Raw genomic sequence first — 72,089 nt, forward strand, 5'->3', positions numbered from 1 at the left:
TAATGTAAACATGAGTTGGTGCAGTTGATTGTACATTATGCACGTATGGTGTATGCGTTAGTGACGTTAGTGTCGCTGTAACGGCCGCGCTCGAAGACAAGCTAATGGAAGATGTGGCAACAATTCGACAATACTTTATATCTTGTTCCCCAAATACACTGTACTGTTCGACATACCGTATGGTCACGACGGAGATGGATGGTGGCTGACAAAAGGAACGCCAATGAAGGTGAAAGAAACTTTTTTAAAACTTATGCACAGCTTTGTAACTTTATTCGATGAAGTATTCTAATTAGTATCATGGTGTGCGTTCGAAGATTGAAACTTGCTCTCGCGAAAAGCTTCAATATTAATGTAATCAGATTTTAAGGCGATTTATGTTATACATGTGGCTGAACTGAAATGCTCTCTTTAGCCAAAGATTCCTTATCGCTACTGGATGTTGTAATAGTTTGAGTCTCCCCGTTTATACCCGATAAGCTGAAATCTCTCTACTGTTGCAATAGTTTTGACTGAAGCGTTTTCGAGCTGGCGGTCTAATGGTAAAGCACATGCCCGCAACCGAAAGGTCGCGGCATCTAATCCCAGTCGGAATTTTTCCGTCCGTCTTCAACCTAAACCAGCGCCTCGTATGGACGTGATGGAACATCACGTGGTTCGGATTCCATGTTAACCTGTTGGTGCACTTTCCTCGGAGGTACTTCTGGGATAGATTAGGGACACATAAATCGCTGATGTAGCGTCCAATTGAGACTTGTACCAGGGCATTGAGCCACACAGTCTGCTGCTACACTACCTAAAGCAGGTAGCCTATAAAAGCAAGCGGCGTTCTGTTTGGCTTTTGCTACTTAAGAATCAGAACAATATAAGCGTTCCCTTCTGCAAACCATTCTGAAATGTATGGCAGAGAGGAGTTCCCATTTTACGAGTTCTCAGGGCTTCTTCCCGTTCCATTCACATATGGAGCGCCGTAAGAACGGTTGCTGACACGTCTTTGGTGTAATATTGTCTTCTCTACCCCTAAGGGAACGATACGAAGGGGGCACTAGTAGATTCATAATCACTTAAAGACAGTTCTTGAAACATTGTTAGTAGGGTTTTACGGGATAGTTTGCGTCTGTCTTTAACCGTCTGCCACTTAAATTTTTTTTAGCATCTCCGTGACACTCCCCCATATACCAGACAAACCTGTGCCCTTAAGTATGGTCTGTTTGTCACAAGACATTAGGATTTGTCAGGCTGTTAAAGCGTTAGACAATGTAAAATGGTGTAAGGTGTTAGAAATTCAAGTAAAAGTAGGGGTAAGCTATAGCGAAAGACGGGCAATAGGCACTGATGAGCCAAAACATTACGACCACCCGCTTAATAGTTTGTTTATCCGTCTTTGGAGAGAAAAACAACACTGATTCTACGTATCAGGGATCCGACAGTTCGTCGGCAGGTTTGTGGAAGTATGTGGCGTTAGAGTCTACTTACAGATCATGTACACTACTGGCCATTAAAATTGCTACACCACGAAGATGACGTGCTACAGACGCGAAATTTAACCGACAGGAAGAAGATGCTGTGGTATGCAAATGATTAGCTTTTCAGAGCATTCACACAAGGCTGGCGCCGGCAGCGACACCTACGACGTGCTGACACGAGGAAAGTTTCCAACCGATTTCTCATACACAAACATTAGTCGACCGGCGTTGCCTGGTGAAACGTTGTTGTGATGCCTCGTGTAACGAGGAGAAATGCGTACCACCACATTTCCGACTTTGATAAAGGTCGGATTCTAGCCTATCGCGATTGCGGTTTATCATATCGCGACATTGCTGCTCGCGTTGGTCGAGATCCAATTGATGTGTCGTCAGAAGTGCCGACACAGTGTGGTTTGAGGGGACCGCAATGCACGCTATAAGCTCACGCAGGATGGCGTGAGGTCTGAAACAGGATACGTAATGAATGCTATAAAGAAAAGTACGTAGCTGCTGGAATACATAACATTAATCCATCCTTGTTGTACATCGCTATTGACGATACAAGTGAGACTCTGTAGATTCAGGCAATAAACTACTAATGGTGCCTTGCTAGGTCGTAGCCATTGACTTAGCTGAAGGCTATTCTAACTATCTGCTCTGCAAATGAGCGAGGCTTCGTCAGTGTGCATCGCTAGCTACGTCGTCCGTACAACTGGGGCGAGTGCTAGTCCCTATCTCGAGAGCTGCCTTGTGGTGGCGCTCACTGATAGTGGCGACACGCGGGTCCGACATGTACTAATGGACCGCGGCCGATTTAAAACTACCACCTAGCAAGTGTGGTGTCTGGCGGTGACACCACATTCCTCCCCCGCAAATCGGCGAACGGTCGTGTTATAAGGCTTCCGCCCGCCGTGGGGAGGACCCCATGTTGACGTATGCGATGAGGTGGGGAGCCTAACAACAGGCGAGGCTGTGCCACCCGCACCCGGCCATTCGGTCCGAGGGGAGCTAGGAAACGCCTGAAAACCTAGTCCAGGGTGCACGTGAACATGCGGTGTATGCGCCCGTAAAGAGACAGGAGGGGCCGAAGGGTCGACCTCCATTGCGTCGGGGTACCCGACGCGCGAAGACGCCGTGTGGACCGGAGCGGGCAAAAGTTCCATGGCGGAGGACATCTGGTCACGGGAAGCGATCGGCGTCGCGGGACCCAGGGAGGCGCCAGGCGGTTGCAGCGACGCGTCTACTGCGGGCATCGCCGGCGGGAGAACAGGCGGCGGCGGCGGCGCTGGAAGCAGACGGGGAGCGGCAGAACCCAGGCGACGACAGAGGCGCAGCTGATTGAGATGCCGACGCACCTCACCAGAGGCCCCCAAAACCAGATACATCGCGCGGCCGAGGCAGCGAAGAAGGCGTCCTGCGAGCCAACGCCGTGAACCGCGATAGTTGCGATATAATACAACGTCGCCTGGAGCAAAAGCAGGAGTCTGCCGCTGCACAGGAACCTGATGCGGCGGATGCAGCAAAGACATCAAGGTTCGATGAGGACGACCGTGGAGCAACTCAGCCGGCGAGCGACCATCTCGGGGCTGAGAGCGATACGAAGACAAAAAGAGCAACAACGCGTCCTCCCGAGAATGCGACTCTTTCAACTTCAACATCTGTGACTTGAAAGTCCGGACCAATCGTTCAGCGGCACCGTTTGACTGAGGCGAAAACGGCGCGGATGTCAGATGTTGAATACCATTGGCCTTGCAGAAAGACTGAAATTCTGCAGACATGAATTGTGGGCCATTGTCGGAAACAATAGTCCGCGGAAGACCTTCAATGCAAAAGATAGCAGACAACGCTTGGATGGTGACAGATAACGTCGTGGAAGACATCCGACAACAAAAGGAAAATTACTGAAGGCATCTACCACAACCAACCATCTAGCATTCCAGAATGGACCAGCAAAATCGATGTGCAAGCGTTGCCAACGGTAAGTGGCTTTGGGCCATGCAAAGAATTTCCGCGGTGGTGCGGATTGTTGTTCGGCACACGCCATGCAAGAAGAGCACATATTCGTAATCGCAGCATCGATTCCGAACCAAGTACAGTGCTGACGAGCAAGTTGTTTCGTTCGCACGATACTCCAATGTCCTTGGTGAAGAAGTCGTAAAACAGAGGACTGTAACGAACGTGGGACCACGACTCTGTACTGATCATTATCAGAACGCAACAACAAAACACCACGTCGTACAAAAAGTCTCTCCTTGTGAGCAAAAAATCGGCGAACCAGCGGATCCTCAATCCGCGACTTCGACAAGGGCCATTGAGTAGCAACAAAACGCAAAACGGTAGCAAGGACAGGGTCAGCAGCTGTGGCTGTAGCTACACGACGAAAATCAATCGGAAACGATTCCACCACGTCATCGGTTTCCGAATCAATGAACATGCAAGCAAGTTCGGAAGAATCGAATGCTCTATCCTCAGCAACAGGCAAACGGGACAACGCATCGGCGTTTCCGTGCTTAGCGGTGGACCGATACAAGATATCGTAGCGGTACTGCGAGAGGAAAATAGACCAGTGAATGAATTTCTGCGCTGTACGTGGAGGTACAGGCTTGTTCGGATGTAAATGCGATGTCAAAGGTTTGTGGTCTGTGATGATGGTAAAGTGACGACCATACAAGAAATCATGGAACTTAGTAACACCAAACACGAGAGCCAAAGCTTCTTTCTCGATTTGTGAATAATTTCTTTGCACAGACGAGAACAATTTGGACGCAAAGGCAATAGGGCGATCATGCGATCCATCTTTGTGCGCAAGCACAGCACCGATCCCGAAATCCGATGCATCTACCATCAACAAAAGGGGTTTCTGGGGATCGAATGGCGTAAGGGAAGTATTTGAAAGCAACGCCGATTTCAACTGGCGAAAAGCGCGTTCGCATTCCGTCTTCCAGACGAACGGAACACCTTTACGGCGTAAGCGATGAAGCGGAGCTGAAATGGAAGAGGCATGGGGAGAAAGTTATGATAATAGTTAATTTTTCCCAACACACTCTGTAGCTGCTTCAAATTCCGCGGCGAAGGCAAGTCTTGTATGGCACGGAGGTGCTCTGGACTGGGATGTATGCCTTGGGCATTGATTACATGTCCCAGATATGGCAAGTCACGAGCAAAAAACACACATTTGTCCTTCCGCAAGCGAAGACCATTTTGTTGCAAAACCTGAAATAATGTTCGAAGATTTGCTAAATGTTCATCTGCTGTCTTTCCGGAGATCACAATATCGTCCAGATAGTTCGCAGCAGTAGGGACCGACGCACAAACAGTGTGTAAATATTGCTGAAACAATGCAGGGGCGGATGCACACCCGAATGGCAGTCTTTTGAATCGGTACAAACCAAGATGCGTGTTAACCACCAAGACGCGCTGGGATTCGGCGTCCACCGGTATTTGCAAGTACGCATCTGCTAGGTCCAACTTCGAAAAGTATTTACCCGGGCACAGTTTATCAAAAAGATCTTCCGGGCGGGGTAAAGGAAAAGTTGCAATCACTAGTTGTGGATTCACTGTTGCCTTGAAGTCCACACAAAGTCTCAATTTTCCGGAAGGTTTTGGCAAAATTACTAATGGTGAGGCCCAGAGAGAAGCCTGCACACGTTCAATTACACCTTGTGATTCTAAATCGTGCAATGTTCTTGCGACCCCATCACGCAATGCGTGGGGAACATTGCGCGCTCTGAAAAATTTCGGTTGCGCGTTGACTTTCAGTTCCAAATGTGCTTCATAGTTCTTAGCGCAACCAAGGCCCGGTGCAAAAATGTCTGCAAATTCTTCACATAGACGAGAAACACTGGCGGAAGGCACAGTCTGGTTCACTGAGAGGACCTGATTGACTATCGACAAGTTAAACAACTGAAATAAATCTAAACCAAACAAGTTCACTGCAGAAGAAGAACGAAGAACGTAAAATTACACAAGTTTTGTTTGCCCCTTGTATGTTGCAAGAAGAGTACACTGTCCTAACACAGGGATCTGCTGTCCTGAATAACTATGTAACTTAACAGTTGCGGCACGCAACGGAGGTTTGCACAGTTGTTTGTACGTGTCGTGATTGATCAATGAAACTGCAGCTCCGGTATCGAGCTGGAATGGTATCACTTTGCCTTCAAAGTCCAAGTCTACAAAAAGTTTATTGTCCTGCCGACGACAAGAGCGACTTTCTCGTGCAATTTGAACTGATACAGGTACATAAGCACTTGCGACCTGACGAGATTTCCGGCGACGTCGACGCACACTTTTTGTGGGACGCACACAGTCACTGTTAGAGAAAGTGGCACTGGACGGAGTGGAATTAACTACATGAACGTCCATGGGCGAAGGTTCACGAGCCTGAGTATTCGTGGTTCGATTCCGGCGCGAAGCAAAGGGCCTGGAATCGTTGTTTTTAGTGTCCGATCTGAGCTTTTTCTGGCAAACACTCTGAACATGTCCTTTTTTATGATAGAAAAAGCAAATAGCTTGGCGTGACGGGCAATTCTCATGCGAATGTGTAGTAGCACACCGTGGGCATGATTTCACTGCATTTGCGTGCTTGCGCGGCACACGTGGCTGCAGTAGCGGTGAAGCGGCGGCTGCCGCATCGCTTTGCATTGCACGTTGACCCTGGACGAGCTGTCCAAGGGCATCCAATAACGCCTGCGTCTGCTGATTCTGCAAGCGATAAAATTCGGACAGTACATCTGGAGATTGTGGCGAAGCCATGACAAGTAAATTATGGCAATACGAACGCTAATTCCTCTTTTAAGCCTCGCCGCCAACTGATGTGTCGTCAGAAGTGCCGACACAGTGTGGTTTGAGGGGACCGCAATGCACGCTATAAGCTCACGAAGGATGGCGTGAGGTCTGAAACAGGATACGTAATGAATGCTATAAAGAAAAGTACGTAGCTGCTGGAATGCATAACTTTAATCCATCCTTGTTGTACATCGCTATTGACGATACAAGTGAGACTCTGTAGATTCAGGCAATAAACTACTAATGGCGCCTTGCTAGGTCATAGCCATTGACTTAGCTGAAGGCTATTCTAACTATCTGCTCTGCAAATGAGCGAGGCTTCGTCAGTGTGCATCGCTAGCTACGTCGTCCGTACAACTCGGGCGAGTGCTAGCCCGTATCTCGAGAGCTGCCTTGTGGTGGCGCTCGGTCTGCGAACACTGACAGTGGCGACACGCGGGTCCGACATGTACTAATGGACCGCGGCCGATTTAAAACTACCACCTACCAAGTGTGGTGTCTGGCGGTGACACCACACTAATGACTGTTAGCAGAATATGGAATCGCCGTGCTGGATCCCAACGGCCTCGTATCAGTAGCAGTCGAGATGACAGGCATCTTGTCCGCATGGCTGTAACGGATCGTGCAGCCACGTCTCGATCCCTGAGTCAACAGATGGGGACGTTTGCAAGACAACAACCATCTGCACGAACAGTTCGACGCCGTTTGCAGCAGCATGGACTATCAGCTCGGAGACCATGGCTGCGGTTACCCTTGACGCTGCATGACAGACAGGAGCGCTTGCGATGCTGTACTCAACGACGAACCTGGGTGCCCGAATGGCAAACCGTTATTTTTTCGGATGAATCCAGGTTCTGTTTACAGCATCGTGATGGTCGCATCTGTGTTTGGCGACATTGTGGTGAACGCACAGTGGAAGCGTGTATTCGTCATCGCCATACTGGCGTATCATCCGACGTGATGGCATGGGGTGCCATTGCTTACACGTCTCGGTCACGTCTTGTTCGCATTGACGGCACTTTGAACAGTGGACGTTACATTTCAGATGTTTTACGACCCGTGGCTCTACCCTTTATTCGATCCCAGCGAAACCCTACATTTCAGCAGGATAATGCACGACCGCATGTTCCAGGTTCTGTACGGGCCTTTCTGGATACAGAAAATGTTTTACTGCTGCCCTGGCCAGCACATTCTTCAGATCTCTCACCAATTGAAGACGTCTGGTAAAAGGTGGCCGAGCAACTGGCTCGTCACAATACGCCAGTCACTACCCTTGATGAACTGTGGTATCGTGTTGAAGCTGCATGGGCGGCTGTACCTGTACACGCCATCCAAGCTCTGTTTGACTCAATGCCCAGGCGTATCGAGGCCGTTATTACGGCCAGAGGTGGTTGTTTTGAGTGCTGATTTCTCAGGATCTATGCACCCAAATTGCGTGAAAATGTAATCACACATCAGTTCTAGTATAATATATTCGTTTATTGAATACCCGCTTATTGTCTGCATTTCTTCTTGGTGTAGCAATTTTAATGGCCAGTAGCGTAATTCGCGTTACCAAAGGGGCGCTGATTTGCGTAGGCGGTGATAGCACCCGATAGCGATCCAGATGGGTTTCATAGGATTTATATCAGGCGAATTTGGTAGCCAAGACATCAACGTGAGTTCAGTATAATGCTCCTCAAACCACTGTAGCACGGTTCTGGTTCCGAGAGACGCTTATACTGCTAATAGATGACATCGTTGTCGGGGAAGACATCAATCATGAAGAGATGCAGGTGGTTCGCATTTGCCAGCTGCTCTTGTATTACCACCAAAGGTCCAATGCGAACGCAGAAGATTATCTCCCGTAACATAGTACGTTTCGAGCCGCCGTTCACCTCGATGACGGCGTTCATGGAGACGACCATCGACTTAGCGTAGCAAAAATGTGGTTCAACTAAAGAGCCGACACGTTTCCATTGATCGACGATCGAATTCCGATGGTCCCGTGCCAACTGCAGTCGTAACTGAGGATGTCGTTGTGTGTGAACTCGTAGGGGTGGTCTGCTGCGGAGCTGCATCTTCAACAATGTACGAAGAACGGCGTGCTCCAAAGCACTTGTGTATACACCAGCATTGTGCTCTTTCGGCAGAGACGCCACAGATCACCATCTATCCTATTTTACAGAGCAGACAAGCCTCCGTATCCCAAGTATTGTGAAGAGTCGTGGACGTCCAACCATTTAGAGCGTAGTGGTAGTTTCACAGTTCTTCTACCTCTTTCCGTAGATGCTCACAATAGTAGCACGTGAACATTCGACCAGCTTCGCCTTTTTCGAGATAGTCGTTCACAGATTCTGATTAATAATAATCTGCCCTTTGTCAAAGCAGCTTATCTCAATGGATTTCTCAATTTGCTGCAGCCCATTTCTTCGCTAGGGTGACCCCCCCCCCCCCCCCCACCCGTCCGTGTTTGCTCCGCTTACATAATTCTGTTACCGCGTCACGTGCCTGCAAAGCCACCAGGTGGCACCGAACGTCGTCGTGAGCTGTGGTCATAATATTTCAGCTTATCAGTATACAATAAGGTGCTGCAACGCCCAATGTTTGACCGGTCACGACTCGCCTGTTGACGGGGGGACCGAGCCGCTCGTGTCCGGCCCCACACGACTCGGCTCGGTCACGTACTCGCCCCATGTCTGTTGTACGGATTCCGGACTCGCGGATAACCGAGCGTGACCGGTCACTGCTGACGTCTCGCCTCGCCTCGCCCCGGCTCGCTGCACTGTACTGTACGAATCCAACGCCTCTCTCTCTCTCTCTCTCTCTCTCTCTCTCTCTCTCTCTCTCACACACACACACACACACACACACACACACAATGTATTTATCTCTGTCTCTCTCTCTCGTTTAACACAAAAGTAACGTCTACTAGAACGGGTACGTGACACAGCTAAATTCATAACGCACTTGGAAAGTAAAATGATATACAATCGCGGATAGAAGACGAGTGTCATTTCCAAACAGAAGATATATTTTTCCTTTCATTAACAGGAAACATTGAATAAGTTAAAAAATGGTTCAAATGGCTCTGAGCACTATGCGACTTAACTTCTGAGGTCATCAGTCGCCTAGAACTTAGAACTAATTAAACTAAGGACATCACACACATCCATGCCCGAGGCAGGATTCGAACCTGCGACCGTAGCGCCTTTAACCGCACGGCCACACCGGCCGGCCATTGAATAAGTGCTGTCCCTGTAATCTAGAAGGCAACCATCTTCACAAAGAACATTCAATATTTACAGACGTAAGTTGTCATACTTTTCACTTGTTTGCAACAGAAACAAAATTATAGTTATTGTTGATCAGTAAACCACTAACGCGTTCCGGATTTAACTGGCTGACATCTGCCTCGTGATCTTCTCCATAACGCGCACCTAGATGTATTAATTCTTGCCTAGTTCTCCGAAACCTTCACCGGAATCAGCATTAAAAGGTCTCATATCGTTAGCACACATTGCAACACACTTTGCTGGAATACTATTTTTTATTACTGCCGGTATCCCTGAAGGAGCTGTATCTTTGTGAGGCTTCTTACAGCTATGTTTCTTTAAATGACTGGTTTCTGACTGGAAACACACTAATGTGGAGCAGTTTATGCACGATACATACGCAGTAGACGCACTGTTTTCGTCTACAACTAACAGAAATGTAGTCCGTACTTGGCTTTTTAGACCCTCCCTTTCTTCAATGTCTAAACATTGGTTTCAATCTTACGTCTTACTTCACTGGCTTCCTCGCGCTGCATGATTACAGAGAGAGACACACCACAAATGAGAAGCCCGTACTGGCTGCAGTCTCACACGGATAATGACACGTGTAATGTGTTTGAAGTGCTACGTATTCGGTCACGGCATCTATACTCGGTCACTAGAACTAGTGCGGGCAGTGTATCCAGTTAGGGTGTGCTCGCCTCATCTCATACTTTGTGGTCGCTTACTCTGTCATGCAGGACTCTAGTATACAATATGTACAAGAACGAAGTGCTCGGATTAAAAAAAAAAAGGTGTAAAAAAGTGATGCAGTGTTTCACCCTTAATGTATCTGTACATCGAAGAAGCAATGATACAAATAAGAGAAGGGTACAAGAGTGGGATTAAAATTCCAGTTGAAAGGATGTCAGTGATAAGATTTGCTGATGACATTGCTATCCACAGTGCAACGAGTACAAAATATGAACTGAGAGTAAATCGAAGAAAGACGAAAATAATGAGAAGTAGTAGAAATGAGAACAACGAGAAACTTAACATCAGCATTGGCGATCGCGAGATAGACGAAGTTATGGAATTTTATTGCGTAGGAAGCAAAATAACCTATAACAAGCGGAGCAAGAAGGACAAAAAAAAAAATGTAAACTAGTAAGGAAAAAAGGCAATCTTGTGCGAGAGAAGTCTACTAATATCAAACACGGGCCTTAATTTGAGGACGAAATAGAATTTACTTTTGGAGCATAGTATTGTATGGTAATGAAACATGGACTGTGGGAAAAGAAAATCGAACCATTTGAGATGTCCTTCAGAAGGATGTTAAAAATTAGGCGGTCAGATAAGATAAGGAATGAGGAGGTGCTTCAGAGAATCGGCGAGGAAAGGAATATATGGAAAACAATGACAAGAAGAAAGGACAGGATGATGGGACATCTGTTACGACATTGGGGAATAACCTCCACGGTACTAGAGGAAGCTGTAGGGGGTAACAATTTTAGAATAACTGAGGACGTAGGGTGAAAGTGCTACTCTGATAAGGTTGACACAGGAGAAGAATTCGTGGCGGGCTTCATCGAACCAGTTAGAAGACTGATGAATCAAAGCCAGTGTCATATTTGTCAGGGGTCCCACAAACTGCAACACCACGAGTGTCTTGTAAGCAAACTCCTTTGTAGACTCATTGCATTTTTCTAGTACGTTACCAGTAAATCGAAGTCAGACAGTTGTTTTACCTACGACTGAGCATATATGACTCGGTCCATTTCATATCTCTACAAAGAGTTACACGCTGGTGTTTAGTTGACAGATTCCAGCTGTGACTCACTGATAACGCAGTCATAGAATACTACGATTTTTCGCTTTGCGAAGTCCACAGTTTTATACATTATAGACATTTGAAGCAAGTTGTCAGTCTTTGCACCACTTTTAAATGTTATGAGGATCAGAAGGAATATTTTTGCAGATTTTTTTCAGACATTCTGTTTAGATAATTGTACCATCTACGAAAAGTCTGGGATTACTATAAATATTCTCCGTAAGGTCATTAATATACGAACAGAATGGGAAGACACTTGCTTGGGGCCGACCTGAAATTACTTCCATATCTGTCGATGGCTATCCATACTTCATTACATGCAGTGTCCTCCTTACCAAGAAATCATCATTTCGCCCAAACTTCTCTTAATAGTTCATACGAGCGTACTTTCGATAATAAGCCTAAGTGTGATACTGAGTGATGTGCTTTCCGGAAGTCAATAAATACTGCATCTGCCTGACTGCCTTGATCCCTGGCATTCAGAATGTTATGTGAGAAAAACAAGAGTTGGTTTTAACAGTATATATGTTTCCGAAATCCATGCTGTTTAGCATAGAGGAGGTCTTTGTGTTTGAGATACCACACATCATCTGACATATGTTAGGGCTTCTCTAAGAAAACGCAGATGTACAAGTAACATAACCTCTAGTACATGTACAGTCGCTTCTTGTATGTAGTGGAATGCCTGACATTATCAGAGAAGTCATCATTTCTTCATCTGAAGCATGAGTCAAGGTATCCACATAGGTCACTGCAGAGTCGTCGGAGTCTCTGATGAAAATATCTGCCTGGCTCCAAACTTGAGGAACTTAATCGCTCCTGGGACCGATGATGTAAACTAGCCACTGTGAGTGTACCTAATGACTGATGTTAACGGTCTTTATTACTTAACCAGCCGTCACACCCGGATTTTAATATAAATGTATAGACAAAATACAGGGACACTTAACTTATGTGGTATTTCATGGAAACATACACTTTTTGGCAGTTGTTTCAATAATTATTTATCTTAGAGTTGTAGGCTTCAGGTCGTTAGCCCATAAGATGTTTTGCTCTTAACGGTACAAACATAAATAGCAAACAATTTACAATCATTAAATAAATTCGTTTCTGACACTAAATATACAAAATATCACCATCATAATCATAGGACACTAATAAATAACTGCCAAATCCACTTATAGTGAGGCCCAACTTAATAAAAATGAAGTTCCAAAATGAATCAGGTTTGGTAGCATAGAGGAGTGTAGAGAAACTGTTATTTCACTGAGCAGCTGTTAAAAACGGTTGTGGTGCGTCTTCATACCCAGTATTTCAGGTAGAGACAGTTTCTGCCCATTGTTACAAATATTTACTTTAGTGTTCTGTGATGGTGAATGCATTACGGTATTATATGTATTTAGCATTAGTAATTAATTCAAATGGCTCTGAGTACTATGGGACTTAACATCTGTGGTCATCAGTCCCCTAGAACTTAGAACTACTTAAACCTAACTAACCTAAGGGCATCACACACATCATGCCCGAGGCAGGATTCGAACCTGCGACCGTAGCAGTCGCGCGCTTCCGGACTGAAGCGCCTAGAACCGCTCGGCCACCGCGCTCGGCAGGGCTTAGTAGTTTTACCTATATTTAAAAAAGGAGAACCGAGTGACCACCGCTTACTAACCTGTGATTGGTTGGTTGGTTGGTTGGTTGTTTTTGGGGAAGGAGACCAGACAGCGAGGTCATCGGTCTCATCGGATTAGGGAAGGACGGGGAAGGAAGTCGGCCGTGCCCTTTGAAAGGAACCATCCCGGCATTTGCCTGGAGCGATTTAGGGAAATCACGGAAAACCTAAATCAGGATGGCCGGACACGGGATTGAACCGTCGTCCTCCCGAACTAACCTGTGAGTATAAGATATATGCGAAGATACTCTTTAAAAGATTAATACTTTGAAAGAGACTTTTCTGATAGAAGAGCAAAATAGTTGTAGACTGGGAAGATGATATGTAGTTTATGTTCTCTCTATATACCAGGTAAAAGAAAAGCATAGAGAATTTAACCTTCCAACATACCATCACACCCAAAAGTATCCGAACGACCTGAATTGTGATTTGCCTCACTTGCATGCAACGCAAATAGTTTTCGCACCAGTAGTGAGATGTGTGCATATGTGACTAGGAAAAACGGTGACTACCGAGACTTTTGACAACACACGAAGACCCATTAAAAATGAAAATTAATTATCACTAGTGGTTCAGTGTGCGTATATTAGATTTGATATGAAACTATCAATATTTCTGTGCTGGACCAGGATTCGAGCTCACATACGCGCCTTTCATGGAGACCTACAGCAGTTTGCAGCCTTGGGGAAAACGATTTCGTTCTGTGTGGGTCAGATACCACGAAAGAGGAGTTCCGAATTCGAATCCTAGTCCAGAACAAAATTTTTCAGTGTCTCAGATTCAGTAAAATAAGAGCCCTATGACGGTAAATGACCACTGGCTCATCAAATAAAATAAAGGTTCTGGTGTAAGGAATCTCATTGGTGACAGAGTTTGCGTTGACCTTCTATCGGCTCTGTCCCATGTGATAGCGAAGGGATATGATGTTTATAATGTGCGTTCTGAACTACGGTGCAACCTTACGTTCTTCACCTGGCTTTGCTAGAGGCAAAGGAGTTCTATTTGTCTTGAGAATGAGATTTTCACTCTGCAGCGGAGTGTGCGCTGATACGAAACTTCCTGGCAGATTAAAACTGTGTGCCCGACCGAGACTCGAACTCGGGACCTTTGCCTTTCGCGGACAAGTGCTCTATCATCTGAGCTACCGAAGCACGACTCACGCCCGGTACTCACAGCTTTACTTCTGCCAGTATCTCGTCTCCTACCTTCCAAAGTTTCGAGTTCTATTTGTGTATATTTAAAATACACGCCGGAAGTGGGAATCTAAGAAAGTAGGATCAATCCAGCAGACTTTTTTTTGATGTCATTTGTTGCATTTGTTCGGGACGGACGTCCCATGGCACCCATTCAAGTTCATCGTTGATCCACTCACTCCGTTTTTTTTTAAATTTATTATAACAGAGGGCACCTAACTCTCTGACCGAACACACTGAGCTTCCATGCCGGCAGTTATTGAAGCCCACTTATGCTACGTTCATGCTTGCGTCGTAACGTATGGTGCACTTTGCTTGCAAGTTAGACACGGTAAATGGCTCTGAGCGCTATGGGACTTAACTTCTGAGGTCATCAGTCCCCTAGAACTCAGAACTACTTAAACCTAACTAACCTAACGACATCACACACATCCATGCGCGAGGCAGAATTCGAACCTGCGACCGAAGCAGTCGCGCGGTTACGGACTGAAGCGCCTAGAACCGCCCGGCCACCCCGGCCGGCTAGACACAGTAAAACAAATCGGTTCCCCATTAACTGATCAATTATCAGCAGGCTTCAGACACGGGAATCATGCTAGTCTCGTGACAGTGGGATGTAAAGACGCTTTTTGCCGTCGTAACCTCGATTCGAAGCCATTTTGAAACCTTCATTATTTCAAGAAATTTATGAGGTCGAGAAATGCCATTGCAGACTATGAAGTTACTAAGTACTTCGACCATTACAGTCATTATCGCTATTAACTTCTTTGTTTTGCTGCTGCTACACGCATGCTTGAAGGAAGCAATTAATGCTTCTCGGTCATTCTTAGAAGTAGTTGCCCAAGATCAGGTAAATATTTAGTTCACAGCAAATGGTTGCGGCATTCTGTGGCAGCTGGAAAGTGGAATACTTTTCAAGTTAACTTCCACTTTCTGATAACAACTGCTTCTCCTTTCGCTTTAGCTAAAGTTGGAATCGAGGCTGCGCTGTATTCATTTGCTAGTTTAGGTTTCAACGGAATTTTGAGCCTGTATTTTCTGTCATTTCTTATGGTTTCCTGTAAAGTATCCTTTCTTGATTCGGAGCTTCATGTTATTCGTAGCTTACAATGTCTCGTTACGTTTAGCAATCGATGCTGTGTCGTTGTTTTTTCATTTGCGCGTCTGTCTTGTATGGATAGCGCCATTGATATCGATCTCAAGAAAAATGTTTTCAAAGTCTGTTATTACAAAAAAAAAAGATATGTTGCCTACTCGTATCATTTACAGCATAACTACTAGAGATGTACTAAAAATGTGAAACATATCTGGCGATGAGCTTTTCAGTTTTAGTACACTTAAGACAGAAAAACGCAAACAATTGTGACAGTTACTTATTTGTGTTGTTTACTTTGAAGTCGGCGCATTTGAGTATTATTAGTGACAACAAATGGCTCTGAGCACTATGGGACTAGCGGTCGCGCGGTTCTAGACTGTAGCGCCTAGAACCGCTCGGCCACCCCGGCCGGCTTAGTGACAACACTCTACTCCCTAAACCTAGTTACGCAAACGCAAATAAGAATCATTGACATACACCTTGGGTATTTCGGCGCTCGACCGCTACGCCTTTGAGAGACGATATGTATTACTTCCTGAACCTCTCAGGGCTGGTACTCCTCCTGCTAGAAGTGTAAATGAATCCTGGCAACAACGCAAGGTATGTATGGCAACCCTGCGACGGACGAGTTACTTCCTGCATAACAGAGAATTAGCCTACAAAATTCACTTGACACATTCGTATCGTTTCCATTAACTAGCCCGAGTGATTTTCACGTAGGCTGTGAAATAAAGTTATCAATTTATGATTTTGAATCCAGGAACGTTATCCGATGTGGGAATTGCTATTAATGTCGTATTTTACGCTGTGGGTTTATATGCAACCACTGGAGCAATAAGGGAGAACACAGCGCTACTGGCCGTGTGGCAACGTGCTCGCCTGTAAAGCGGGGGCTAATTTGGTTTCCGGTTTCCTTCTCGCTGAAAGACACATTTGTAGCCGTTTCCTGGCAGAGCCACAAGGAGCCAGATCTAAAAATCAATGAGTAATTTTATTTATGAAATGCCACATGTCTGTACTACTTCATAGTGACACACGACGGCAAGTACGAGGGCTATCCACAAAGTACATTACGTTTTGGAATTAAAATAAATAAAGTATTGGAATTTTTTTGAATTATATACAGATGAAAGCCACACTTAAATACTACTTTTCTACATAGTTGCCATTTAAATTAAGGCACTTATCGTAGCGATGGACGAGCTTGGAAATTCCTTCGTCGTTAAATTCGGCCGCCTGCGCCTTCAACCACGTGGCGACTGTCTTTTGGGAGAGAAAAGGTGTGATTTTTGTGGATTTCCTGGAAAGAGGCACTACAATAAACTCTCAAAGGTATTGCCAAACTCTGCACAACCTCAGAAGAGCAATACAAAACAAGCGCAGGGGAAAGTTGGGCTCAAAGATCTTGCTGATTCACGACAACGCCCGGGCCCATACGGCAAATGCCACTCGTGAAGTTCTCGAATCTTTTAAGTGGGAGTTGTTTCCTCATCCGCCGTACAGTCCCGACCTGGCACCGAGCGACTTCCACGTATTCCCAGCAATGAAGAAGTGGTTGGCTATGCAGCGTTTTGATGACGACGCACAGCTTCAAGAAGAGGTAGCCACGTGGTTGAAGGCGCAGGCGGCCGAATTTTACGACGAAGGAATTTCCAAGCTCGTCCATCACTACGATAAGTGCCTTAATTTAAATGGCAACTATGTAGAAAAGTAGTATTTAAGTGTGGCTTTCATCTGTATAAAATAAAAAAAAATTTCCAATACTTTATTTATTTTTAATTCCAAAACGTAATGTACTTTGTGGATAGCCCTCGTAAATACAGACCGTTCGAGACCAGAATGACTAACATCTTTGTAATTCTTGCTGAAACAGGCAGGTTCCTCTTACAGATACTTTATATTTTATTAAAATAGACTTTCATGTTAAGGATATCGTGGTAATTTGAATTTCATATGAATTAGTACAGTGCATATTTTAATAGCATTTTATTGAACACAACAATAAACATCAGAGAGAAATTAATCATCCATAGTATATGTCTCGTCTGACAGTGCACAGGTAATTTACCGATTCCATCCCTGTAGAAACCTACTGGATCTGAGTTAAAGCAGTCATCAAATGAGATTTGAAGTGCATTTTCGCCCAGAGAGGAATTTTCTAGACTGTTTCTCGTTAGACAGCTGCAACCTAAACATTTGGGAGGGGGGGGGGGGGGAGGGAATAACATCAGAAGAATAAGTGCATGAAGGATGAATTCTCAAACTCCTGGATAGTTTTGTCATTGAAATCGGCAGAGTACGTTATCGTGTTGTATCAGCTTGTCATGAAATGTTGTTGGTCGTTTTTCTTACATTGCGACCGAGACGTGTCTTAATTGTCGACAAAAAGTAACGGCAACAGCATTGTGTCCCCTGGGGAGGTTTTCGTAATGTACAACGCCTTTTTTGAGCCACCAGAGGTAAAATATTATTCTCACACTGCCCTTTGCTCGAGTATATGTCTGTTGTTAGGGCTCAGCCATTAATTCTTTTTAAGAAGTTAATATAACGACAATACCACTAGTCACAAGTAGTAATATTGCATTGGAGCTCTCAGTGAGTCAGTTGATGAAGATCAAGTAGAAATGCATTAATAGCCACCTCTTTGATTTTTGTTGTTTTAAATTAGAGCATGCAGGACTACCGCTCTCGAATTCTGAACCTCGTTTTTTGAATGCAAACGTCACACGTCGAACTTCATCCCATAGGAGCGTTATCGTGGCTTTCAGAATGCGCAAAATCATTCGCGCCATAACGATCGTTTTTGAAGCAAAAAAGTCTTTTTCTGACTTATATTTTCCAAAATCACTCGCCCGACATTCAGTGTAAAGGTTCTGAGCTTCCTCTACTTCCTTCACCTCTCTACTAAACCCCAAGCGAACAATATATCGCAAACGTTAGACCTTTTTCCAGTTGCGACAATATTTTATCACTCTTGAACAACTTCATAAGCTTCAGGCATTCAATATCAAAATCGTAGCTGCGAGAGAAACACGAGAACTTCAAATGAGTAAATGAACGTTGATAAATATAGCGCCGCTCCACGTTCACCTAGCCCGAAGCGTCTGACGGCCGGGGTGGCTTATGGGCGGTAGCCGATTGCTGTTGTGGGGCGAGGAAACTCTCGAGCGTAAACTATTCTGACCTTGAAGCAGCTATGAACTGTTTGGCGGAAATACTTCTGAAACTTTTTACTACTATAGATCCATTAGAAAATGAAACGGACTATGTCTGAGGTTCCATCAGACTGATAACTTCAGCAGGTATCCGATATGCGATTTAAAGAAACTGCGGAAAGGAGCAGATTGGATCGCGCGACTTTACCTTTAGAAAGCACGAAGCTTACTGATTTCTGATTTCTTTTTATGTCGAATTCTCCTGAGGCACCATGACTTGCCAACAACACAATTTTTTTGCCGAATTAATTAAAATAATGGACATTATGTAGCAACTCTCTTAACTGAAGCAAGCTAGCCAAAAATTACCTCTTCTTTACGGTAAAGTGCGAAGTTCAAAATTTTGAACCAAAGCTTTGTACTTCGGACTTTTTAAAAAAATTATGGTGCTCTTCTATTATATATTGTATATATTCACTTAAACTCGAATCTTTGATCGTAGCTGCTAAATATACGAACCGGCTTTCCGCACGAGCAGTTGCCACACGAGTTAATTTGCCTTCACTGTGTCGAAATTTTATGTCACTTGCGTTCGCAGCTATTAAGTTCTTACACTGTCTCCCACACGATATCTCCAAAACAAGCAGATATGATAAACACCTAGTAAAATACCTACTGTTTCACTTTCAATGAGTATATGTTCTTCATGACTCCGTTCATGGAATTCAGTGTCAGATGACAAGTCTGCATTTCCGTCGTCGACGCAACGAGCCGCTTTCATTCGGTGTATCATTTCTTTTTCATGGAAAAGGTGTGGCATCATAGACCATATCATACCATTTCGTAAATGTAATGTACGGTATTGGTGCAAGGGTGTAGTGCTTAAGGCAGTCCATTTCTAATCTGCAGGTAGGGGGGTTCGAATCCTGATGCTTCCATGAATGTTAATTCGTGTAAGAGTTGTCAGTTTAGGGGGAAACGAGAATTATTAAGTAGCCATACTTTTGAAGTATTCAGAGGTACATAATTGAGGATGTAGTGGACTCAAACGTTTGACTTTACTTCCACGCCGCCGGTCTTGCATCACTGGTTCTCTTTATGTATTGCGATTTCTGACTGGTGTTAAAAGAAAACGATATCTTCTTTGTGCTTTCGTCGGTATTGGCGTCCTGTCTGAGTGTAAATAAAAAAAACACAAAGTAATATGATGCTTTTTCTCAGCGTAAAAATACTAAATACTCTCTCATTAGCTCATGTGCCATGTGACAAAAAAAAAAAATTAGTTTCATGTTTGTATCAGCTTTTTTCATCAATGGCTGTAAAAATTTAAAAATAAAGTCTATTGAAAGACTGGAAGAGTGAGATAGATAGCCTAGCTTTTATGTATAATATTCTCCTCCTTTTCTTTTGTTTTTTAAATAAACTTCGGGGGAAAACAAAATGCTCATTTATCGTAAACAAAATTTTCTCCCTAACAACGCAGTAATTCAGTACCACGGTCAGTTTCTGTCCTCCTCTACAAATGCATTTAGACGCCAAGGGATAGAGGTAACAAGTTTCCGGATGAATCTGTTATTCTGCTTCGGATACCGCTGGCTTGGTTCTCGGTGCTGGTCTTCAACAACTAATAATTTTCTCCATCTCTGCCCATACGTGCTCAATTGGACTGAGGTGAGCACCTTTGCGAGGCCAGTTCAACGTCTCAATTTGGAACCAATACTGAGTGAACAGGAGAATCGTGATGTTGGAAGATTATTCTGCCTCCCAAAAATCTCTGACGAACAGAAGGAAGCATTACGTTCTCCAGTATTTCGCAGCATTAATGACCAGAAAACGGACAGTCCAGTTGCCACAGAACGCTGCAACCACTTGCCGATATCCATCTCCATCTGTGACAGCGGTTCGGACAACCCTTTGTCTCCGATGGACATATTTGCTGGCTCTGCTTGCATGGACTGAAGTATTTGGTGCAGTAGAAGGCACATTCTCGTCCATAAATATAACTTTCTCCCAGTACGAAAGCGTTTCCTTCTGTATGCCAAAGCGAAGTTTAATCTGGCAGCCCTATGTTGTTCCTTCAAAATTTCCTTAACCGCCGATTTTTGTCCATATCTTCTTTTCTCGATAAGACGACGACGAATGGTCGATCAGCTTACGCTTAGCTGGAGGATATTCATAAATCCTGTGCTGGTCCTGAAAGGGTCTTCACCACTGCAGTGGAGTACATTAGTGTCTTGATCCTCCGCGGTAGTCCGTAAACGCCTAGGGCGATGACGTCGGTTGACGTGCCTTTTCCCGCCATCCTCTTCATCCAGGCCTGTACCTTAGATTTGCTGTGTCTTAGGCCACGGGAAATGGCGCTGATACAGTATCCATCTTCGTAAAGCGAAAGAATGCGACCTTTATCAAATTCATTGAGCTGTGGCATTTCGCGAGTAAGAACCTGCTGTCAAAACAGGAGGAAACTACGTGCGATACGAGGTGAAGAGCTCTTCTTTCGCCCCAGAAGTCAGATTCATTCCCGATTACACGCTTTAAAAACAGATTTAATGATATAGTTGCTTGTGAATATTGTTCAGGGTACCAAGTAGATGTACATAATGATAATAACGACACCGTTTTCAGAAATTCCGTTTTGATGCAGGTCATGTTGATCCTGGTTCAAAAATGGTTCAAATGGCTCTGAGCACTATGGGACTTAACTAACATCTATGGTCATCAGTCCCCTAGAACTTAGAACTACTTAAACCTAACTAACCTAAGGACAGCACACAACACCCAGCCATCACGAGGCAGATGTTAATCCTGTTACTGCATTTTAGTCAGCTGTGTTACCCTACATATCACGCTGCAGAAGTCTGTAACAGCTCTTCATGCAAGTGGCAGGATAGTGGTTTAGGTAAAGCGATGAGTTTATTCTTTCTTGCAGGCCGGTGTGGCCGTGCGGTTCTAGGCGCTTCAGTCTGGAACCGCGTGACCGCTACGGTCGCAGGTTCGAATCCTGCCTCGGGCATGGATGTGTGTGATGTCCTTAGGTTAGTTAGGTTTAGGTAGTTCTAAGTTCTAGGAGACTGATGGCCACAGATATTAAGTCCCATAGTGCTCAGAGCCATTTGAACCATTATTTTTTATTCTTCCTTGTTATCGGTTTCGTGTCCTGCCGCTTCTACAAATCTCACTTCATTATAAACAAACAATTGTTGGTTTAGGAGGACAACGTCAGTTGTAACGTTCAAAGTGGTATTGTAAACATTTGTGTATATGGGTTCCAATGCACGTTTGAGAAAGGCAACGACAAACTGTCTCTTGCAATGGAAAACAGTGGAACTTCTGCATTATTTTTTTCCTTGTTCTACTTGAAATAAGTGACGTCGAGCAAGTCATCTGGAGAAAATCATCGTGAAATTTAACGTAAGATGTTAATATCTTAATATCCACTGGCTTTGAAAGTGGTGTTTACCGCCACTTTGAGCATTTTACAAACATCGTTGCTAAGCACAATTAAATGAAGTACTGCAGCACAATTTCTGTTATGAAGTAACGTCTCTTTCAGTTAATTTAGTTGTAATGTAATCTACAAATAGTTGGAGAAGTCCGATATTAACTTGAAAAGTATTCCCTACACATGGAAAGAACAAAATAACTTCTTCTTATGGCCCAAATGCCACAGAACGCCACAACCATTTGCTGCTAATATTTACCTGTTTTTGGGCAACTGGTTCTAATAATGACAAGCATTAAATGCTTCCTTCAAGCACCTGTGTACCAGCAGCAGAATGAAGAACTTAACAGCGATAATGGCGGTAACTTCATACTCTTCAGTGGTATTTCTCCATCTAAGAAATTTCTTGACATAGTGTAAATTCCAAAATGGCTCCAATTAAATAGCCAATGGGGAACCAATTATTTTTCACCGTGCCTAATTTGTAAGCTAAGCGCATCGCATTATACTTATTTTATACTTAGAGACCGACTGCTCAGCAACACGAGTGATAGAGGCCAACCCGCCAACCGATCGCAGTTCTTTCTCGAGGCGACAGGCTCGCTGTGTTTGCTGTTTTGTTGTACAGGAACGTGGAGGTCACTTTCAAGTGTAGCAGGCTGCACGACTGTAGCATTGTCCTCGCCCTCCACCCCTCCCTTGTCCCACACACACACACACACACACACACACACATACACCGCTGCAGTCTGTCTGTCACAAATCTATTTTACACAATGCTTACCATCTTGCCATCGCAGATCAGAACAGATGTCTAACTACTATATTCCAATTAAACATACTATGTGACTGACGTTTCAGCGAGTCGAGTGGCAGAGGCCAGCCACCATCCAATCACAGTTCTTGCTCGAGAGCCACTTGCTCGGTGTGTTGCTTATTTTGTTGGTATGTGCAGCGCCTTGTGAAGTGTGGTTGGTTGCATGCCGGCAACATTGCCCCCCGCCACTTTAATCACAAAGTAATTCTAATTGGATTATATAGCCGATGAAGCTTGTGACTATTTCTGGACAATAGCCAGTTACCCCAGTACACGAACCAATTACCACGTTCCCTATCCAGTTTTCACATGAAATAATTACGTATTTAATGAGATAATTTTAGAAGTAGAGCAGCCACAGCTACAATACTTGTTTAACTGATTGACCAATTCATACAGAGTATAATGTGGATATATACAGATGTTGAAACTATTAAAATAAAACTGAATTAAAAGTCCAATAGTCCGCAATAGTTGTTTTTATTTAAGTCGATTAGACAAAAAACAGAACACCGCCGGAAGACCCAACGGTACCGACAGGCCACCGTGTTATCTTCAGCTCTTAGGCGTCACCGATGCGGATACGAAGGGGCATGTGGTCAGCATACCGCTCCCTCAGACGTTGTCAGTTTTCGTGAAAGGTGGCGCTACTTCTCAATCAAGTAGCTCCTCAATTGGCCTCACAAGAATTACGGAATGCCGCAGAGTAACAGTAGTCGTGCGTAGCCAAAGTTCTCAGCCTTCAATTGGTAAAATCATCATACACGATGAACGTCCAGCCTATAAAAGCGAAGAAATGGAGTTAGAACTGCAGCATTCTGTAATAACTCCCTATATCATGTGATACAGCATCGTGAGTAACCATCTTTTGGCATGAAAATACAATTCTTAGTTATTGTATATGAATAGGCCTGTTCTTTGTGGGGCATATGGGATCCACACTTAGTTTCCTAACTAGATTCATAATATTTTCTTCCTTGTTTAAGCTTATTCACTCAATATTTTAAGATGAATCAGGTAATTTTATTTCCCCTTTATAAAAATACTAGTAAACAAAATTTTCTGTATACAGGGTGTTACAAAAAGGTACGGCCAAACTTTCAGGAAACATTCCTCACACACAAAGAAAGAAAGTATGTTATGTGGACATGTGTCCGGAAACGCTTACTTTCCATGTTAGAGCTCATTTTATTACTTCTCTTCAAATCACATTAATCATGGAATGGAAACACACAGCAACGGAACGTACCAGCTTGACTTCAAACACTTTGTTACAGTAAATGTTCAAAATGTCCTCCGTTAGCGAGGATACATGCATCCACCCTCCGTCGCGTGGAATCCCTGATGCGCTGATGCAGCCCTGGAGAATGGCGCATTGTATCACAGCCGTCCACAATACGAGCACGAAGAGTCTCTACATTTGGTACCGGGGTTGCGTAGACAAGAGCTTTCAAATGCCCCCATAAATGAAAGTCAAGAGGGTTGAGGTCAGGAGAGCGTGGAGGCCATGGAATTGGTCCGCCTCTACCAATCCATCGGTCACCGAATCTGTTGTTGAGAAGCGTACGAACACTTCGACTGAAATGTGCAGGAGCTCCATCGTGCATGAACCACATGTTGTGTCGTACTTGTAAAGGCACATGTTCTAGCAGCACAGGTAGAGTATCCCGTATGAAATCATGATAACGTGCTCCATTGAGCGTAGGTGGAAGAACATGGGGCCCAATCAAGACATTACCAACAATGCCTGCCAAAACGTTCACAGAAAATCTGTATTGATGACGTGATTGCACAATTGCGTGCGGATTCTCGTCAGCCCACACATGTTGATTGTGAAAATTTACGATTTGATCACGTTGGAATGAAGCCTCATCCGTAAAGAGAACATTTGCACTGAAACGAGGATTGACACATTGTTGGATGAACCATTTACAGAAGTGTACCCGTGGAGGCCAATCAGCTGCTGATAGTGCCTGCACACGCTGTACATGGTACGGAAACAACTGGTTCTCCCGTAGCACTCTCCATACAGTGACGTGGTCAACGTTACCTTGTACAGCAGCAACTTCTCTGACGCTGACATTAGGGTTATCGTCAACTGCACGAAGAATTGCCTCGTCCATTGCAGGGGTCCTCGTCGTTCTAGGTCTTCCCCAGTCGCGAGTCATAGGCTGGAATGTTCCGTGCTCCTTAAGATGCCGATCAATTGCTTCGAACGTCTTCCTGCCGGGACACCTTCGTTCTGGAAATCTGGCTCGATACAAACGTACCGCGCCACGGCTATTGCCCCGTGCTACTCCATACATCAAATGGGTATCTGCCAACTCCGCATTTGTAAATATTGCACTGAGTGCAAAACCACGTTCGTGATGAACACTAACCTGTTGATGCTACGTACTGATGTGCTTGATGCTAGTACTGTAGAGCAATGAGTCGCATGTCAACACAAGCACCGAAGTCAACATTACCTTCCTTCAATTGGGCCAACTGGCGGTGAATCGAGGAAGTACAGTACATACTGACGAAACTAAAATGAGCTCTAACATGGAAATTAAGCGTTTCCGGACACATGTCCACAGAACATCTTTTCTTTATTTGTGTGTGAGGAATATTTCCTGAAAGTTTGGCCTACCTTTTTGTAACACCCAGTAGATATACACCAGAAGGTGCAACTTAAAAGTTGCGAAACCGGTCGTGTGCGTCTCTAATCGACTTAAATTAAAATAGCTACTGCGGACTGTTGGATTTTCATTTAGTTTTATGTTTTAATAGTTTTAACTTCTGTATACATACACCTGATATACCGTGTGAATTGGTCAATCAGTTACGTGTATCTAATCATCCACAATGACAGCTCTAACCCAAGCAATCAAAGTTGAATTGAAGAACTCTAATGAGACAGCTATGATGGTATAATTGAAAATTACTTGTTTTCCAGGCTGTCAATATTGTTGTGTTTAATTTATACAGCTCTGGCTAAACAGTTAAAATATGAAATTCAAAATATGGAAACAGGAAGCGAACCCCAGTTTTCCAGGTTGACTATGAAGAGAAAATTCTCTTAGAATAGAAATATACATACTGCAGATTATGCACTAAGTACTTAGTGCAACAGGCTTTTCAACTGACAGACAATCAGAAGAATCAGTATGCAAATACATTAATGCACTGTCTTGTTTGCTTCTAAAGTATTGATCATATGAAAAGCAAAAACTGATGGAGTTAATGGTTTTAAAGGTTGAACCATGTGATTCTCCCAGTTTCAAATATTCATCAACGAATAAGCCCCAAAATTTGGAATATTCTGGCTACTTTCGGCACCTTGTCATGTGCTACATTTATTCTTGGTACTGTTCCATTTAAATATACTGTCTCTTTTTCACAACCAATGCAAAGCCCACATGCAGATAACAACTTAATAATTTTAAAAACATTGATGCTCGTTTCTTCTCTTGTTGTCTAAGTTTAATAATTATGTCTGTAGTATACCATAACCTACAACCTTCTCTGCCAATGCTACAGCAGCAGTATTCTTGAACTCCACTGAGTCATCTCGAGCTTGCCAGTTCGACGTCTTTACCTTCATTCACAGTGACTGAACTCGCTCAGGGTTCCAAACGCAAATTTGTTTCGTTACTGACTATTTACATTACCTTAAATATATGCTTTGTAGAAATAAGACTGACCAAGTTCTGTGTAAGATAATTTAATGTAATAAAATAAAAATGTTACATCATTACTATCACATTCAGCAGAGTAACGAAAATGAGTTCAATAAATAGTATGTGATTTATGAGGTTTGTAACATTCATTCTTCGTTGGCGACCATAAATCTGTGTCTTGGTCTCAGAACCAAGTACTGCGGCTTGTGCACTGCTCTCCTAACGTAGCGAGGCACTGGAGGAGCCGCGTACGAGACGTGTGGCGCCGGGTAGAGGGCGAAGGGAGCACCAGGCGCCGATGGCGGCGCTGCGTAGTGGCCAGGATGGGAAGTTGCCAGCGGTTGTTGCAGTGGCAACTGCGGAGCGGTGTGCGGTCCTGGGAAGAAGTAACCCCGCGCAGGCACCAACGAACCCGCCGCGGGTACTGCAACCCCTGCACACAAAAATACACCCTCACTTCGTAGCGACCATAAAATTGGGATATCATTGTGAAATATCACTCAAACCCCAGCTGTTGAAAATTTCGCCGCCACGGCCGTATCACATGCGGTCTGACTATTAAGAAAAGCGATGAGATCAATGGACGACGTAATTGCAGATGTAGTTTAAAATCTGTTTCGTTATAATAATTTTCTAAGAATACATCAATTTTACAATGATTAGTATGCCTCAGGGACTTAGTGGCTAGTGTTGATGTACGATATACCACATACACTGATAATCCTGCTTGTTAGGTAATATCTTTTTTACAATCCATAGAGTGTAAATATCTATAGAGTGAGCACACTCTACTGTGCATGTTCTCGACATCACATCAGGTAGTCACATGATTTTGGGACGACGCTGCTTGACTATAATTTGCGGTAATAGCTCAACTTGAATATCGTATGTACTCGCCTTGTTTGATATTCACGTCTGCACGTTTGAGTTTTAGATCAGCTATGGTGCAATACTGTCGTTGCTACGGATGTGAAGTATGTTAAAAGAGGACCAGTTACTTTTCATACGTACATACAAAGAATGTATGATTATAAATGTCATATTGATATGAGGCACTTTATATTTTGAAAAATATCGAGACATGGATTATAAAGTCTTGTACTGTAGAGATAATTTCTGTGATTTATGGCATGTGTTTCCGAGAAAAGTGCTAGATGAATTTGCAAGCGTGTTTGAGTAAACTGCCAGTCAGTGTGTATATACTGTTGCTATGTTCATATGCAGATAAAATTTATGCGTGACTGATTAATTTCCTCTGATTTATGCGCATTCTCAAACCCTTGTGTGTATCTAAACATTTTTGCATCATGCAATTTTCTATGCAGAGACCCGCCAGGTTAGCTGAGAGAGCTAATACGCTGCTTCCTGGACTTGGGTAGGCGCGCTGGCCCTGGGACGAATCTGCCCGGCGGATTAACGACGACAGCCGGTGTGCTGGCCAGCCTGGATGTGGTTTTTAGACGGTTTTCCACATCTCACTAGGTGAATACCGGGGTGGTCCCCATGTCCTGCCTCGTTTACACGATTCGCCGACATTTGAAAACGTTCACACTATTTCATGGCTGACACCAGACACAGACAGCTGGGGTGCACTACTTCTGTCCCAGGGGGTGTAGGTAGGCGACAGGAGGGGCATCTGGCCACCCTCTGACGCTAACATTGCCAATTCCATAGTAACAGGACTGACCCCACATTGAAGTGGGACAAAGGCTGAAGTAAATGATGATTACAATTTTCTATACAGTGTCATTGTATCGCAATTAATTGGAACAGATTCGGCGATATGAATCAGTGCAATAGAAAACGTATAAAAGTATTGTTGGCTGTCACTTCTTTTTGTTACTGTGAAATTAGAGCATTGAAAATATTAATGGACAAGCAGGTGGTGCAAATCATAGTTTCAGTGCATTGTTTTTTCGTGACAATTCGGCGCCGTCTACATAGTCACTGTAACGTAATTAATTAGGACAGAGATTCGACAATATGAATAAGTGCAATAGAAATTGTAAAAAAAATATTGTTGACTGTGAGTTCTTATTCCATTACCGAATGAAACGTAAATAAAGCGGAATCTAAGCTATGATGCTGAAGCGAAAAAGCACTATAGTATTACTCTTCATCTCTTCAAGCTAACACCAGTTCCTGGTATCAGATTGTTCAGATGTCTGTAACAAACTTACACAATGTTTCACCTTAACTTTGAATATGATCTATCTGGAGCAGCGAAGTAATAACACTCAAAATACGCAAAGCACTATACGGGCCAAAATACGCCATCCCAAAACTGTGTGACTTGAGCTACAGCAGATGTTGCAGACAGAATTCTCGTTCTGCACATCCCAATGCTCACTCCATACTCTATGTTGCAGTCAGGCTTTTGAGTCATACGGACAAATGTTATGCGAAGCACATCGGCCGTGATATGCAAAGTTTCAAAATTACTTGTTAAGCTTATCCATTACGGATATTTTAGAACCCATGACTGTTAATTGAGTACAGGTACATAAAACTGCAAACAGTCATTTCTTTAATGTCCCTCTGACATCTGTAATGAGGGGTAGCATTTCAACCCCACGACGTCTGGACGAGGTTTCACCTTGGTTTCGCCACGTGTTGAAGTCGCTCACCACAGCACTCCTCGGATAACCGACAAGTCGTGAAGTTTCCGAAATGCTCGTGCCGAGCCTCCGGACCGTCACAATCTGGCCTCCTTCGAACTCAGACAGACCGCGCGCCTTCCCCATCCTACACAGGGAAAGCTCGCTCACTGATGCTACATGCGCCGTGCGTATGTCTCACTAGCAGCCATTCCTAGGCAGGTGACGCTGCTACCGCCTGGATGGGTTTATGTCGATAGTTGGTCGGTGGTGATAATGTTCTAGCTGATCAGTAATAAAAATTTAGTACATTTACTCACTGAGTAGTGCAGCCTTCATATAGAGGAAAGAAGCAAGAGGTGTGATTCTTCCTCCCAGAGACGAGTGAGGAAATAAAGTAAAATGTGCTTTGTGTTAACAGCCTGTCACAGGAGGGCACACAATGAATTTTCCCACAAAAAGAAAAAAGAGTTATATGTAAGGACACTGATTAACGAAAATAATAAGTAACGAATAAAATTTAATGGCTATGTGTCTCGACAATACCAAACACATAGAGCAAAAAAATTAGTTATTACTTTAACATCAATAGTGTCTGAGACGTATTGTTATGGTATTGTGTGAGAAGTCAGCAGTTGCTTGCGTATGTTTTCAGTCTATTTTTTCTCCCTTCTATGCTCCTGCGTTTCTGTGTAATGATCAGGAGTTTCAAGTTGGTTTTGGTTTCGAAATGAGCAATTCAAACAACGAAAAATATGTGTTATCATTTTTGGAGCGCAGCGTTGTATGCCACTAAAAACTTTTCTGGTAAAACGTCAAATCTTTATTTGCAGATTTTAAATGTACTGGACTAATCTGCCATGTTCGAATCTATAAATTACTGGCAGTTTTACGTTACTGTGTTCCGCAGGTGGTAGAGCAGAAAAACCGGAACAGAAGAGAATCGAAGCATTTGAGATGTCGTGCTACAGACGAATGTTGAAAATTAGGTGGACTTATAAGGTAAGGAATGAGGAGGTTCTCCGCAGAATCGGCGATGAAAGGAATACATGGAAAAAACTGGGAAGAAGAAAGGACTTAATCATATGACGTCTTTTACTGGATCATATGACGTCTGTTACTGAAGGGAGTTGTAGAGGGCAAAAGTTGTAGAGGAAGCCGGAGACTGGGATACATCCAGAAAATAATTGAGTACCTAGGTGTCAAATGCTACTCTGAGACGAAAAGATTGGGACAGGAAAGGAATTCGTGGCGGGGCGCATCAAACCAGTCAGAAGACTGATGAGTAATAAAACCAAGTCATATCTGGTACGGCTCCCACATACTGGAGCAATGTTCTAGAATGGGTCACAAGAGTGTTTTGTAATAATGATAATAATAATAATACGAAATTACAGAAACAAGAGGAACGTTTTTCCAACGGCTGCTCTGAAATCGCATTAGACTAAGAGCAAGAGGAATCAAAGAATGGTTAGCATAGACAAAGCTAATTAACATGGTCTTGTTATAAGTTTAGATCTGTTGTAACAGAGTGCGCTAGTTATTTATCTAAGACCAGAGACACTGTGATCAGTACTTGGCGGATACTAACCTGGATATCCATACGCTAAAGAAGCTTCGAGGCCCCTCTTTGGCTTGCTTTCATACTCGTATGTGTCCGACTGGCTGCCACAGGCGTTGTACATCAGCGCCGACAGCACCTGCAGGGCAAACAGCATACACGACCTTCAGTGGAGGAACTTAATGTCGTGCAGAGTGCAGTCAAAGAGACTCTTGCCATCTCCATTAGTGCTTGTGAGTACAGTGTACGTAGTGAAACATTCATGAGTCGGAAGCTGGTTGGACCAGCGCTGGATCTAGCTATTTTAATGAAGCAGCTATTTATTATTTTACTTTTTTAGTGCATTGTTACAAATCATATTAATTAACATAAACTAAAAACAACATTCATTTAAAAAAGTCTAGGTTAGAAATGTAGACTACTGGCCATTAAAATTGCTACGCAACGAAGATGACGTGCTACAAATGCGAAATTTAACCGACAGGAAGAAGATGCTGTGATAAGCAAATGATTAGCTTTTCAGAGCATTCACACACGGTTGGCGCCGGTGGCGACACATACAACGTGCTGACATGAGAGTTTCCAACCGATTTCTCGTACTCAAACAGCAGTTGACCAGCGTTGCCTGGTGAAACGTTGTTGTGATGCCTCGTGTAAGGAGGAGAAATGCGTACCCTCACGTTTCCGACTTTGATAAAGATCGGATTGTAGCCTATCACGATTGCGGTTTATCATATCGCGACATTGCTGCTCGCGTTGGTCGAGCTCCAATGACTGTTTGCAGAATATGGAATCGGTGGGTTCAGGAGGGTAACACGGAACGTCGTGTTGGATCCCAACGGCCTCGTATCACTACCAGTCGAGATGACAGGCATCTTATCCGCATGGCTGTAACGGATCGTGCAGCCACGTCTCGATCCCTGAGCCAACAGATGGGGACAACCACCTGAACGAACAGTTCCACGACGTTTGTAGCAGCATGGACTATCAGCTCGGAGACCATGGCTGCGGTTACCCTTGACACTGCATCACAGACAGGAGTGCCCTTGATGGTGTACTCTACGACGAACCTGGGTGCACGAATGGTAAAATGTCATTTTTTCGGATGAATCCAGGTTCTGTTTACAGCATCATGATGGTCGCTTCAGTGTTTGGCGACATCGCGGTGAACGCACATTGTAAGTGTGTATTCGTCATCGCCATACTGGCGTATCACCCTCCGTGATGGTATGGGGTGCCACTGGTTACAAGTCTCGGTCACCTCTTGTTCGCATTGACGGCACTTTGAACAGTGGACGCTACATTTCAGATGTGTTACGACCTGTGGCTCTACCCTTCATTCGATCCCTGCAAAACCTTACAGCAGGATAATGCACGACCGCATGCTGCAGGTCCTGTACGGGCCTTTCTGGATACAGAAAATGTTCGACTGCTGCCCTGGCCAGCACATTCTCCAGATCTCCAATTGAAAACGTCTAGTCAGTGGTGGCCGAGCAACTGGCTCGTCACAATACGCCAGTCACTACTCTTGATGAACTGTGGTATCGTGTTGAAGCTGAATGGGCAGCTGTACCCGTACACGCCATCCAAGCTCTGTTTGACTCAATGACAGGCGTATGAAGGCCGTTATTACGGCCAGAGGTGTTTGTTCTGGGTACTGATTTCTCAGGATCTATGCTTCCAAATTGCGTGAAAATGTAATCACATGTCAGTTGTAGTATAATATATTTCTCCAATGAATACCCGTTTATCATCTGCATTTAATCTTGGAGTAGCAATTTTAATGGTCAATAGTGTAGTTAAATGAACTATCTTACAGTCAAGAAGTCGTCAAATCGTTTCGTGTAGGTTCTTAGTCGCCAAGTCTGCGCTATATGCTGTATTGTCTGCCTTTCTGCTTCATAGTCGCACTTCGGAGATGTGTTTACTTTCTATTTTTATAATGAATCCACGCGTTTGCACGGATGGCCTCTAATTCCGTTTAGAATCACCCAGAATTTTCTTGGGGGGTCAAAGCCAGTCGATTTTTCAGAGGTACATCGGAATTTCTTGAGATACACAGTTCCTGTATCTTCCAGACTTTCTTCTGCTTTTGCATAATATCAAAGTCGTAATTTTCTAAGCACATAGCTTCCGAAAATGGTGGTTTTCTAGAGTGGAATCGTTTAATATTTACATAATTTATTACGGAACTGATGAAAATAAAACTGTTAATTTTTTTCGTTTTTATGAATTTTCTAAGGAGTGCAAGTTATCTTTCGAGTTATGGTGGAGGTATATGACTTAGGACTAGTAGCCAGTAGCTGGTAGGCTCTTAATCGTTCGAATTGTGTTATTTAGTTCAATATCTATTTTCTTGATGTGGACAGCAGTATTCTGCCACTGAATAAACCAGAGCCTAAGGTGTTGTTCGTAGTATTGACGCAGAAGAGTCGCAGATGGTGAGACATAGCTTCTGCACCTGTCTTTTTCGGGTGTTTCTCACAGTTTAACGTTCTGCCTAAAGTAATTTTATTATGATTTAAAGTGACACTGTTGGAAGAAATTGCAATATCCGTGTAGTATAAGCTCTAGGTAAAGTGGCGGGTTGATGGGAGTAGAAAGCCACACACGTTGAGTGGCATCGAATTCTTTCCGGTCACTACCAGCTTAGGGTAAGAGACAGCACCCCGTTTAATGCATCTAACTTGGCAATAAATAAGATGATTTCAAAGGTAATAACAAACAAAATTTCGCCGGCCGGTGTGGCGCTTCAGCCTGGAACCACGAGACCGCTACGGTCGCAGGTTCGAATCCTGCCTCAGGCATGGATGTGTGTGATGTCCTTAGGTTAGTTAGGATTAAGTAGTTCTACGTTCTAGGGGACTCATGACCTCCGATGTTAAGTCCCATAGTGCTCAGAGCCATTTGAACCATTTTTGAACAAACAAAATTTCGGCGACGATCAACCCTTTTTGTCACCTCTGGTTGAATTTGTATTATTGTATTGTTTAAACGTTGAGAACAAATGCCTATTAGGTTATTTAATTGGGACTAACTGAAGCATAAAGGTGAGCAGCCAAAGCGGTGATGTGGCGAGGATTGAGTCGAAGAACACTCAAGTGATCTAGAGACGAGACGGGTGTCCAGATCACTTATTAACTGCACTGTAGCAGTAAGTATCAGCACTGCCGTTGGAAAAGATGCAAAATTTTCAAACGCTAGAGGCTGGTCGGAACCGGCCACTGTGGACTTGGAGCTAAAAAAAAAAAAAAAAAAAAGGCTCTGAGCACTATGGGACTTAACTTCTGAGGTCATCAGTCCCCTAGAACTTAGAACTACTTAAACCTAACCTAAGGACATCACACACATCCATGCCCGAGGCAGGATTCGAACTTGCGACCGTAGCGGTCGCGCGGTTCCAGACTGTAGCGCCTAGAACCCCTCGGCCATCCCGGCCGGCAGGAGCTCAAAGCTATCCTTTCCATACACCACCAGGACAAGGGATCTAGCGACGTAGCGGGACCTCCACCCTGCTCTCAGCTCGACATGTCCAAGCTCGCGTCCACTATTACGAGAGTTTTAGCGACAACCTCAGAATTACGCTGGGCTTTGGCCAGAACAAATTTTACGTTGTGCAAGAGCGAGATGGCGTTTTTAGCACCCTAAGATCGTTCACTCTATGAAGAGTGGACGTTACCTACTAGTTATCGGTGGTGTAGTCTTCACTGCCTGATTGAAAGTATCCGGATACCCGTATGCATTGCGGAATTGACCACTAGATGTCACGAGAGGCTGGCCCGCTGGTATGAAAGGAGGCGAGAAGTATTGTGTCGCCAGCAGAGAAGCAGTAAGAGCAGAATGGGTCGGTCAGTAGGGCTCACTGGTTTCGAACTTGGACTAATCATTGGATGTCACCTGAGTAACAGATCCATCAGGGACATTTCAACTCGCCTAAAGCTTTCCCCGCCCACCAGCGGTGAAAACGATTGAGAAGTGGAAACTCGAAGGAATGACGACAGCTAAACCAAGGCTAAGCAGACCGACTGGAATCCTGGAACATTGCGGACGGTGGCATTAAAAACTCGTTTTAAATCAGCGTAATGAATTAGTCGTGAGTTCCAAGGTCCTACCGGCAGGCCAGCTAACATAATAGCTGTGCGTAATGAATTTAAAAAAAATGAGGTTAAATAGTCGAGCAGCTGACGATAGGCCACATATTTCTGTAGTCAATGTTAAACGACGCTGGAGGAGATGTAAAGAGCTACGCCACTGGGCCACGAATGACTGTAAATGAATTATTTGGAGTGGCAATCCAATGGAAAGATTTGGCGAATGCCTTGAGAACGTTACCTGCCATCATACGTAGTGGCAACAGTAAAGTGCGGAGGAGGTGTGTTCAAGTATGGTGGGGTTTCCCCCGTTTAGATTGTGGCCCCTTTATTGAGCTTAAGAAAACACTATATGCGCAAGGATACGAAAACACTTTACAGCACTGTGAACTGCACTCAGTAGAGCAACAGTTCGGAGACAATGATAGTTCGTATCGGCATGACGATTACGCAATGGTTTGTGGACAATAACATTATTGAAATAGCCTGGCCTGCGGAGGATTATTGAATTTCGGGTCCGTCTAACAATTATTATATTCTACTTGCAATTATAAACAATAAAGCAAATGAAAGAGTAACTCAAACAGATTTTCTTGCTGTTCAGTGCGAGCGCCATTCGTCGCTAATCGACTCGATAGGCGATTTCTTCCCAGACCTTGATCAGCGTGTCTAAAGTAATTGTTGCAACATTGCTGTTTCTAAAGTCAGGTAGATTAGCTGGTAGCGGAGGCACATATACACCATCCTTTATGAACCCCCAAAAAGTAAAAGTCGCATGGCGTCAGATCGTGTGTGAACGTGAAGGTCACGCGAACGAAGTTCTGCCATCCGGCCTCTTGCGGCCCGTCCAACGGTGTGGTACAACTTCGTTTAACCAGCGGCGTACTGAGTTACGCCAGTGAGGTGGCTGCCAAAAAAAGTTCTGTGATTCAGCTTCTTCTCATCGAGGGAAGACCCATAGTTCTAGCGCATTAAGATAAGGTTCAAATGGCTCTGAGTACTATGGGACTTACCATCTGAGGTCATCAGTCCCCTAGAATTTAGAACTACTTAAACCTAACTAACCTAAGGACTTCACACACATCCATGCCCGAGGCAGGATTCGAACCTGCGACCGTAGCGGTAGCGCGGTTGCAGACTGAAGCGCCTAGAACCGCTCGACCACAACGGCCGGCCATTAAGATAAGAAACACCAGCTACAGTTGCTTCATCTGTAAACATTCTGTCGGGATATGGCATAACAATCATGCAATTTATGGCAGTCTCGTTACAATTGTACCTTCTCGTTGGGATTTTCTGACCCCCAAATGTGCAATTTATGTGTTTTCACATTGTCGCTTACGTGAAATGTCAATTGATAACTAAAGACGACGCGATCCTGAAGATCTTCATCGTCATATTCCGTTTTCAACATTGGCACGTAAAGCGTAGTCTGTAGACCTCAGAGTTTGTAACAGCTGCAAACGATAATGACATAGTTGTAAGGGTCTCCACTCAGACTCACTGGAATTGCTAATTGACTACTAGCTTTCCGAAATTATTTCAAATTACTCGTGGAAGACTGTCACTCTCACCATGTTATTCAGTCACTCTTGTTCGTTCCATACTCATCCCTCTGCGCACAGATGTAACAAAACTGTTCAGCTGCCCTTTCATTGGATGCATTATTGTATTTTGAACGTAATAAATGCTACAAAGCCTTAAAACCCTTTTATTCATTTTGAAACACCCTGTAAATAACAATAATTAAAAAACTAATTAAGGTAACAGGAAATAACGACTAACTGCAATGACAAGAGTTATTTTGAGAGACAAATTAAATGCTTTAGAAATGGGAGACAAGTAATTGCAGTTTCGGCTCTTATCAAGAGGTATTGCGAAGAGTTTGTTGAGGTCAGACTTTTATAAACTTCCGACGTCTATACACGTCATCTTCAAAGCTAAGCCTTTTCACTGTGGGCTTACATCAACATCAATCTTGTGCAAAGCTCTGGACATCGTTTCTGTACATCATTTCACTATTTACAGAACTTTGCACACGCTTGATTTTACTGTGTCCGTAAAGTGAAAGACTTAGCTTTGACGATGACATGTATACGTGTCGAAAGGTTTTAAAAGTCTGACGTGTGTTGAAGAAAAATCTTCTGTAGTACCACTTCATAAAGGTCCAAAGGCCAAAACTGCGATAGTGAAGTGAAATAAATAATTTTGTACTGTTAACAACGAACATGATGTCTTTTAAAAAGTCTGAATTTCTATGAACCCCGACCATGAGAAGTAAATCACATTTACTTCGTTTTCATTCATGTTTTTACCTTTGGCCCCTAGTGGACTGTAGAATGTGCAACAAATGGGATTTCAGAGTTTTGTCTAGCCTTTCTTTGTGCCCATATTACTTTAATTATGTCAGAATGGAGTCTTATTGAGTTCTCATACCTAGTGGCTCCAGTTTTTTTATTTAATTTTTTTTTGAGTGGTAGAGGGGTGGGGGTTTTCCTCCTTGTCAGCTTTCTGCCTAAATTTTTATCTTTTTCTTGTACTTCCTGTTAGCTCTGCTTCTTTCAGTAAGTCTTAATGCTAAGATATATTTTGGCTCTACTGCGAGTTTCGCAGATCTCGGCGACTCATACAGGTTACTCGGAAAGAGTCTGAAAAGCATGTATGGGTGTTGCAGGGTAGGGTGTGCTGGAAAGCAAGTCATAAGAAAAAAGCTTGATGTATTGGCCCGTTTACGATTTAATTAGCATTGAAGTTAGCCAATCAGATTGTTCGCGCAAATTCAAACAACCTGCCACAGACAATCTCACCAAAAATGTTCTTCGTTTCGTTTCCTAAACTACACTGATGAAAAAAAAAGCACAACATCAAGAAGGAGTTGGCGTCATAGACAGAAGTTGTTAGGCTTATTTCTATATCGGAAAGGTGATGTCTATTCATATTTCACACCAGTAGCGCCACGATGAGGATGCAAATCAGCTTTGCTTCAAATACACGCTGTAACGGTCGTGAACGTTAGTTGTATTTAAGACTGAACGTGGTGAGCTGATGTTAGTCAAGAATGCTTTTGAAGCGACGAAGACGCCATTATCAACACCTCACTGAATTTCAACCAGGTCGTGTAATATGGCTACGAGAAGCTGGATGTTTCTTGCGTTATACTGCAGAAAGACTTGGCAGGAATGTAGCTGACAGTGGTGGTCACGAGAATGTATGGTTGCAAGATGGCCGACCTCCGGAGGTGACGTGGCTTCACCAAGAAGGAAAACAGTTGTGTTCCACGTAGGGCTCTGTTGCGTCATAATTTATCTGCACCAGCAGTTCGAGCAGTAGTTGGCACCACAGTGACACAATGAACAATTGTAAAGCGGTTACTTCAAAACAGCTCCGAGCCAGACGCCATGTAGCGTGCATTCCACCGACAAAACCACCACCTTTTACGACTTCAGTGGTGTCAAGCGAGAGCTCATTAGACAGTAAGGTGCAGATCTGTTGAGTTTTCTGATGAAAGCTGGTTCTGCTCAGTGCCAGTGATGGCTAGAAGAAGGCCAGTTGAGGGCCAGCAATCGACCTGTGTGCATGCTAGACACACTGGGCCTTTACCTGGAGTTACGGTCCGGGATGCGATTTCGTATGACAGCAGAAGGACTTTAGTGGTTACTCCATGTACCATGGCTGCAAATCTGTACGTCAATCTGGCGATTCCACCTGTTGTGCTGCCATTCATGAACATCCTCCCAGGGACTGTTTTCCAACAGGATAGCGCTCGCCTACATACCGCTGTTGTAACCCAACATGCTCTAAAGACTGTCGACATGTCGTCTTGGCCTGCTCAGTCACCAAATCTGTCTCCAGTTAAGCACATATGACATATCACCGGACAACTCTAGCATCATCCATAACCAACACTGACCGCTCCTGTATTGGCCAATCAAGTGCAACAGGCACTGAACTCCATCCCAAACCCCACGTCTGGCACCTGTACAACACAACGCATGCACATTTGGATGCTTGCAATCAACATCAGGAGGTTACACCGGTTGTTAATATACCATCATTATACATTTTCAAGGGCTTATCTCGCACGTACATCAACCTGTGATCTTGCAATGTTAATCACTTAAATCTGTTACTTACACTAATGTATTCCCGAAATTTCATTACAACGCATTAATTATTTTTTAGTGTTTGTTTCCATCAATGCAAATTTATCACATTCGAAAAAGGCACATTTTAACTGGTAGTGAGCATTTGGACAAGCGGTAACTCACAGACGCAAAGATGTCTGTACATTACCGCATTTTAGCGTGTGCAAGTGCTTGAATTTACGCGCGCGAAGATCTGAGTGGCTAACTTCAAATGGTTTAAATGGCTCTCAGCACTATGGGACTCAACTGCTGAGGTCATAAGTCCCCTAGAACTTAGAACTACTTAAACCTAACTAACCTAAGGACAACACACACATCCATGCCCGAGGCAGGATTCGAACCTGCGACGTAGCGGTCGCGCGGTTCCAGACTGTAGCGCCAGAACCGCTCGGCCACCAGCGGCCGGCGGCTAACTTCAACTCTAAATAACCCGGTAACGGCAGAACATCGAATGTTTTTCTTAAGAAATATTTTTCAGCGTAAACTGCCCTGTAACAGCTTTACAAGTTTTTCAGTCTCTTTCTGACCACTCAGTATAGTTAAAAAAAGGGTTCAAATGGCTCTAAGCACTATGGGACTTAACTTCTGAGGTCATCAGTCCCCTAGAACTTAGAACTACTTAAACCTAACTAACCTAAGGACATCATACAATCCATGCCCGAGGCAGGATTCGAACCTGCGACGTAGCGGTCGCGCGTTTCCAGACTGTAGCACCTAGAACCGCTCGGCCACTCCGGCCGGCCTCACTATAGTTAATCCACAGAATTACAGGCTACGTTAAGTTATATCTGTCTGGATTGTTTCACTAATTATTTTATCATTTTTATGTAATATTGTTGGCTCCTTAGACTTATAGTTGGTCCGTGTCCGTAGCTGAGTGGTCAGCGCGGCTGAGTGCCATGCAGAGGACCTGAGTTCGATTCCCGGCACTGCCAGGGATTTTTCGTTGGTGGGAGGACTGGGACAGGGTGCACTCACCCTCCTGTTGCCAACTGAGAAGCGACTTGACAGAGTAGTAGTGGTTCCAGGTCCAGGTTGACAACGGCCGGGAAAGCGGTTTTTCTGTCTCCAAGCCGCTCATTTCCGCATTCAGTGACGCCATTGGCAAACGATGACACGGCGGTCGGTCGGTTCCGACGGGCTCGCCAGGGACTGTAGACGGAGTTGAGCTTGTACTTGGGTATGTTGTTATTGGTTATCTAAAGTTGCCGCAGTAGGGTTTCACAATCGCATATTACCACTTACCCACTGCTTTTTAATAATTTTAAAATTTAATTTGCTGTTTTACTGTATTCAGTTTTGTTGCTGCGAGAACTTATAAAATTTTGTAATCTCAGAATAGTTTTTTCCTAATTGTAAGTTTTTACTTAACTGCGTTTTTATATAGATGCATATTGGTTAAATATGTGCACAGTAGCGATACCCAACGCGGTTACGACACAAATATATTTTTGTGGCAAATGTATCTTAGTTTGTTATGAGCGGTAGCGCTGTTCACACAATGACTTCGCAGGCACTGCAGTTAGCAATTTATGTTTAGTTATGTTCGACGAAGCCTATCTGATTTTGTTTGTCTCTCTTGACTATGCCACCCTGGCTTAATTATACTACTGGCCATTAAAATTTCTACTCCAAGGAAAAATTCATATGATAAACGGGTATTCATTGGACAAATGTATTATACTCGAACTGACATGTGATTACATTTTCATCCAATTTGGGTGCATAGATCCTGAGAAATCAGTACCCAGAACAACCACCTCTGGCCGCAATAACGGCCTTGATACGCTTGGGCATTGAGTCAAACACAGCTTGGATGGCGTGTATAGGTACAGCTTCCCATGTTGCTTCAACACGATACCACAGTTCATCAAGAGTAGTGACTGGCGTATTGTGACGAGCCAGTTGCTCGGTCACCATTGACTAGACGTTTTCAGTTGGTGAGAGATCTGGAGAATGTGCTGGCCAGGGCAGCAGTCGAACGTTTTCTGTATCCAGAAAGGCCCGTACAGGATCTGCAACATGCGGTCGTGCATTATGCTGCTGAAATGTAGGGTTTCGCAGGCATCGAATGAAGGGTCGTAACACATCTGAAATGTAACGTCCACTGTTCAAAGTGCCGTCAATGCGAACGAGAGGTGACCGAGACGTGTAACCAGTGGCACTCCATACAATCACGGCGGGTGATACGCCAGTATGGCGATGACGAATACACGCTTCCAATGTGCGTTCACCGCGATGTCGCCAAACACGGATGGACCATCATGATGCTGTAAACAGAACCTGGATTCATCCGAAAAAATGAAGTTTTGCCATTCGTGCACCCAGGTTCGTCGTTGAGTACACCATCGCAGGCGCTCCTGTCTGTGATGCAGCGTCAAGAGTAATCGCAGGCATGGTCTCCGAGCTGATAGTCCATGCTGCTGAAAACGTCGTCGAACTGTTGGTGCGATCGAGACGTGGCTGCACGATCCGTTACAGCCATGCGGATAAGATGCCTGTAATCTCGACTGCTAGTGATACGATGCCGTTGGGATCCAGCACGGAGTTCCGTATTACCCTCCTGAACTCATCGATTCCATATTCTGCTAACAGTCATTGGATCTCGACCAACACGAGCAGAAATGTCGCGATAAGATAAACCGCAATCGTGATAGACTACAATACGACCTTTATCAAAGTGATGGTACGCATTTCTCCTCCTTACACGAGGCAACGTTTCACCAGGCAACGCCGTCAACTGCTGTTTGTGTATGAGAAATCGGTTGGAAGCTTTCCTCATGTCAGCACGTTGTATGTGTCGCCACCGGCGCCAACCTCGTGTGAAAGCTCTGAAAAGCTAATCATTTGCATATCACAGCATCTTCTTCCTGTCGGTTAAATTTCGCGTCTGTACAACGTCATCTTCGTGGTGTAGCAATTTTAATGGCCAGTAGTGTATATTAGAACATGTTTCAAACAGGTATTCTTTGTTACATTTTTAAGCGCACCTATGAAAGCAGTACTTTGCCATAATTATTGTTCAAGACGTGGATTGTCCATTACGTGTATTTGTTTGCCTCCTTTTTCTGAAGATGGTCACCACTGACCGAACTCGTTAGTCTGACGACAAAATTTTTGTAGTCATAGACTGGAATAAAAGAAATTCAGTATTAGAGGAGGCATTTTCTCGGTACTGAACGGCAAATGACTGATGAGGAACCCTTGGATTGTATCGCACTGTGCAAACGCGCAATGCCTTTTTATTATGTAGGTGCGTCCAAGTTACTTATGTAGAGACTTCTGCGTCTGCTGTTTCTTGAGGAAGAAGACTTGATAACGTAAGCAAATTCCGTGGAATTCGCTTAACTACTGGAAAATTCCCTCGTAATTAAAGGTCAACATTATTATGCTCTTTCAATTTGCTTTTCTACCCTGTGTTGGAGAGACATCCTTCGGCACACTTTCTTTCGCTAGGAATTAGAGCGAAGCCAACTGAAGCAGCGTCGTATTACCATTTAAGCGGCCAATGGAAACGCTTCTAGGCCACCTAGGAATGCGGCGCTACCAGAGATTCAATCGCTAGACTTGCAGCATAGAAAGTGCCTTCTTACACTTGAACGTGTCGATCAGCGATTCCCGAGGCTTGCGTGCGCCGTTACTGGCTTTGTATGCGCAGATGTACAGTGGAACTGCAGCGGCGCTGGACGGCCAAATGAATATGTACATGAGTGGAAGGTGTGGAAGGTGAAAGCGGAGCCTTACGTGATGTGTTTTTGGGCAGTTATGTGCTGTTGATTCTTTTCTGCGGCCGACATCTTTGAACACCATTTATGCGATTGTATTCGACCTGTTGGTTCGAGGTGTGATGGTGGAAAGCTTCTCATGTGTAACGTTAGGGTATCCCTAGTTCGTGGTGGCGCAGTGGTTAGACACTGGACTCGCATTCGGAAGGACGACGGTTCAATCCCGCGTCCGGCCATCCTGATTTAGGTTTTCCGTGATTTCCCTAAATCACTCCAGGCAAATGCCGGGATGGTTCCTCTGAAAGGGCACGGCCGACTTCCTTCCCCATCCTTCCCTAATCCGATGAGACCGATGCCCACGCTGTCTGGTCTCCTTCCCCAAACCAACCAACCTATCCCTAGTTTACTTCCGTCGAGTCCTTTGGGAACAACATATTTATCGCCACCACATTTCATACGGTTATTTCAAATTTTTTTTTACATGAATAGGCTAAGCAACAGAATACACAATCGACTGAACATGGAGTACAAACACAGTTTGACGCTCGGCAGCATAATCAGTCGTGTATGTTACGGAATGAAGTCCTCTTGTGTGGGCTAGAACCACTCTTGTCATCCTTGAGAATTGAGAATTACCACTGGCACTTTAAAATTAGTACCAGTTCCTTGGCTTCATGTCCTGTCTAAGAACCCTTGCTACACTTCAGACGACAACGGTAGGGCTGTGTTTGTACACGACCAGAAGTGTTCGAACAGTTCCAATTCCAATGGCTCTGAGCATTATGGGACTTAACTTCTGTGGTCATCAGTCCCCTAGAACTTAGAACTACTTAAACCTAACTAGCCTAAGGACATCACACACATCCATGCCCGAGGCAGGATTCGAACCTGCGACAGTAGCGGTCGCGTGGTTCCAGGCTGTAGCGCCTGGAATCCCTCGGCCATTCCGGCCGGCTCGATCAGTTCCGTCACACTTCGGGGAATGTCGGGTTCCGTTCGGTCTTTTGATCGGCCTGCAATTTAGTGACTTTCGTTGGTACTATCACAACTACGTATATTAGCGTTTCTTTATTCACTATGGATTTTAGTAATAAAATTTTCTGTGAGACACGGACTGAAATATCCCCTAGGGTGCAGGTCATATGCAACAACGGCAACTAATATGTAAAAACAGCATTGCAGTCATGATTCTGTCCAATGTTGTTACTAATTCCAATACGGGTCTTCCTGCTGTAATTTCCACCTCGCAATTAAAATTTCTATAATTTATTAAGATATGTTTCGTTTGTTCGGCATTTAATTCTGGATTGTTTGATCTGTTGCTGGCTTGTTTCAATCTAATTAAAATATGGTAAAGTTTTTATTTCTTATTCTAAAACGTGTATGTGAACAGGGATTGAATTATCCATTTGCAACCTAGTCGTTAAATCATTAGCGCCTCTAGAAAACTAATAAAGTTTTTTACTTGGTTCAATCACGTAACATTTTTTGGAGGACAACATTTTTGTCTTTGTCTGTTACATTTACTTAAAAATCAACACAAGTGTATATAACTGAAGAGCCAAAAAAAAAAAAAAAATACTGGTACACCTGCCTAATATCGTGTAGGGCCCTGCGAGCACACAGAAGTGTCACGACGTGGCATGGACTGGACTAATGTCTGAAGCAGTGGTGGAGGGAATTGACACCATGAAGGAATATGGGTTGAGAGTAAACCGGAGAAAGATAAAAGCAATTAGAAATAGCAGAAAATTGGTGATCACGAATGAGATCAGCGAGAAATTTAACATCAGGATTGATGGTTACGAAGTCGATGAAGTTAAGTAATTCTGCTATCTTGGAAGCAAAAATACACTTGATGGGTGAAGCAATGAGGACATAAAAAGCAGGCTAACGAAGGCAAAAAGGGAATTCCCGGCCAAGAGAAGTTTGCTGATATCAAAGATCGATCTTAATTTGGCGAAAGAAATTGTGAGGCTTCATTTGGAAGTAAATCACGGACAGTGAAGAAACTAACAGAAGAGAATCGAAGCGTTCGAGGCTGTGATGCTATAGAAGACTATTAAAATTTAGTTGGACTGATAAGATAAGAAATGAGGAGGTTCTCCGCAGAATCGGCGAAGAAAGAAACATATGGAAAATACTGACAAGACGGAGGGGCAGGACAATAGTACATATGTTAAGACATTGGGGAGTAACTCCCATGGTGCTTGAGTTGCAGAGAGTAAAAGCTGCAGAGGAGGACGGAGATTTGAATACATCCAACAAACCCAGAATGAGATTTTCACTCTGCAGCGGAGTGTGCGCTGATATGAAACTTCCTGACAGATTAAAACTGTGTGCCGGACCGAGACTCGAACTCGGGACCTTTGCCTTTCGCGTTCAAGTGCTCTACCATTTGAGCTATCCAAGTACTACTCACGCCCCGTCCTCACAGCTTTACTTCCCTTCCGCCAGTACCTCGTCTCCTACTTTCCAAACTTCATAGAAGCTCTCATGCAGACCTTACAGAACTAGCACTCCTGGAAGAAAGGCAAAGGTCCCGAGTTCGAGTCTCGGTGCGGCATACAGTTTTAATCTGCCAGGAAGTTTCACATCCAACAAATAATTGAACAGATAATGATACTGGTAGTGTCTCCGCCACACACCGTAAAGTGGCTTGCGGAGTAAATGTTTAGATGTAAATCAATCATTTCTTGAAAAACAAAATTCTTCCACATCGAGGCTTAAATTTAGATAGCCCGTGTGGGATCTCGACAATCTCTATCAACCTATTCCTTCTCATTCAGAGTGTGCCGCAGATCTAAACTTACACTGCTGGAGAAGCCACTGCGCGTTGGACTGACACAACTTCACTGGCTACTGACACGACGATGCCTGGAAAAATCTACACCCGTCTCGGCCTCAACAGATTCAAGCATACAAGAAGCAAAAATCTCTTTATAAATTGGAGGTGCTACGCAGTCCTGAATTGGATTGTGGCGCAGTAGAGCCAACAGCAGACTACATTACTCGTGAATGTCAAAGAAAAAGATATCAAGGAGAGTGGAACGACTTCATAAACGACTCTGTAAAGTCAATTCCATGATTAACCTACGACAACTTAAATTATGGTGGAACTGTGTAATTGGTAACATCTCCAAATGTTCACATGCTGTAATTTTATACTAGTAATAGCTTAGCGTTCGCCGCTCCGCTCGCGTAGACTGTATGTACTGCAGAGATTTTTATTTAATCGAATTTTTATGTCGTTCACAAACTGCAACACCTTCTAAACTTTTCACGCTAATTAAGGCCATATAAGCATGTTCGTTTCCGATTATACTTCTGACCACAAAGCGATTCTGGTAGGTGGAGTCCAAACTTTTTGTTAATCAAGCCTTTTGAGTGCCCTAACAAATATTTCTTTAAGTATAATCAAGAAGTGAAATGCCAGTTTTCATAAATTCAGCTTTAATTTTTTTTAATGTAACGAAATATTTCATTAAAAATGTTCATTCCCTACTGCCTAACTTAGCGATTGAATGTCCAGAAACATCGAAACATGTACACTCCTGGAAATTCAAATAAGAACACCGTGAATTCATTGTCCCAGGAAGGGGAAACTTTATTGACACATTCCTGGGGTCAGATACATCACATGATCACACTGACAGAACCACAGGCACATAGACACAGGCAACAGAGCATGCACAATGTCGGCACTAGTACAGTGTATATCCACCTTTCGCAGCAATGCAGGCTGCTATTCTCCCATGGAGACGATCGTAGAGATGCTGGATGTAGTCCTGTGGAACGGCTTGCCATGCCATTTCCACCTGGCGCCTCAGTTGGACCAGCGTTCGTGCTGGACGTGCAGACCGCGTGAGACGACGCTTCATCCAGTCCCAAACATGCTCAATGGGGGACAGATCCGGAGATCTTGCTGGCCAGGGTAGTTGACTTACACCTTCTAGAGCACGTTGGGTGGCACGGGATACATGCGGACGTGCATTGTCCTGTTGCAACAGCAAGTTCCCTTGCCGGGCTAGGAATGGTAGAACGATGGGTTCGATGACGGTTTGGATGTACCGTGCACTATTCAGTGTCCCCTCGACGATCACCAGTGGTGTACGGCCAGTGTAGGAGATCGCTCCCCACACCATGATGCCGGGTGTTGGCCCTGTGTGCCTCGGTCGTATGCAGTCCTGATTGTGGCGCTCACCTGCACGGCGCCAAACACGCATACGACCATCATTGGCACCAAGGCAGAAGCGACTCTCATCGCTGAAGACGACACGTCTCCATTCGTCCCTCCATTCACGCCTGTCGCGACACCACTGGAGGCGGGCTGCACGATGTTGGGGCGTGAGCGGAAGACGGCCTAACGGTGTGCGGGACCGTAGCCCAGCTTCATGGAGACGGTTGCGAATGGTCCTCGTCGATACCCCAGGAGCAACAGTGTCCCTAATTTGCTGGGAAGTGGCGGTGCGGTCCCCTACGGCACTGCGTAGGATCCTACGGTCTTGGCATGCATCCGTGCGTCGCTGCGGTCCGGTCCCAGGTCGATGGGCACGTGCACCTTCCGCCGACCACTGGCGACAACATCGATGTACTGTGGAGACCTCACGCCCCACGTGTTGAGCAATTCGGCGGTACGTCCACCCGGCCTCCCGCATGCCCACTATACGCCCTCGCTCAAAGTCCGTCAACTGCACATACGGTTCACCTCCACGCTGTCGCGGCATGCTACCAGTGTTAAAGACTGCGATGGAGCTCCGTATGCCACGGCAAACTGGCTGACACTGACGGCGGCGGTGCACAAATGCTGCGCAGCTAGCGCCATTCGACGGCCAACACCGCGGTTCCTGGTGTGTCCGCTGTGCCGTGCGTGTGATCATTGCTTGTACAGCCCTCTCGCAGTGTCCGGAGCAAGTATGGTGGGTCTGACACACCGGTGTCAATGTGTTCTTTTTTCCATTTCCAGGAGTGTATATATATTTCTTTTGTTTTAAACCGAAAAGTCAAATATCAATTGTAATAGATGTAGCGTTAGTTCTTTAGTGCTTACTTATTTTGAAAAAGCTTTCACCCATGTTTTACCGTTTTAGAAATGCTGAAACACATATTTTTTATTTTCTAACTGAGAAACCAAATACCAGTTTACGTAGTTCTAGCTTCGAAATTCCTTTAATAGCGACATACTTCCAAAAAGACTTTCATATCCTATTTCACTCCCTTAGGAGTGGAATTTCGGAAATCCCTTTTTAAAGGATGCCTACAGTATAAGATACACGCCATCCCCAAACTTCAAGCTTCTATCCCTACCGGTTTGGGCTGGGCAATGAGGAATAAGTGAATCAGTCTGACACTATTTCACCCCCTTAGAGGTTGAATTTCCAAAAACTGTGAAACACCTATTTTTTCATCTCTAACCGGGAAGCCAACCACCAGTTTTCAAAGTTTTAGCTTTAAAATGCTTTCGTGATGAGATATTTTCATTAAACGCTTCACCCCCTATTTCATGTTCGTATAATCTCCTCTTTCACTCCCTTAGGAGTTGAACTTCCAAAAACAGTGACATGCGTGTGTTTTATTTCTAACAAACACCCAAATACAAAGTTTCATAGATTTAGCTTTAAAATTCTTTCATAATAAAACATTTTCATAAAAAAAGCTCATCCTCTAGTTTCCAAAAACACTGAAACACGTATTTTTTGTTTGTAACCGAGAAGACAAATCCTAATGTTCAGAGATGTAGCTTTAAAAAATTTTTAGTAGTTCTTTAATAAAGACATTTAAAAAAAAACTTTCACCCGCTATTTAAGGCCCATAGGATTAAATTTCTATAAAAATATTGAAACACTATTTCTTTATTTCTGACCAAGAAACCAGATACCAATTTTCGTAGCCTAGCTTCAAAATTGCCCTAGTAGTGTCATTTTCAAGAAAAACCTTTGATCCCTATTTCACCCCCTTATGATTGGAATTTAGAAAAATCCCTTTCCAAACGAAGCCTACAATATAAGATCCACACCTTCTCCAGATTTCAAGTTTCTGTCCTGAGCGGTTTGTGCTGGGTGATGATGAGTCAGTCAGAAATTTTCTTTTATGTACAGAGACTGTTAATACTTGCGAATGGTTGACATATTTCTTACATTTCTGGTTTACACGTCACATTTTTCTGCAGTTTTCCCCTATGCTAAATCATAAATAAAATAAATTAAATAGAGAACACAAGGGCAACATTTTGAAATTTTGAAAAGAGAATTTGGAGAAAAGGAATGATGCTCCACTTGCAAATGCAACGACGATACGTTTTTATTACAAGTATGTTTGCTTGGAATTCTCAATGTCACGTATTCATTTTAATGTATAATTTTGCAAACTCTTGTCTAACATTTAATGCGTACACACACGCTACACTAACTTGATTTGCAGCTAGTGCTTCATGTTATTGACCTAATAAGTCCTCTGTAGTAATCGACTAAGTTGCTTAGTAGTTATCATGCTCTGTACGTTGCTGCCGTTTACATAACAACAAAAAGAGCTGCGTCTGGAGTCGTGTTTTGACCAGTAAGCGTGGACTGCTGATGAACAGTGTTGCATAGTGCTCAGCGATAAATCGCTGTTCTGCATTACGCCATCTGACCAGCGTTAGCGGTATGGCAGCGAGCTGGAGAGGACCCTGCGTCTCCAATGTTTTGGAGATGCACAGCTATGTTATTGTTGGTGTCTTGCCATGGGGAGCCATCTAGAATGACTTCATGTCGCGGCCGGTAGTGTTCGAGGGAACTGTGACGGCACAAAGGTACATCACAGGCACCTGCATGTGCAGGTGTTTTTAGCTTTCAAGCGACAGTATTGTGGTGCCAATTTTCATCAGGACAAAGCTCGTCTACATATAGCACTTGTCTCTATGGCAAGTCTGTGTGATGTTGACGCACTCCTGTGGCCAGCAAGATCATCAGATCTGTCCCCAATTGTGATATCATCCAGACATCGCGATGCCACACCAAAGTTGGCAACACGCATCAATACCACAGCTATCGAGGTCTCACTGGAGCCTGCGAATGGGAGGCATCCCTGAGGACCACACCCTCTTTCTCTGCACAGCAGTGCACTCACACAGAGGTCAATAAAGAGCTGAGTATGGTAGCGCTCTGCCTCAGTCTGTGACCTTGGCTGAAGCAATCAACATCATCGAGTGGGACTAAGGAATTATTCAAGTCGCAGATGGAAATGTACTTCCGTAAATGTTTAAAATTGTACGTCAAAATAACAGTTTTTTTAAATTAGTGCATCCAGTGATGCCTTAAAAGTCAGCGACAGTTGTAAATTGTGAAGCACTCCTGTGACAAAGGATTGTATCAAGTTTAGTAAAACTTCCTATCATTCATGTAATGAAGTGAACTAATATTTCATGTGTTGTAGTCCGATGAGCTATTCAGAGAGCACTCAAAGAATCCTCAGTTATGGCTAGGCGCTTGTAGTTTCGTCGCCATAGCGCCGATAAACCATACGTGTGACCACCTTGGACGTCAGCTGCATCCTGCTACCAGTATCCAAGATGTTAAGGAGCATTTGCAACAGGTGTGAACCACCTTGGTTGAGGAGAAGATACAACGGCTTGACACCTTCCCAACCCAAACAGCGCATATATCCAGGTAAGAGTGGGGTGCAGCGCGCTACTAAATAAGAGGGCTCTACTGCCAAGTTCTTTGCAAATTGGACCAGATGTTGTAATCACTGCTATAACACCACACATTCCTTTTCATCCTCTCTATCTGGATGCTTCGCTTTTTGTGTCAGTGAGTGTAATATGCAGCAAGTTATGACCCAAAGTGTAGCAAACGTGGTGTATGCACAGATCATGTTAAAAGACGCAAAATATTATGTATATGTACAGTTGATCCGTTATTTTCGAAGGAAGGAAGATTATAAAAATGGTTCAAATGGCTCTGAGCATTATGGGACTTAACTTCTGAGGTCATCAGTTCCCTAGAACTTAGAACTTCTTAAACCTAACTAACCTAAGGACGTCACACACATCCATGCCCGAGGCAGGATTCGAACCTGCGACGTAGCGATCGCGCGGCTCCAGACTCTAGCGCCTAGAACCGCTCGGCCACCCCAGCAGGCAAGGAAGATTACAGTTTAATGTTCCGTCGACAGGACGAAGTCATCAAGACGACGCGCATTTTCGATTTGGAGAAGAGATTCGGCCGTGTCCTGTCGAAATGAACCATCCTGGCCTTTAACGGATGTCGGGGACGATCAGCCGGGGACCTGAACCTCCCCCCCCCCCCCCCACTGTCTCCCTGCCCTCTGCTCCCCCCCCCCCTCTACCCCTCCCCCCCCCTCCCGGCTAGGAGCCGCAGTGCTACCCATTGTGCCACCTCTCACTTTCACTTCACTTTCAAAATATCATTAACTACCACGATAAATAATGAAAATGCGATATGAGACGAAGATGTAAAAGTTTCATGTTCTTTAATTGAGTCGTTTTCTAAAAATAAATATAGAAATATTTACTCAGCGGAAAGATCACACTTAATGGTAATTTCGTGATGGTTCCCCAAGTTAATGTTAACCATGCCACTGCTCCCAGTGTTGTAACAGTTCTGTATCCTTTCCACACGATACGTCACTGGTGACAGAACTTCCTCGGAAATTTTGTTTCTGTCGCTGGTCAGTGTTGCCTGATACTGCGCTGTGTGAATGTTTCCTATACATGGACGAAAGTTCTGTTGGATGGCAGCATGTTGACGGTTGCTCTGGTGCTAAGGCAGCCTGACTCTCAAAATCACGGTAGCCTACTTATAGGTAGGAATCAAGAGACATATCTATTCCTCCAGTGTATAAGTCATATTATGACCTTGAGGGCAAAATAAGAAATGTGACTTTGTTGCACCACTATCCTCTGCTACACAACATGCGGTTACTTGTGGAATAACATCATGAATGTAGTATAGTTGACGCATGTTCCACAGTTCAACTGTAGACAGGCAAAGATAAATTACATCCGCTAGGGCTTCTGTAGTAAAATACTGCAGTTTTTCCACATTGTCACGACAGTCAGCATATATAGATTAACCCATATGCAAAGTTAGCAGCTACATTGGTAAACGAACAAGTCAGAAATGCCAGATGTTGGTTGACGGGCAAGTTTATGACATTTTGTTGACTCTAATATCCTGCTGAGGTCTGCGCTGGGATATTGAAAGCACACTCTTAAGATTAGAGGAAGACAACGGACGGAAATGGCTGTAGAGCTTACTCAGAAACTAGTGCTTCATTAATTGGGATTGCATGTAAGGCTCAGGGTTTAACCGCATATCCACTTCCCTATGTGCACTCATGAGATTTAAGCGCATTTACATTCCTAATGGCTTGAGTGGTGGAGAGCATATGAACTTTCCCGTGCAGAGTGCTTCGCAAAGGTGCGGTCTTCATGTAAATCCATAATCTATACTGGTGAGTCGAGAAGGGATGCAATACTACGAAATCTATTCGTTCCGTAGGATTTGCTCGAGTGGCATCAACGATTTTGATGACAACACTCGCAAAGAATTGCTTCATTTATCGTCGAATATTTTTGTTGGTAAAGTTTCAAATCACCATTTTGCCAATTTTAAGTTAATGATACTGTGATGGGTGAAAGAGTATGTAATTCTTGGACAAATCATTTAACTATCTACGGCCCAGAAAGGAATCAATAATTATTTAGTGAAAAGCACCGTGAAAATATAAGTGCGCAGAACTGGAGGAAAACATGACACGAGATATTAAAGCTTTAAGGAATAAGGCAGAATTGTATCGTAGCAACTTAAGTTCTTCAGTGTTATTGGAACATATGGCTTTACGAGAAAACGGATCTCCTTTGAAATATATCTAAATTTCATCGAGAGAGTAGGATACCTAGGAAAAACAATAAGTGGACTTATGCCTTGGGTGTCTAAGATACAAAATGGTCAATTTACCGTTCAAAAAATGTTCATAATCGTATACTTACGATGTATGCGAGAGAGACATCTACAACTTTCGGCCTATATCCCCTGTTTTGTTTGATTGACTTCGAAATATTCCTTGAATTTGTCAAGTATGACAGGTTAGGTTATCGTAGAGCACCACCAATATTGCTTTCTTTCTCACTTGCTTATTTAATAATATTTATCATTTCCTACCCCTAAAGTTAGAACGGGTTGTGGAGTGAATTACTCACTGAAGAGTCAGGGTTCCGGCCAAATATCAGACGACCTGGTAGTGGTACAGAGGGAGCGGCAGTCGGTAATATTTGGCAGGGGATTTTGTGTGCTGGCATTTGCCTTAGAACCAAGGGAAACCTCCCGAAAGCCCTGATCGGAACCGGGAGATGGAGACTATTTTTAAATTCTGAAACGATGTATCCCAGACTAATAATATGAAATCTAGTTTATGTCAATAAGTACTTCGTACGTGTATTCAGATTAAAGCCGATGTTTTGTTCGACGTGTATCGACACCAGCGTTGATATTCCGCCGCCGTTGATTCTCCTGCACCGCTGGAGATTCTACTCAAGGCGAGCAATTAAAACTGTCGTAAATGTTTATTTCAACGCACGTCCTATTCTCGCAGTAAAATGTTAATTTTTGGTATTTATTATGTGTACCAGCAATCATGACGACGTTTTATGGTTAAACTCCAGGCCGATGTCCAATATGTTTTGTACTGACGGTGAATCGACATAGTTTCCGACAACTGAAGTTAAATTACTCCGATTAAACTTACTGTGCCTTTTCTCGCTCTTGGGCACCTCATCCTTCAACGACATTGGCGATCAGTAGCGAGTTTAGTTGGTAACTGTATTAAGTAGTTCTTGTAGATCTTTCAGCATGGATGCAGGTAAGACAGTGTCATCAGCATATCTGAGCTTATTGATGATAATTCCAGTAACCACCACTCCTTGAAAATTCTCATCTAAAGTACACTGAAGAGGCAAAGAAACGTACGTCTGCCTAATATCGTGTAGGGCCCCCGCGAGCACACAGAAGTGCAGCAACACGACGTGGCATGGACTCGACTAATGTCTGAAGTAGTGCTGGAAGGAACTCACACCAGGAATCCTGCAGGGCTGTCCATAAATCCGTAAGAGTACGAGGGGGTGGAGATCTCTTCTGAACAGCACGCTGCAAGGCATTCCAGATATGCTCAACAATGTTCATGTCTGGGGAGTTTGGTAGCCAGTGGAAGTGTTTAAACTCACGGAAGTGTTCTTGGAGCTACTCTGTAGCAATTGTAGACGTGTGGGGTGTCGCTTTGTCCTGCTGGGATTGCCCAGGTTCGTGCGAATGCACAATGGACACGAATAGATGCAGGTGACCAGACAGGATGCTTACGTACGTGTTACCTGTTGGGGTCGTATCTAGACGGATCAGTGGTCCCATATCACTCCAACTGCAGACTCCCCACACCATTACAGAGCCTCCATCAGCTTGAACAGTCGCCATCTGACATGCAGGGTACATGGATTCATGAGGTTGTCTTCATATCCGTACACGTACATCCGCTCGATACAACTTGAAACGAGACTCATCCGACCAGGCAACATGTTTCCAGTCATGAACTGTCCAATCTCGGTATTGACGGGCCCCAGGCGAGGACTAAAGCTTTATGTCGTGCTGTCATCAAGTGTACGAGAGTGGCTCTTCCGCTCCGAAAGCCCATATCGATGATGTTTCGTTGAATGGTTCGTACGCTCTTGTCGATGGCCCAGCACTGAAATCTGCAGCAATTTTCGTAAGGGTTGCACTTCTTTCGCATTGAACGGTTCTCTTCGGTCGTTGTTGGTCCCGTTCTTGCAGGATCTTTTTCCGGCCGCAGGGATGTCGGAGATTTGATGTTTTACCGGATTCCTGATATTCACGGTACACTCGTGAAATGGGCGCACGAGAAAATCCCCACTTCATCGCTACCTCGGAGATGCTGTGTCTCATCGCTCGTGCGCCGACTATAACACTACTTTCAAACTCACTTAAATCTTGATAACCTGTCAATGTAGCAACAGTAACCGATCTAACAACTGCGCCAGACTTGGTGTCTTGTATAGTCGTTTCCGACCGCAGCACCGTATTCTGCCTGTTTACATATCTCTGAATTTGAATATGCCTATGCAAGTTTCTCTGGCGCTTGAGTGAATATCGGAAAATCTTTACAGAATAGACTGTAAAAAGTAATGTGGAGTGTGGAATGCAGCCCTAGCGAACTCTTGTTTTCCGTGACTTGTCAAAACAGCGATTCTGTGCTCAATCTAAAGCATTGGCTGAAGTTTTTCAGCGAGGATAATCTTCTACGTTTTGGACCACGTCTGCCGTCAACGTTTCCTTGAAGTATTAGTCGCGCAAGTTGTATTTGTTCTTGCGTATTATATGGCCAATGATTTCGAGCTTTCTTCTCTTGACAGTACTAAGAATTTACCTACCTCCCAAACTTCACATGAGAGCTTCTGTAAAGTTTGGAAGGTAGGAGACGAGGTACTGGCAGAAGTAAAACTGTGAGGACGGGGCGTGAGTCGTGCTTGGGTAACTCAGATGGTAGAGCACTTGCCCGCGAAAGGCAAAGGTCTCGAGTTCGAGTCTCGGTCAGGCACACAGTTTTAGCCTGTCAGGAAGTTTCATATCAGCGCACACTCCGCTGCAGAATGAAAATCTCATTCTACATTTAAGGTGGTTCAAAGTGAACAAGATACCAGAGCTTGACGGGATTCATATTAAATACAGTGTGGATTTCGCCATTTACCTAACTCATGTTTACGGAGAATCTCTTGGGCAGCTAATAGCATCGCGTGACTTGAAAAAGAGTGAAGGTTACCCCTGTTCATGAAAAGAGCATATGCACAAATTTAAATACCGAGATCACTGACGTCTGTCTGTTGCATCATCCTAGGGCACATTTCAAGTTAATACATAATGACGTTCCTGGAGGAATAGACGCGTGTCTCAAAGAATCAGCACGGATTCAGGAAAAAACCACTCGCGTAGAACACAACTTGTTTCATTCCTATACGATGTATTGTGAACAGTAGATGAACATGAGCAGGCGAGTTCAGTCTTCCTATATTTCCGATAGCCACGTCGCTATTGCAGTCCAGGTCATTTCAAAGAAAAACTTGGACTTTTTGTTTTTTTTGGGTTGTAGCTATTTTCGTTTTTTCATCGGGGTCACACTTTGATAACGAATTTGATAAACGTCCCCTATCGCTCTGCTGCAGAGCTTTGACGTTCTTTGTTTCGAGCCTACGTCTCCCTTCATGTCGTAATTGCTGTTAAGGATTCTAAACTTCCGGAATTGTATATACGCTAGCTATCCTGGATGTGGCTGACCTTATCTTAATCTTGTATCATTTAAACTGTACTGCTCTAAGAGAAATACTCAGTTTTTTTTCAATCATGGCCTGTTACAATGACAAGAAAAAATATTACAGCCACTTGGCTAATATCGTGTTGGTCTACCATTGGAACGCAGATTCGACAAGTCCTAAGTAGGTTTCCGGAGGTACGTAGCACCTGTTATCTACGCAAAGATCAGGCAGTTCCCCTAAATTTCCGGCCGATGGTTTGTGGGTCCGCAAATGGCTCCCAATAGCGTTCCCAGATATGTTCCACTGGGTCCAGATCAGTCGAGTTTGGACATGAGTGTGAATTTACTGTTATGCTCTTCACACCACTGTAATACGATTCTGGCTTTGCGATACGGATAAGTACTCTCCTGGAAGATGCTGCCGTCGTCGGGGAAGACAGGGGTCCGCAATAATGCCAATGTGGTCTACAGCTCCAAGAGAAGAATACTAGCATCAAACATAGGCCTTAAATTGGGGAAGAAATTTCTGAGAATATACGTTTGGAGCACAGCATTGTATGGTAGTGAAACATGGACTGTGGGAAAACCTGAAAAGATGGGGATCGAAACTTTTGAGAGGTAGTGCTGCAGAAGAATGTTGAATATTACGTGGACTGATAAAATAAGGAATGAGAAGGTTCGGCGCAGAAACGGCGAGGAAAGAGTACGATATATGGAAAACACTGACAAGAAGAAGGGAAAGTATGATAGGACATCTGTTAAGACATCAGGGCTATAACTTCCACGGTACTAGAGGAACTGTAGAAAAACACAGGAATTGGAAAACATCCAGAAAATAATTGAGGAAATAGGTTGCCAGTGCTACTCTCAGATTTGTTCGGTTGTACAAGTACATCACATCTACCGATTTCCGACCCATTCGGATAATTTCTTCGTGGTGCGTCTTTTTTTGTCTTAGAAAGTATTTTAAATAGAATATTTCTTCCTTTATTCCTTTTCTCAAGAGCTTTTGCAGTTTCTGCAGTAGTTTAACAATTTTCATCCATTAAGGGGATTTATGGCAACCATTATTTCACGGAAGAATTATTTCATCGAAGATCCGCTTTGATTCGGCTTTGTGAGAATGGTTAAATTATACCCAAGACCAAGTATCGTCTGTCTATTGTTGTTTGTTACAGTAAAGAGATGTTTGTAAATGTGTAATAGTTACGTAAACGTTTGTGAAGTATACAAACCTTGGATAATCGTTTGGAGTTCGTTTGAAAGACACCTGCGGTATCGGATTCAGCTTTTTTAGCGCTCTTTCTGTTCGAACGGCTAGAATAAGGTGGCAACATTATTACCTTTGTACTTCTTCGATTAATAATATGCCCTTGAAAGATATGGTGCTTTTATTTAACGTTATCACAGTTCCTTGCCCGAAGATAGTTTCTTAAAATATTTTTTGCAGCATTTTGTTCTGGTGAGCGTCGAGTTAAGCTGCAAGTTTCTAATATGGCGATCGTATTGATCGGACGCCATTGCAGCAGCCTTAAATGCACATCGTATGTTCAATAACAGAAAATGAATTTATTCTAAATTCTTCACATGAAGCCCGATACCTTCTTAAGAATCGTTGCGATGCAAAGCCCATACAGACATTTTAAATACCGATATTTCTTCTCGTGGCCGTGCATCGACATGTTAGCAACGAGCCTGAGGTCAGTGACTACGCCAGTTTCGTCCTTAGCTCATGCCGTTAAGATAATTCCGCTTTTTCTTCTTGCTACTAATCAAATATGTTGGGCTGTCAAATGAAAACTACCACAACGGGACCATAGAATGGATCCATTCAGAAGTAATCACCACAGGCCACGAGGGCAGCCGCGTGGTCAAGGGTTCCTTGTACGGTTCGCGTGGTCCCCGCGTCGGAGGTTCGAGTCCTCTCTCGCCCATGGGTGTGTGTGTTATCCCTAGCTTAAGTTAGTTTGAGTTAGATTTAGTAGTGTGTAAGACTAGGGACCGATGACCTCAGCAGTTTGGTCCCATAGGAATTCACCACCAAGCATCATGCAATCACCACACTCGATAAGACATTTATCCCACTGGGAGACGAGAGGATCAGTTCTTGTTTCGTAGAACCAAGTCGGCCGCTGACGGATCCACAACCGCACCCACTCTTGTACTTCTCCTCTGACTGAAACCGACGCCCACTCACGTCTTTCTTCAGGTCGCCAAAGACGTGAAAATCACACCATGAACGATTCGGGCTGTACTGAAAATGTTGCAGTGGTTCCCAACGAAATCTCTGAAGCGTAGACTTCGTCCAGTTGGTAGGGCAGGCGTGGCGTTATCGTGTAACTTCGACTACCAGGGTCCTCTGCTGATCGAATTCCTCGAGCGTGGAACCACGATCAGTGCGCAGCGCTATGAAGAGCAGAAACTGCGACAAACGATAAAGTCAAAATGGCCAGGAATACTGTCGGACGGACTCATCCTGTTACACGACAAGCCGCCCCCACACGAACGAAGGCTACGCTTCAGCGATTTGGTTGTAAAACACCGCAACATCTCCCGTACAGCCCGTATCGTTCACCTAGTGATTTTCAGTTCGTTGTCGACCTGGAGAAAGACGTTCTTGGACGACGGTTTCAGTCGGACGAGGAAGTGGGTGCGGTTGTGGACCCATCAGCTGCTGACTGCGTCCTACGAAACAGGACTTGGTCCTCTCGTCCCCCGAGTGGTGATTCCTTTTGAATGGCACCATTCCATCACCCCATTGTGGCGGGTGTTCGGTTTTTATTTTACTGCCCCTTTATAGAACGAACCTTTAATATTCAGTCTAAGAGAAAGAGGAATTATAGAAGGGCATCTTTTTGTATCTTGTGGAGGTGACAACGTCACATTAACTGCCAGTAAAATAATTTTCATCCGAGGATCGAGGTCAAGGCTTTTAGCATTGTACGTAGCTGTTTTCAACTGTGTTTAATGGGAATGCAAGTGCAGCCGCCTACTCACCAGTACCACGGCGGTTCCTCTGCAGGCCATACTGAAGACGAGTTGAGTACTGCGAGTGGTCGTTCTGCGGAGTGTGGTCGCGTGGCCTTGTGATGTTTGCCCCGGCCTTGGACGCGGTTTATATAGGTGCGAAACACGCGCCCTGCTCCACTGGCGCAGAAAGGGAAACAGCGCTTTTACCGCCACACTGCTGGCACTCGGACTCACCGGCCGAGAAATCGCCACTCTGCGGAGAAAGCAGCGACCTTCACAGCGCAGACGCAGGTCAGGGGCCTGTCCACAGGAGCCAGGGGCGCATGCAGTTCCAGATCCACATCCAGATAGCGCACGGCGAGGTGTGGCCTGGAGAATTCGCGACCTCCCGATATGGATGCTGGCTGGCACTGTACGCGCTGGGAAACGTGACCGGGCGCTCATCTCTATAGCAAGGACCGGCAGGGACTCCAGCGCATGGGCTCTTTTCGGTTGTTGTGGTCTTCAGTCCAGAGACTCGTTTGATGCAGCTGTCAACGCTACTCTATCCTGTGCAAGCTTCTTTCATCTCCCAGCACCTACTGCAACCTACGTCCTTCAGAATCTGCTTAGTGTATTCATCTCTTGGTCTCCCTCTACAATTTTTACCCTCCACGCTGCCCTCCAACACTAAATTGGTGATCCCTTTATGACTCAGAACATGTCCTAACAACCGATCCCTTCTTCTAGTCAAGTTGTGCCACAGACGTCTCTTCTCCCCAACGCTATTCAATATCTCCTCATTAGTTATATGATCTACCCATATAATCTTCAGCATTCTTCTGTAGCACCACATTTCGAAAGCTTCTATTCTCTTCTTGTCCAAACTATTCATCGTCCATGTTTCACTTCCATACATGGCTACACTCCACACAAATACTTTCAGAAATGACTTCTTGACACTTAAACCTGTACTCGATGTTAACAAATTTCTCTTTTTCAGAAACGCTTTCCTTGGAACATATGCAACCAAATTTGCAATACAGTGAAATCTCGTTTATCCGGCCCTCATTAGTCCAAATTTTCTCTTTTATATGCAGTAACAGTACAGTAATCAATACTCAAAATGGTTCAAATGGCTCTGAGCACTATGGGACTCAACTGCTGAGGTCATTAGTCCCCTAGAACTTAGAACTAGTTAAACCTAACCAACCTAAGGACATCACACACATCCATGCCCGAGGCAGGATTCGAACCTGCGACCGTAGCGGTCTCGCGGTTCCAGATTGCAGCGCCAGAACCGCGCGGCCACTTCGGCCGGCAATCAATACTCCGGAAACCATAACGGCAACAACCGACAACGACCATCTTTAAAATTAACTTCATCGGACCCATACGTATGTAGTATTGACTTTTACTTAAGTGTAAAATAGTTACAGTATAACATCGATTATCCGAACTAATTCTGCGACATTGGTGTTCGGAAAACCTCTTTATTCGGATAATCGAACTGTATACTTTTAATTACCAATTTAGCAATAAAAATACATATTTACTTTCGAATACATTATGGGAGAGGCAGTGATCAATGTCTTACAAATATTTACTATTAAAAACAGTCTTGATCACGATTTATTTATCAAGGTGACCGGTTTCGACCACTACTGTGGTCATCTTCAGACCTACAAGTTGTGTAGAAAGCTTTAATTAGAGGGCTACATACATTAAAGAAAATACATAAAGTTATAAAGCTATAAAACGATGAATTACCACTGAGTAGGAACCTTTTTCTGTTGGAGAATCACTACTCTAATTAAAGCTTTGTATACAACTTGTAGGTCTGAAGATGACCACAGTAGTGGTCGAAACCGGTCACCTAGATAAATCAGTCATGATCAAGACTGTTTTTAATAGTAAAACAATACATACATTCATAATAACATCACTCTCCTTTATAATTAAAAAGAAAAGTACAGCGGCACTGTATGCATTACAACCTCAGAAACCAAAAATATGTCATGTATTTTGCATGTACAGTACAAATGTACAGAGTTAACGTGAAAAATTCACGAATTTTGGTCTGTTTAAGCAAGTATACCCCTTTACGAGCAGCTAAGTCATAAACTTTTTTTAGGGCACATAGCTGATACTGGTCGATATCATCTTGAGCTTTAAACCATCGCAAGGCAGTATTCAAACAAGTAGAACCTTCAGAAGCAGCCGGTATATTTTCATCTTCGTTTTCTGGACCGCTAATTGATGAGATGCTGGCGGCATCGGCTTCATCTGTGACGAGGTTTAAAATTTCGGTATCCAGCATGATTTGGTGCCCTGGGTCTCCAGCGTAGGCAGTCATCCTTTGTTGAACGTCTTCCTCATAACGTGCATGACGATTAACTTCTTTTAACATGTTAAGCACTTGAGGCATATCATTCTGTTCGCCATTTTCTATTAGACTTTGAGAACTTTCCACCATCCCAAATATATGTCCTAGATTTTTTCAAATTATGTTCCGTTACAATCTATACTGTCCTACGTTGCTCCGATCATGTAGGATGCATTTTTCAAATCAATACTTTTATGATTTTTTCAACAAACTTTCTTCTTCATCCTCTTTTTAACAACAGCTTACATAACAATTCGTTTCTGCAATGCCAATTGAAAACTCACAACGAGATTACGTTAGGTCGGAGAAACACCACTTTCATGAAACTGTCCTTTTCGTTTATTATGGATGAGTTGGTGTGTTGTCGAAGAGCAATAATGTTTTCTCTCCTTTTCTATTCTTTAACTTATGACTCACAGAGGGTACAAAAAAACTCCATAAGGCATTCAGTTAAAATCGTACTATCCATCCAGGCTGTCTTTTACGAGATGTAAACAATAGCAATCGGAGACATATTACAGTACTTTAAACAACGCGGTTGCTTACTTTTACCAATGAGGAGCTCAGACACTCGGTGGCTACAACTACCATTACCACAAGCTAAAGCAGCAATACCATCTTTGTCTATTATAGGAGAAGGAGTTGCTGTTTCAAAAGAGTTTTTCTTGGAAAAACTTTCGAATTTAGCCCAGTTTCATCAGCTATTGTAAACGTTTTCGAGAGCATAATCTTCTTCACTCAATATTTCCCTTAGTTTATTTTTGGAAGAATGAGCTGTCAAAGAATCAGCAGAAAGTTTTTCTCCTTATATTTGAAGCTCGCGAATGCCGTGTCCTGTCTTAAAGCATTCCAACCAGGCCATGTTTGCGTTAAAATTCAACGGCCCTCCAAGATTTTCATTAAACTGAATTGCTCTTTCACATGGAATGGGACTAGGGAAAGATTCTTCTTGTGATCATTTTCGTGTAAACCTATTGTAAACAGAATCACCTAGATCCGTGCTTGTGACGAGCTTCGTAGTTTCCTGACTTCTCCATCCATCAGCAGAATCAAGCTTAGTTATAAAATTTGTGTTGCACGTGTTTTGTCTTTTTATGTCCATAATTGTCCACTTACCAACCTTGTACTCATTAAATAACTTGGTTGCAGATTCACCTTCCTCTAATCCTTAATTACTATCGTATTTATCTCTCATTGAAAGGCCAAAACGTTTACGTTTAGGCATTTTATATCACAAGTTTATTTTATGCGGCGTCTCGGCATTGATGCTTGAGGGGACGCGCACGAGCGAGCAACAGTTCAGTTGGGAAGTCGGTCGGTTGACCGACATTCGGATAATCGATGCACTACTGTGTTACATTGAAACTAAAATAGGCATACGTATTCAAATACAGAGATATGTAAACAGGCAGAGTACGGCGCTGTGGTCGGCAAATCCTATATGAAGGGCTTATTTCAATAGTGGTAAAAGTCCATTTTTGTTCATTGTGAGATACAGAGTCTTCAGGTTAAATGAGCGCTGAAAAATCTACAGTTGAGATACCGGAAATATCCAAGCATATGGCTTCTTGCTAGAGATGAACCTTTCTTTCTGTTTGTTCCGGAGACGAGGAGACGAGGTACTGGCAGAAGTAAAGCTGTGAGTACCAGGCGTGAGTCGTGCTTCGGTAGCTCAGTTGGTAGAGCACTTGCCCGCGAAAGGCAAAGGTCCCGAGTTCGAGTCTCGGTCGGGCACACAGTTTTAATCTGCCAGGAAGTTTTAGAAATCATACTGTCACAGTGTGTGATTTTTATATCTCTTGCGAACAGAAACCAGACTGTCGCCGTGTTTTTTTTAAGTTGTCTATTATTTTCCCGGCCTGCTTCCTGTGTATTTTATTAGCATCTCCAACCCTTTGTTTTACGTTTTAACTTCCACAATTTTCCGCCATTTTACAATTTAAGTCACCGTTTTTATCGCCTGCTTTTATTGTTTATTATCTTCTTCATCTGTTTTAAAAATCTGTAGGCTGAAGAGCGGTGTACTAAGCTGCTGGCAGCCCGTCCCCTTCGGGGGAATCGAGACTCAATAAAGGAAAAAAAAAACGAAGTTGTTAGATCGCTTACTGCTGCTTCAATGGCAGGTTATCAAGATTTAAGTGAGTTTGAACATGGTGTTACAGTCGGTGCACGAGCGATGGGACGCAGCATCTACGAGGTAGCGATAAAGTGTGGATTTTCTCGTACGCCCATTTCACGAGTGTATATATATCAGGAATCCGGTAAAGCATCAAATCTCCGACACTGCTGTGGCCGGAAAAAGATCCTGCAAGAACGGTACCAACGACGACTGCAGAGAATCGTTCAACATGACAGAAGTGCAACCCTTCCGAAAATTGCTGCAGATTTCAGTGCTGGGCCATCAAAAAGTGCCAACGCGCGAACCATTCAACGAAGCATCATCGATATGGGTTTTCGGAGCCGAAAGCTCAAACGTGTGCCATTGATGATTGCACCACACAAAGCCTTACGCCTCGCCTGGGCCCGTCAACACCGACACTGGACTGTTGATGACTGGAGACATGTCTCATTCATATTGTATCGAGCGGATGGACGTGGAGAAAACCCCCTGAATCCATGGACTCTGCATGTCGGCAGGGGACTGTTCAAGCGGGTGGAGGTTCTGTAATGGTGTGGGGCGTGTGCAATTGGAGTGATATGGGACCCCTGATACGTCTAGTTACGACTCTGACAGGTGACACGTAGATAAGCATCCTGACTGATCACTTGCATCGATTCATGTCCACTGTGCATTCCGACGGACTTGGGTAATTCCAGCAGAGCAATGTGACACCTCGCATGTCCAGAAATGCTATAGAGTGCCTCCACATTTTAAACACTTCCGCTGGCCACCACACTCCCCAGACATGAACATTATTGAGCATATCTGGACATTACTAAGCATATCTGGGATGCACTGCAACGTGCTGTTCAGAAGAGATCTCCACCCGCTCGTATTATTACGGATTTACGACAGCTTTGCAGGATTCATGGTGTTAGTTTTCTCCAGCACTACTTCAGACACTAGTCGATTCCATGTTAGGTCGTGTTGCGGCACTTCTGCGTGCTCGCTGGGGCACTACACGATTTTAGACAGGTGTTCCGGATTCCTTGGCTCTTCAGTGTATGTGCCCTCTAGAAGGACGCTCACTTGATTGTGGAAACTAATCTCCTTAAACTCTGTGGCACTGATGTTTACGATGTGTCTCTTAAGAAGTAAGTTACACATGTCGCCCCACGGCAAGGCCATTGCGCAGCAAGATTGGTGCATTGGCAGAAGAGAGTACAAGTTCCGGGTTTCCTGCAGATGCAGGTACGGATAACAGCTGCATCACAGTGTGTATGTGAAATGGCGCGGCAACCGTAATCGTACTCGAAAGTTTAAGTACAAGGGACAGTACGATTCTTGTGGACAAAACATCTAAACTGCGTACAGATTTACCGTGAAATTGTGGCGGTATATGGAGCAAAGGTAATGTCGCCTCGCAACAGTGAAATGGTGACGATAGTTTGACCAAGCCCGCACAGACGTGCGTGATGCTGATCAGGGAGGAAGGCCATCGATATCAACAGAGAAGACAGTATCCGTGCAATCGGGGAACTGATTCGCAGCAGAAACCACAGATTTTCTGACGATGAGAAAGTTCACACAGCTGTCCTCTAATAGCTCCGTGGTCAGGGAGCGGATTTCTATCCTCGAGAAATTGAACGATTGGTAGAATGTTCCCAACCGTTGTTTATGGAGAAGAGGTAACTATTTTTAAAGACAGTGTCATATATCTGCATCACTTTCTAAAGTGTAGTGCAACATTCAGTAAAAGTTACTTTGGCAGCCATAATCCTGTGTAATTTACTTCTAAAAGTACTTTATTTTCTAGCAGTACTTTGTTGCTCACGTTTGTTGCGAATGTTCTGAAGGGTTCAAATGGTTCTGAGCACTATGGAACTTAGCTTCTGAGGTCATCAGTCCCCTAGAAATTAGAACGACTTAAACCTAACTAACCTAAGGACATCACACACATCCATGCCCGAGGCAGGATTCGAACCTACGACCGCAGCCGTCGCGCGGTTCCAGATTGTAGCGCCTAGAACCGCTCGGCCACCCCGGCCGGCCTTGCAAATGTAAAACGATATCAAGGAGAAAGAAGTGGGTTGTCTCCACGTACAAAAAGATACACTTCGCAGGATGGATGGAAAAGAACTGCCGAAAAACATTGCTGCTGAATTTGGAAATGGAACTTCAACAGTGTTGCACTGAAGGAATAATCATTGAAGCTGTCTGCACAATGAATAAAGAAACTGGCGACAACGTCGAAACGTCGGACTTCGTTGAAGCATTTGTAAAATTCGTGAACGTTCAGATATGTGTGTTAATGAGGTAAATGCTTGGCTGTGAAATGAAAATATATGATTTCTGATAATAAAATTAGCGCTGCTTGTGTGACAATGGACAACGACGATATTAATGACGGATCAGCTGACGATTTTGGTGCTCAATTTGAAGACTTTGTGACACTTAGAGAAGCCATAACGCAGCTGGACAAAATGGCTAATTTGGAACACGAGACAGAAACGACTTTGGCTGAAGCAATGCTCGTGAAACGCCACCGTATGAATCTGGATCATTAAAAGAGTACTGATATTTCAATGTATAAAACTAGTACACTTTTTTCAAAATCCGGGTTCGGTAAGACTACATCTTCGGATCTGCAATCTGTACCTAGTTGACAGGGTAACAGGTTTACAAGTACATTAGTAATTCAGACCATACTACTTGTACTGTTTACTTAGGTACATGCACAACAGCGAGTTTGTATACGACTGCCACAAATAATTTTCTTCCGATAGGTATCTACATTCTGTTAAACGATATATCTAGACATCGAGCAACAAATTTTATGTGTATTGAAATTAATTTTTGTAGTACGGGTTCTTTACTGAAATCGTCGCATTCGCACGCTATGGACTTCTACTGTATGTATGATGTAAATTAAAATGGTTAACGCTCCCACCTTATGTCCAGCCATAACATACATTCACCTAGACACCGAGAGAAACGTAGATATCATACTCCGTTGATAGTCGTGTAAAATGTAAGATACCATAATAACTATATACATACTGCCACTTCAAGGTATGTAATCTGAATACTTAGCAGGTTTAGATTCGGGGTTTGTTGTTCCAAACACAAATTTGAAAATTTAGAGCCTGTTTTATCCAATTACGTTATAGAGAATGCAGAATGTTTGGCTTGCTTACTTACTGGATTACATCATAAATTGATTATATTACCCAGTATCACATGTTAATGGCAACGGGTCTTTAAAAGATTTTCCTACCGTGTCTGATTTGGATTAAGCTTTGTATATAAATAATGATTTTTTAAAAACCTGTTTCTTAATTAGAATATTAAGATTTACTTGGCACTGTATAGTCATGCTTTTGCTGTACACAAAACTATTCCAGACTGTACTACCTCGGTGCCACCTGGTGGGCTCGTAGAAGAGTTGTTGTGTTTACATAGTAGTTGTATTTACTCTGTATCTCAGTCTGTAATCAGCTGTTTTTATGAGCATGAGCACTTGTATGCGGAGCACTAATGTTTGTACATATTATTTACTTTAAGTTTGAGATGCCGATATACAGTGATTTTCATGGGCTTCACAGTGTATTCATGATGTGACACGATATACAGCACACATGGAGGAAGAGAAACTGTAGAGTATAAGGTATGCTACTTTTACAAGTGAATGGACAATTAATTAATTTTGTAGATTGTTGGACTTGACTTGTAAACATATGGCCCTGCCAACTAGGCACTATCCATTGCAGATCCGAAGATGGTAATGTAAACTTAGCAGAACCTGTTATCGAAATAATTGCTATACTAGCGACCTCGGCTTTTTGAAGTTTTTCTTCTGATTTTTTTTCAGAATGATAGAGAAATGGAGCATTTTAACACTAACCCTACCTTTCAAATGGTCCCCAATTTTAAAGATTAGTTGTCAGAACTGGGGTAAATATTACAGTTGCTATTGCTTAACACATTCTTCATTACGCAGAATGGACATTCACTTGACAGTTCGCACGTACAACTACAATTTAAAACGTAGTCCACTCGAAAGCCTGTAAACTCCCAGATCGCGAAGGAACGTGTAAGCGAGGTAGACTGCAGCACAGGACTACTGGAAGTCTCCTGCAGCCGCTTCGGCGGCCGGATTTTATCTCCGGTTGACGTCAGCGCGAGACCCATGTGGCAGCCTACGGGCGCCTGTTACCGGTTCCCAGAGGACTCGATGACGGCGAACATCGCAGGGAGCGGACCTCGCTGTCATCGGATGACAGAAATATAGCAGTAACAGAAGTTAAACATTCGTGGGCAAGGGTGTATGAGACAATTCAAACGTCGACGCTTATCGCTGTACGATGCTGTCAGAATCACTTAGATTTAGGAACTGACAACAAGGAAACAGGACTCAAACATGCACGAAACCATTTCAGAACTGTTATCTGTCGTACATACAAACACATACACGTAGGAATCGTGTCTGCTTCAGCAGCGACAGTGCAGTGCCGCAGTTGCTTTTATCATCTAAAAGATTACTCAATGCACTCACTTCGTCTTCAGGCCACGAGTGGCCTACCGGGTCCGTCCGATCGCCGTGTCATCCTCAGAGGAGGATGCGGATAGGAGGGGCGTGGGGTCAGCACACCGCTCTCCCGGTCGTTATGATGGTATTCTTGACCGAGGCCGCTACTATTCGGTCGAGTGGCTCCTCCATTGGCATCACGAGGCTGAGTGTACCCCGAAAAGTGGCAACAGCGCATGGCGGCTGGATGGTCACCCATCCACGTGCCGGCCACGCCCAACAGCGCTTAATTTCGGTTATCTCAAGGGAACCAGTGTATCCACTGGGGCAAGACCCTTGCCCATTACTCAATGCAATGTATTACAAATTATCTTTGGCAGTTTTACGATTGTACTATTGAATATAATAATCTTGCGTTCGAAAAATAAATCAGGTATATTTTTCTGTCAGTGCCCAATTTTGAAACTGCCCATCGGTACTGACAAGCAATATGTTCTAATGAGTAAATCATTATAACAGACAAAACTTCTCCCTTTTTTAAAAAAAATTACCTTCATGCACTACTTTTAGTCTTAATAAATGAAGTGAGAGGCTAGGATTACAATTCAAACGTAGCTGCTTATCTGGAAAAAGGGTCAAAATGACGCATTAGCGGAATGTTGCAGCCCACGCGGTCAGCTTCGCAATTGTGTGCGTACCTCCACTCATTTACATCTCCGTCTTCGTGCAAATGGACTACCCCTTTGACCAATGAGCAGTTTAAAGTGCCCATCACAGGGTTATATGCATGCCAAGTTACAGGCCGGCTAACGGCGAGCTTTCTTCTTGAGCGTACTGTAAGGGTTTAGTGACTCTCGCTTACTCTTTTTTTGCTTGCAGCACATTAATAGTAACTCAAAGGGACAGTATTACTGGCCGGCCGGTGTGGCCGAGCGGTTCTAGGCGCTACAGTCTGGAACCGCGCTATCCCTACGGTCGCAGATTCGAATCCTGCCTCGGGCATGGATGTGTGTGACGTCCTTAGGTTAGTTAGGTTTAAGTAGTTCTAAGTTCTAGGGGACTGATGACCTCAGCAGTTAAGTCCCGTAGTGCTCAGAACTATTTGAACCATTTTTGGACAGTACTACTATTTGAGCAATGCTCCCGATATTGTGTTTTCATATTGTGCTTTATCTTATTACGATTTAGATTATTAACATTTATAATAACAGTAATAACGATGCGACAGACTTTTGATAATATGATCTGACAACAGACTGTCAGTGTGCTGAAGAAAGAAAGTCCTAAAATACAGAGACACACGGATTGGGTATGATTAGAATTTTCGTAAGAAGCATGGTGTGGGTTCCTGTAGTCATGTCCTAGTTCATGAACCACGGGCAACGTATGAGTGGCCAAGTAAGTGGTCCCGACAGTCGGGATACCAGTTACTTTGGAATAAGGCTGGGCATCTCGGACATATTCTGAGTCGTGGTCACCTTTGTGCTCATACGGCAAAGACTACCAAATCCACCGGTTAGTCCCTCAGCAGTTAGGGGTAAAACCCAATGGGACTCGGGGCAAGTAAGGCTAGCAACCTGCTTCCCTGGTACTCTAAATATGATGCTGGCAATAATCAGAGCAAAATGCCTCGGACCTTGGAGGTGGCGGAGTCCCACCTCTAACTGACAAACCAGGGACTCCTAAGATACGACTTGGCAAACAAATGGTAATGAGATGGGGAGCTATTAATATCAATGGGGGCTACTCTGGGAAGAAGGTAGAGCTGGCAGAGGCTGCAAGTAAGATGGGGCTGGACGTGTTAGCTGTTAGTGACATTCGGGTAAGGGGTGAGAAAGAAGAGGAAGTGGGAGAATACAAGGTCTACCTGTCAGGAGTCAAAGCAGGAATAGCACAATGGGGTGTAGGGCTTTACATCAGGAAAGAAATTGAACCCAGCGTAGTTGCAATAAGGTATGTAAACGAACGACTGATGTGGATAGATTTGACAGTGTCTAGCAAGAAAATTAGGATTGTGTCAGTATATTCGCATTGTGAAGGGACAGATCAAGATAAGATGGATAGTTTTTATGAGGCACTCAGTGATGTAGTTGTTAGAGTAAAGGACAAGGACAGTGTTCTGCTCATGGGTGATTTTAACGCCAAGATTGGAAATCGAACAGAAGGGTATGAAAAGGTTATGGGTAAATTTGGAGAGGATATGGAGGCCAACAGGAACGGGAAACAACTCTTGGATTTCTGTGCCAGTATGGGCTTAGTAATCACAAACTCCTTTTTTAAACATAAGAACATTCACCGGTATACTTGGGAAGGCAGGGGAACCAGATCTGTCATTGATTACATAATAACAGATCAGGAATTCCGGAAGGCTGTGAGGGACACACGTGTATTCAGGGGATTCTTTGATGACACTGATCATTATTTAATCTGCAGTGAAATTGGGATTGTGAGGCCGAAAGTGCAGGAGGTCAGGTCCATATGTAGGAGGATAAGTAAGAGTGGAGAGACTTCAGGTTAAGGAAATCAGGCACAAGTACATAACAGCGATCTCAGAAAGGTACCAGTTAGTTGAATGTAGTCAATTACAGTCATTGGAAAAGGAATGGACAAGGTACAGGGACACAGTACTAGAAGTGGCTAAAGAATGTCTTGGAACAGTAGTGTGTAAAAGTAGGATGAAGCAAACAGCTTGGTGGAATGATACAGTCAAGGCAGCCTGTAAAAGGAAAAAGAAGGCGTATCAAAAATGGCTACATACCAGAACCCAGGTAGATAGAGAAAGTTATGTTGAAGAAAGAAACAAAGCCAAACAGATAATTGCAGCATCGAAGAAGAAATCGTGGGAAGACTTTGGAAACAGGTTGGAGACTATGGATCAAGCTGCTGGAAAACCATTCTGGAGTGTAATTAGCAGTCTTCGAAAGGGAGGTAAGAAGGAAATGACAAGTATTTTGGACAGGTCAGGAAAACTGCTGGTGAATCCTGTGGATGCCTTGGGCAGATGGAGGGAATATTTTGAAGAGTTGCTCAATGTAGGTGAAAATGCGATCAGTAATGTTTCAGATTTCGAGGTAGAATGGGATAGGAATGATGATGGAAACAGGATCACATTTGAGGAAGTGGAAAAAATTGTCAATAGATTGCAGTGCAATAAAGCGGCTGGGGTGGATGAAATTAAGTCGGAACTCATCAAATACAGTGGAATGTCAGGTCTTAAATGGCTACACAGGATAATTGAAATGGCCTGGGAGTCAGGACAGGTTCCATCAGACTGGACAAAAGCAGTAATCACACCAATCTTTAAACATGGAAACAGAAAAGATTGTAACAATTACAGAGGTATCTCTTTAATCAGCGTTGTGGGTAAAATGTTCGCAGGTATTGTTGAAAGGAAAGTGCGAGTATTAGTTGAGGACCAATTGGATGAAAATCAGTGTGGGTTTAGGCCTCTTAGAGGTTGTCAGGACCAGATCTTTAGCTTACGGCAAATAATGGAGAAGTGTTATGAGTGGAACAGGGAATTGTATCTATGCTTTATAGATCTAGAAAAGGCATATGACCGGGTTCCTAGGAGGAAGTTATTGTCTGTTCTACAAGATTATGGAATAGGAGGCAAACTTTTGCAAGCAATTAAAGGTCTTTACATGGATAGTCAGGCAGCAGTTAGAGTTGACGGTAAATTGAGTTCATGGTTCAGAGTAGTTTCAGGGGTAAGACAAGGCTGCAACCTGTCTCCACTGTTGTTCATATTATTTATGGATCATATGTTGAAAACAATAGACTGGCTGGGTGAGATTAAGATATGTGAACACAAAATAAGCAGTCTTGCATATGCGGATGACTTAGTTGTGATGGCAGATTCGATTGAAAGTTTGCAAAGTAATATTTCAGAGCTAGATCAGAAATGTAAGGACTATGGTATGAAGATTAGCATCTCCAAAACGAAAGTTATGTCAGTGGGAAAGAAATATAAACGGATTGAGTGCCAAATAGGAGGAACAAAGTTAGAACAGGTGGACGGTTTCAAGTACTTAGGATGCATATTCTCACAGGATGGCAACATAGTGAAAGAACTGGAAGCGAGGTGTAGCAAAGCTAATGCAGTGAGCGCTCAGCTACGATCTACTCTCTCCTGCAAGAAGGAAGTCAGTACCAAGACTAAGTTATCTGTGCACCGTTCAATCTTTCGACCAACTTTGTTGTATGGGAGCGAACGCTGGGTGGATTCAGGTTACCTTATCAACAAGGTTGAGGTTACGGATATGAAAGTAGCTAGGATGATTGCAGGTACTAGTAGATGGGAACAATGGCAGGAGGGTGTCCACAATGAGGAAATCAAA

The 72,089-nt window shown here is 43.8% G+C and overlaps 1 protein-coding gene across 1 annotated transcript; it reads right to left on the reverse strand.

Annotated features, from left to right (window-relative positions):
• Positions 1-26,480: 26,480 nt before the first annotated feature.
• On the reverse strand, positions 26,481-58,858 carry LOC124589437 (postacrosomal sheath WW domain-binding protein-like). The gene is made up of 3 exons (XM_047131553.1): positions 58,783-58,858; positions 30,538-30,646; positions 26,481-26,782 (listed from the first exon to the last, which is right to left on the reverse strand). The coding sequence occupies exons 1-3, from the start codon at positions 58,810-58,812 to the stop codon at positions 26,496-26,498; spliced, it is 426 nt and encodes a 141-aa protein (XP_046987509.1). The 5' UTR covers positions 58,813-58,858; the 3' UTR covers positions 26,481-26,495.
• Positions 58,859-72,089: the final 13,231 nt, after the last annotated feature.

Source organism: Schistocerca americana, chromosome 2 (assembly GCF_021461395.2).
Source record: "Schistocerca americana isolate TAMUIC-IGC-003095 chromosome 2, iqSchAmer2.1, whole genome shotgun sequence".
NCBI classification, from domain to species: Eukaryota; Metazoa; Arthropoda; class Insecta; order Orthoptera; family Acrididae; genus Schistocerca; species Schistocerca americana.

Bases quoted from the DNA above. Each gene is read 5' to 3' on its own strand.
- LOC124589437 (XM_047131553.1), bottom strand. From the start codon at position 58,812: ATGGCCTGCAGAGGAACCGCCGTGGTACTG. The intron at 30,647-58,782 runs GTGAGTAGGCGG...TTTGCCCTGCAG, and splicing joins GAGGAACCGCCGTGGTACTG to GTGCTGTCGGCGCTGATGTA. The intron at 26,783-30,537 runs GTTAGTATCCGC...TTTTGTGTGCAG, and splicing joins TTTAGCGTATGGATATCCAG to GGGTTGCAGTACCCGCGGCG.